Raw genomic sequence first — 72,089 nt, 5'->3', positions numbered from 1 at the left:
TTTACAGGTTGATAATAATTTAGCATTAACAGAATAGTTAAAAATTTTCTTGTGCTTGCATGATACCATGCGTGATTCGACAGAATTTTACAATTGATAAAATTTAACAGTTTGAAAAAATAGTGAAAAATGAATTATAAAAAATATTTTTTAAAAATGCTCGGGGTCGTGGTTCTGGCAGCGGAGGATAGCTAATCAACTACAAGTTCTTATAAATTCAATAGGAATAAATTCTAGGCTCTTAATAACTAAAAGCGCTTGTCGGCGTGGCCAGTAATTTAACGAAGAAAATTTTATATCTTTCTGCACTGAAATATTTTCGAAGCGTAGATTGGGGCCCCTTTTAAAACTTATAACTCACGTGAATTTCCTTGGCGGTCGTGGTTTTCTTCTTTAGATCAAAAATCGTTTGATCGGCAGCAATCCAGGCTTCGGTTTCAGCACGTGTGGAATTTTAATTTAAATATCTCCTTCACCGAATTAATTGAGGGATAATTTACTTTAAACTTTTAAATTTATCGATTTATGAAAAATAAATTTACAAATAACAAACAGATTGGCCTAAAATATCGGCTCACAAATAGAACATATAAAATCGAACAAGAAATTTTTACGAATAGGTCTTGGTAACTATAAAGAGATCTGAACGGTGAGGATTTCAAAAGGGAAGTGCTGTCTTTTTTCTCTAAGCTTCTTGGCTAGACCTTTCTTCTGAGAATCTCGATGTAATAATTTGCATAAAAATTTGCCATTGGTAGAACGATTGTGACGTAGACATGACGTCAGTGGCAAGCAGTAGAATATAATTCCTTTAATTACAATAATAATTCAATTTATGTAATTCTTAAAACTGCTTAATCTTCTAGACATAGTTCCTCTCATACAATGTACATGTGCTAGCGTATATGATAAGACAGGTTTGTTGTCTGATAGTAGATTAACATGTGTTGCTTTCAAACGATCACCTTTTTGGTGCTATTTCTATGCACTATGATTGGCTTAGGCTTGCCAAAGAGATTAATTACCATGTGGTTCAGTTGAAGTAACCATTATAAATTAATATTCTTATACAATTTTTATTAGGTTTGAGACTGTTATAATTAATTTCTGCCGTTTTATCAATAATATACTGTTCATGCTATGACCTAGTTAGTTACAATAAGACCTGACATATAATATAATTTCTTAAATAATAAATAATTTCAACGATAATACATACATTTTATTTTTTTTTATTTGAAATTCTTGGTCCTTTATTGATAGTTTTATAATTTTTAGAAATGGTATTACATCTTGCGTGAAGCCAGCATGACATTTGACAATACTTTGAATCAGTCAGCTGCGTTCGAACTGTTTTAAAAACATCTGATCGATGGTAAACAAAGTGTAACCTCAAATTCAATGAGCAATTCGTAAATAATTCGTGCTTTATTTGCAGAATAATTATAATTTTATTGAATAATTTTTCTAGAAAATATTCAGTACAGAACGGTACTCTTATCTAATATACAGTTACTGATAAGTAAGCTTTATCGCTCGGTCGCTAACTATTCCTTTAGCAAATTCTTTCATTTTAAAAGGTAATCACAATTTTTCTCTCTTCTCATGAGATCTATTTGAAAGATTCATCACAGTATAAACATTCAGTGATCGGCGACCTAACGATCGACTGAGCCAAGCAACGTAGAATCTGACCAAACCCCTTGGCAGAGATCTATTGCAGCAAAACGGTATGCAATTTGAAAGAACAAATGGTCACGTGGCTAACTATTAGGAAGCATGAAATAAATAGTAGTATATAGAATATTAACTAGCATGTAGAGAGCATACTTAAAAAACCTAATAAAAATAATTAAATGTATCCAGGAAATAGGAGGTTACCAAGCGCATGAATACTGAAACAATTTGCATGCACCAATCACATAATGGCAGTTAATAGGCGGCAATAGTATGCCAATTCAAAAATATTTATATATATTTCTATAAATGATTGGGATTTATGTAAAATTATTGTATAGTCTATGTTATGGATATGGCCCGAAGGCAAAGAAATTATTAAACATACAACATAAGTAATAATTTAATATTTTAGTACGGTCTATTTGAACCTTAAATGGCGGAGGACTAGGATATTCAAATTTTATGTAAATTTGAAAGTCGGAAGTAAGAATTGTAAAATTGAGGAAGGAGAACCATCACTCGCCTGCCAAATGCCACCATGAGAGGACCCTAAATATTTTAGAGCGTAATACCTTGCTGTAACTTGTAAAAGCTAAAGTTAGATTGAATTATTAAATTTCTTAAAAGACTTTGTGATGCTCTTATAAAGCAGAAGTCAATTTCAAATAATTTTTGTAACCCCTTGGAAGAGACGATTCCGGCTACCATAGTCCAGGACCACCAGGAGTTGGATCGACATCAGCGGCTTATAAGAAGATTTCGACACGTGAGCGAGAAAATTGAATTAGTGATGGGCGCCCTTAGTGCTTCGAATTTATCTAATAATCAAAGCTAGCTCGTCGAAAGGGTTTTCTTATAAATTAAGAATTTAATAAAAAATACTTGCGCAAGTAAATATAGTATTAAAGGTATTTTATTAGAGGAGTAATGAGTCAGTACATTTCAAAAATTCTAATAAATCAAAGAAGTATAAAATCTAGGCTATTAAAACATATTCATATGATCTTTAATTTTTGCAATAATTTGCGATAGTTTGTTGTAGCTCTGATTCACTAGATGAATTGCTCTACTATTTCCATCAAGTGCCGAATCTTGCACCCTGAGATAAAATATATATTCATTACAAAGAAATCTACTAGATACTAGAGAATTTTAATATATATATTTGGATTATTGGTTGCCAATTTATCAAGTTGATCCTAAGGAACCTATTTTTAATTGAATTGTCCAAGTTGACAAGTATTAGCAAGCTTATATCGCAGCCAAATGCAAAAGGATGCATATGATTTAAAATAAAAGCACATGGTAACGTTTCGTGCTATAAATTTAGAGTATAATGTTTAGCCTGTGATATTTTACTGATTTCAATTATTGTTCTATTTTTATATTATATATTTTTATCGCTCTTTATGTTTTTTGCCTTGATCTATTTTTTTGCAATATTTGTTAATATATGTATCAAATTGTTTATGGTGTGCAATTTATTTTAATTCCTCAACACTATCGGATAAGAACCATATATATATATATATATATATTTATTTTTCAATGAATTACAAGAATTATAGGGGAAGCTCATACCTGGGCCTATAAAAATTTTTATGAGACTGTATCCTATTAAAAAACCATGACCTAATTTTATAATTATATATCAAATATTTCATGCTCTACCGACTGATGCCAAGCAGGAGGCTAATCGTTATTTAAATATAAAGAATAATGTCACAACATTCAAGCTGTTTACCTTCAATTTGTACAAAATTGCATTTGTGTCTCATTTCTTTCCAGCAGCTTCACATCCTATAGTGAGGTCCACGTTATAATGACAGTGTTTGATTAGCATTGGTATTGCTATCTTCGTCTATCATTCAACAAAGCGGATATCGCTATCTCTTTCTCGCTTTGCTACCATGTAGCCAATTGCTTATGTAGCTGATTGCTATGATGGTCTTTCAACAATGTAGAATTGATAATTAATTGAACAAAATATTTAATATTTTGATCAAATTTCAATTTTTAATCATGAAATTCGTTATGAAATTATTGAAAAATATAATTTATTGCTTAATACAATATTATTGATTATTTTAAACGAGAATCAACCGTCAATATAATATGAATGAGCCCAATTAATGAAAACGTGTTTATTATTAAAATCGTTATAGTATATTTCGCACCTAGAGCAGAAAATGATATTTTTCCGGCTCGAAATCGGTTAGAAAATATTGAGAGCCAGAAAAACATTTTTGCCCGTGGTGCGAAGGCTTTTTTTCGCCACACAGAAGAAAATCTTGTGTGGTACACTCACACAACTTTCCTTGCTCATATTTGAAACTACGATCAGACTTCTGTATATGTGTATATATAATTATTTTCAGAGTACTTTTTCTTTGTGTGAATTGTGAAATTCCATGATTTTTAGTCGTCTTTTTTTTAAAGTCGTCAAAACAGCTGTTCTACACATGAAATATTTCGACTATGTGTTCTTTTCATGAACTGCGCTACCTACCTACCTCATGCACGAGAAGGAGGTTACTAAGTCCATTTCCCAAGGATGGGGATGGGGTGGCCCCCCATTGGTTTCCCAGAAAGGAGACTCTTGCCAGTTGATAGAACTGATAAATAACTATACAGGGTATGAATTTGAAAAAAATCGGTCAAGATATTTTTGAGAAATCGTGAAAAAGGTGTTTTTTGTAATTATCCGCCATTTTTCTCAAGAATATTACGGAGCTCCTGCAATTTTCCCAGAAAAAAATTCATGTCATTTGATAGGGCTTATGAATAGCTATCCATGGTATAAATTTGAAGGAAATCATTAGAGCCGTTTTCGAGAAAACCGTGAAAAACATGGATTTTTAGTCATTATCCGCAATTTTTCTCAAGAATATTACGGAGCTCCTGCAATTTTCCCAGAAATGAGACTCATGTCAGTTGATAGGGCTTATAAATAGCTATCCATGGTATAAATTTGAAGAAAATCGATACAGCCGTTTTCGAGAAAAACATGGTTTTTTACTAATTATCCGCCATTTTTTCCGCCATCTTGAATTGAATTTTATTGAATTTTTTATTGTCGGATCCTCATGGAATAAGGACCTTAAGTTCAAAATTTCAAGTCAATCAATTAATTAGGAATGGAGTTATCGTGTTCACAGACATACACACAAACACACACACACACACATACACACACACTGCGGCTCTAACGATTTTCTTCAAATTCATACCATGGAGCCCTATCAATCGGCATGAGTCTCATTTCTGGGAAAATTTCAGGAGCTCCGTAATATTCTTGGGAAAAATGGCGGATAATGACTAAAAAACCAGGTTTTTCACGGTTTTCTCAAAAACGGCTCTAACGATTTTCTTCAAATTTATACCATGGATCTATAAGCCCTATCAGCTGGCATGAGTCCCATTTCTGAGAAAATTTCAGGAGCTCTGTAATATTCTTGATAAAAATGGCGGATAATGACTAAAAACCCATGTTTTTCACGGTTTTTTCGAAAACGGCTCTAACGATTTTCTCCAAATTTATACCATGGATTCATGAGCCCTATCAACTGGCATGAGTCTCACTTCTAGGAAAATTTCAGGAGCTCCGTGATATTCTTGAAAAAAATGGCGGATAATGACTAAAAAACCATGATTTTCACGGTTTTCTCGAAAACGGCTCTAACGATATTCTTCAAATGTATACCATGGATAGCTATTCATAAGCCCCATCAACTGACATGAGTCCCATTTCTGGGAAAATTGCAGGAGCTTTGTAATATTCTTGAGAAAAATTACAGTTACTAAAAAACCATGTTTTTGACGATTTTCTTAAAAACGGCACTAATGATTTTTTTCAAATTCATACCCTGTTTATTTATCAGCTCTATCAACTGGCATGAGGCTTTCTCCTGGGAAACTAATGGGGGGTCCACCCCATCCTTGAGAAATGGACTTTGTAATCTCCTCCTCGTGCATGAGGTAGGTGGAGGAGTTCATAAAAAGAACAGTCATAGTTAAGATATTTCATCTGTAGAACAGCTGTTTTGACGACTTTCAAAAAAATCATCGAATTTCACAATTTACACAAAGGAAAAAGTACTCTGAAAACAATTATAATATACACATATACAGTAGTCTGATCGTAGTTGCAAATATGTTGCCGCCAATCATCATCATGCTATTCCCCAACATTTTTCTCGTTTGAGAATGAGGCTTACAGTTCAATGAGCAAGGAAAGTTGTGTGAGTGTACCACACCAGATTTTTATGTTTTATTCTGATTTGTCTAAATAACCTAAAAGATGATGTTCAATTATGTGGGAGGTTGAGTTTACTTTTTCATTCTTTCAAATGACAATAAGATGATATTATTATAAATGTTTCAATTATTGAATAATGAACACAAATAATGAAAAGTGTTTTGATCAGCTGTTTATTGATCACCTTTCTTAGTTCCATGTTAGCAGCTAGAAAGGGTACTCTTTCCGGCCTAGGCCGGAAAGAAACCTGTTCTGACGTCAGACGAGAGTCGTCTGCAAACAATGTCTTTCAGATCTACTTAGGGACTGGAAAACAGCTGCTTTCTGTGCAGTATAATAAAATATTTCAACTACTAGTTCCGCCCATAACTTAGGTAATTTTCAAGATGAAATGTAGAAATTTTCTACATTTCAACTTGAAAATGACCTGAATTATGGTCGAAATTTCAATTTTAATCATGGAATTCATTATAAAATTATTGAAAATATAATTTATTACTTAATAAAATATAATCGATTATTTCAAACGAGAATCAACCGTTAATATTATATCAATAAACCTAATTAATAAGAACTTGTAGTACCCTTTATTGTTAAAAACGTTAAAATATTTCAACGACTAGTTTCGCCCATGACTTAGGTCAAATTCAAGATGAGATGTAGAAATTTTCTTTGAAATATTCTAACATTTTTAAAGAGTACTACAAGTATAATAATAATAATTATAATAATTTCTGTGGATGTTGGACGACACATCCAGGGGAGTTTATTCATAAATTCAGGAACAATACTTATTATTTTTTCATACATTTTCAATATTATAACAATATTCAATGTTTACAAAATGATACCTCACTATATAATACATGTGTCGAAGTTATCATCAAATTAATACAAATTTATGCCACAACTGATAATACAAAAATTCCAAAAAATCTAAAACTATCTCTATTACCCTGAGCATCACCTAGCACAATGATACTAAACCGACGTACTATTTTCTACCTATAAATTACCTTATTTAAAAATAATACTACTTGAATCTAAATCCTACTTACTATTAGTTTCTCACTACTTTGTATCCCAATACTGAGTAACCAATGTCTAATTATTTTTCTTTTGGAGCTATTGAAACTTTCCTCTCCTTTGATTTCTAATGGTATTCTATTAGATATTGTAGGCCCTAAATATCCTAGTAATCTTTGCCCAAATGCTGTATTCATTCTTGGTACTTCTTGGTTGTAACGTTCTCTTATTCTAGTATTATGTCTTTGATTTATGATATGGTTCCTATTTTGATCTTTTTCATATATACCCTAATAACAACAATATATAAAATTGCCTAACGCTGAGTACTCTATTTTCTATAAATAATTCTACAGTTGGAAACTGGATTTCCCTATGATGAAAATGCGTTTTTGAGTTCTAAATAATGGATCTATAGTGAGGTCCATGTTATAATGGCAGTGAAGAAAGATAGGAGAAAAACGTTGTCAAGTCTCTCCATTTTGCCACTGAGTGTTCACAGCTATTACTCAATTCATCCCATTAAATTTGATCTAATAATAATTATCATCTTCTTGATAAAATAATCAATTTAATGTCAAATTATTCAAGATAATATTATTTTTTCATAATTTGATTCAAAAATTTGCTTTCATAACTGAGATCAGATTTTTATTTTTATACAAATCTGAAATGGTGGCTAATTTAAAAAGCTGGGATACAACAATCTGAATTTCAAAACAACAGAGATTTAGTTATTTGGTGGGAATTGTACTCCAATTTCTTTCAAATATGTTAGAAAAATAGAAATCCTATCCAAAAAAAAGTAATTTCAATGTAAATAATTCTGAAATAACCTTTCAATATTATTTATACCAGTACGAGTAGGTCTAACCCAAGGAGGGTAAAGTATAACCTATAGGATGGTCTAACCTATACCTGTAGCCCAAATGAAGCATGGATGGAGTCTAGGAGGGTTGGTTAGCAACTTTTAAAATGTCTTTTCAGGTATTTTAATTTGTTTTTCTCATACGGTTATGTCTAGAAATTATTTTATTGCTTCAAAAATACGGTACATTTTAAATCAATTATACGACTTGTGTACTCAAGTATTTTGATAGAATGAAGAAAAAAGTGGCGACTGAGAATTGTTTGTCTACTTTTGTACAGTCACTGTCAGAAGTAAAAATAAAATATTCTGGCAAACTGACAACATTGCGTGGACCAACAACCATTATAACGTGGACCTCACTATATAAAACTGAAGTTAGCTGCACCCCAAACTTACAGACCGTACCTTAAAAGAGATTCAACTGATGTTAAGTATACAGTTTTTGACATTTCTTTGTCTATGATAGGCCTTAACTCATAGAATTTGTATATAAGCTTCCTTATTTTGGCAGTTGTATATTTTATGTGCTTTTTCCATTTCAATGAATCATCTACTATTATTCCTTAATACTTTATATTGTCATGGCGTTCTATTAGTGGGCAATTACAATATTATTGTTACTATTTCTTTCACAATTATAAAGCTTCATTGTTGTCATGTGTGGCTTTGTGTTATTTGTGAAAGAAAAAGTTAAAATTTTTGTTTTTTTTTTCTGAATTTAATGACAGTAAATTATTTCTTAACCAATGATTTTTGTGAGATCTATCTCTGCTGTTTGGAACACTTCTTCCCAGTTCTTTCCTTGAAAAAGGAGTGTTGTATCGTCAGCAAACTCTACCTTGAATTTGAATGGAGCACAACTCATTTGCAAAGATCGAATACAAAATTGGTCCTGAAACTGTTCCTTGAGGTACTCCGAACTTCATGGAACCCTCTGCACCAATATGGTTCTCAACCTTTGTTTTTTGCTGTCGATTGCTGAGGTAGGATCTGAACTATTCAAGTGGCACTCCTCTTATACATAAAATTGCCTCAAGCTTTTTTATTACAGTAATTTACGTGATATAAAGCTGCGTTTACACCGGAGTTAATAACACAAGTTTTTAACATTTTTGTTATCAACTGATGTTAATTACAAAAGTTAATAAATAACACCATGTTGAGTTGCATTTACACCGGAGTTGATAACAAGAGTTATTAATAAAAAGTTGTCAACTTGACTGATTCGACAAAAAATTCTCTTGAAAAAAGTTGATAACACATGTTTTCAACAGAAAATTCCTTGTTATTTACAAGATTTATGTTATCCATCAAGAGTCGGTAACTTTTGTTAATAACAGGTAACTATCTTCCCCGCAACCCCCTCGCCCAGCATCCCTACCCTACAACTACAGCTGTTCCCTAATAACTACAGCTGCAGACAAAACACGTGACAAAGCTATTAACTTTTGTTGATAACAAAACTAGCAGCCAAAAGAAAATGTTACCTATCAACTTATGTTGAAAACTTTTGTTTTAAACTCTGGTGTAAACGCATTATAATTTATTTACATGAGATCAGATGAAGATCATTATTTTAATGATCACACACATGTTTCAATTCAAATTTGAAGACAATTTTTTGCTTTTTATTCCGGCTGTTATATCATATGAATACTCTCGTTAAATGAAATGGTATGGAAGTCAATTATATTGATAGCAAGATCTTGTTAATAACAAGGAATTTTCTGTTAGAAACATGAGTTATTTACTTATGTCAAGAGAAATTTTTGACGATTCAGTCAAGCTAATAACTTTTTGTTAATAACTCGTGTTATTAACTCCGGTGTAAACGCAGCTTTAGTAGTTTAGCAGTATGATGGTTCATGTTTTGGGGTATTAGTTTGAGAACATGTACCGTAGGCAAGTTTATCCTTAAGAAGGGTAAATGCTGCAGGACAAAATATTCAGATATTTTTCTCCCAATTAGTATTAGTTTCTTTCATCTGTCGACACTCTAGTAGTTTTTTTCCCTCTTTTGTTAACATATTTATTAATGATATTAACATATTAATTAATCTTACTATAGTCTCTTTAGTTTTTCAAACCTCTTGCTCTTCTTCTTTTGCTTACTGTAGTTGTTTTTGCCCTTTTATGTATTTTCCTCAAGCTCACGATCAGAAGAAAGTCTTGTGAGTCATTTCATTCTTTTTATATTTTTATGATGTATACAAATTTTTCGTGTTCTTTTAATTGTTGTGGAAGTGAAGAAGAATCATTAAATTATTATTATTATTATTATTATTAATATTGATAAGTCATGGGAAACAGAGTCGAAGGCCTTTGTCAAATCTACAAATACGGCTAAACATTTATTCTTTTCCTCTAAATTGCTAGTTACAAATTTTGATAATTCCAGTACAGCTAATTCTGTACTTATACCTTTGCGGAAGCCAAATTGGTTAGGAGAAAGAATATTATAAATTTCTAAAAAGCTTATTTATCTTGATTTTACTAGTTTTTTCTAATTTTTTAAAACATTGCTAATCAATGAAATAGGTCTATAATTACTAATAATTAGGTTATCACCTGCTTCATGTATAGGTCTGACACAGATTTGCTTCATTGCTCTTGGAAAAGTACCATATAACAAGCTCAGATTGAAAATATGAGTTAAAGGTTTAAAAATTATATCTTTTATTCCTTTCAAGGTCCTGTTATCCAATACATCTAGGCCTGGTGCACTATTGCTGTGAAAAGAATGAATTGTGTTTATTACTCCCTTTGTATTATTTTAAAGTCTAACTTTAAGTCTTTATATTGTTTTCATCAATTTGAACAAAAGTAACCCATATAAGTGAAGTGTTTTTATCAATAAACCTGTATCAGCTACCGTCCATAGAAGGCATTGACAAGACCTCTTCTCAATCTGAGGATCAGCAACGTTTTTCTCCTATCTTTCTCCACTGCCATTATAACGTAGACCTCACTATACCTCTACTGCTACGCTCTCGATCAATCATCAATGCATTCCACCTCGATGTATCATCTGATCGAAACTTTTATTGAACGAGTGTTAGCAAAATCTTACCTTTGATGCAGGGCCGAAATAGTTTTCCCTCTTTGTGTTTGATTGTTTATATGTTTCAATTTGAATTGTTCATAGAATAGCATTATTCATGGTACCCTCTTTTTTGAAACTAATATAAAATAATAGATTGAAATCACATATTAAAACTATTAGTTTCGATGCTCCACATTATCTTCAGATTTTTAAAATAAATTTCAAATAAAATTCATTTTTATTCTATCTTTTTAATTTTATTCCATTCTATTTTTTCATATCAATTTGAAAAAAGAGGTTAGTATACGGTAGTGCTATTTCATAAGTAAAAATAAGTAGCTGTTCAATTTAAAATGATTTATTTTATGTTATTTCATAGTCTACAGATTAAAATTATACTGAGATATTGCATTTGAACAATAACTAATGAATCAATAATTATTTACAGCATTCAATTTGGATCAAATAATAATAACTATTATTCATATAAAATACTATAAGATAATTATTATCTCATAGCACTTCATATTATTGTTGCAGTTTGAGTAAGATTGAAATTAGCGGCAGATCTGATCTCTTTCAAGATGGCGTCGTGGTGCACTGTGTGATAGAAGTTTCTCTTCTGTATGTGATCTGTTATGATCTGCATGGTGTCGACTGTTGTCTATGTCGTGTAAAATATTATTGTTTATAGTAGCAATTAACAAATTTATATTATTATTGCTAAAATAATAATATTATCAAAGTGTAGCAATTATCTCACACTAGGAATTAACATCCAATTATATAGGAGTGAATAACAGAGAGTTAAGACGGTTTTGAAAGTTGGAAAGGTGATAAAAATCAATTTCATAATAATTTGTTGGGTGTTGGTCAATAATAGTCGCAATGATTTTCCTTATTATTCCAAAATAACCCATTTTATTTTAAGTTTTGCTCTTTGTCAAAATACAGTAAAATATTTAAGATTATAATAAATACCTAATAGGTAATTTTATTTTCTACTCGTTTATGTCTCTGTGATCAAGTAAGGTTAGATCACTTTCGATTGCTAAGCACCCAATAATATTACAGATTACACTATCTAAGACCTAATTGTATTTTGATAACGTAAGATAAATATATATTCTGACGAGACATCAATTCAATTGTAAAAATATATTTGGCATGATATAATTATTTTAGAAAAAAACATGCGAAATGATGCGAAACTCAACGTTATGTAGCCTATTTCGATTGATAAACCTTTAAAACAATAAATTGCAATGTTTATCTGTACCGTATTCAATTCATAATCTGTATTTTATGTTATCTGAGATTTTTATATAGACTGTATGAAAATAATTATTCCACTTTACTTATGATTGATAACCATTCTTTGTAACCTTATCAACACTGAATAAATAGCTACCTACTACAAACAAACATAACCTCAAATCAAAGTAATATTAATTTGGATTTATAAAATAGAATTATAGTACCCTTTAAAATTAATGAAACGATAAAATAAGAACACAATTTAGCTATAATATTATAGTTATAATTACTATTGTGATGGAAGAAGCTGCAAGGACATTGCCAGCAGAATTGCCCAGGCTAAGATTGCCTTCAATAAGAAGAAAAATCTATTCACCTCAAAAAACATAAGTCTCGACGTAAGAAAAAACATGTTGAAACGTATGTATGGAGTACTGCAACATATGGAAGTGAGGCGTGGACAATGGGGGTGAGAGAGGAAAGAAGATTGGCTGCTACGGGATATGAGATGTGGATCATACTACGAGCTGAAGCGGAGAGCGGACGACAGAAAAGCATGGAGAGCTGCTGCCAACCAGCCCTACGGCTGTTAACCCAAGAGAGAGAGAGAGAGAATTACTATTATAGTAATAATTTGTTTTCTTATTCTATCGTTTTATCAATCTCAAAGGGTAGCCTACTATAATTCTATTTTATAAATACAAGAAAGTAGCCCTGAATTCATACATTTTAATGTAATATTTGGAAAATACAACTTTTAAATAATAGAAAGCCTATAGAAATGATACAATAATATTACACAGGGATGTGGTAAAACCCAACTTATTTCTTATCATCATATTTATAAATTTTGAAATTTCTTTCTTCAGATTTTTCAATTGTCATATTTCGATGGCTTGCTACCACTTTCAGCAACATGAACATTCTTGCATTAGTTTCTACTCAAGTTCTCCAGTCCAGTAGTTTAGATGTGTTGATGCGTCAAACATAATTTGCCTATCTCGTGCCTGTTTAAGTCAGTTCTACCCTTTAGTATAGCTTAGATAAAGCTTATAGCCTATTAGATATATGCTAATGAATAAATAAACTAGATGAATGATTTGTGATTTTATATGAGACTCTCATCACAATTTTTTTAGTAAATCAGTCCAGTAGTTTAGACTCGTGATGTTGCGTCCAACATAATTCCAACTATTCCGTAGGTGTATAAACCAGTTCTTTACTTTATTATATTATAGATTATGAAGTGTTTGTGCTAATGAAAGAATAAATCAGATGAATGGTATGTCATTTCAGATGAGCCTCTCGGATGATGATGAAGTGGGGGGGAATAATGTGAGAGAGACAGATGACCGACCAATGAAGAAAGCAAGATATGTTTGGCAGATAAAGGGTCGCTATCATTTCAACCAGAATAGACGTGAGTGAATAGATGGAAATTACTCAGATATTGCAATTATTATTCAAATGCCAACGAATTAATAATTATTATTAAACAAAAATCTAAATCAAAAGGAATGACCAATTTTTAAAATGGTGCACACAAACCAATTTTACATCAAATTACTCACAGAAGTATCAAGTTTATGATGATGTATTATAAGTGTTCTATGTGCCCTCCTTTTCAAGACACAAGGATGTACGCCATTTTATCATCAACAATGTTGGGCAGGATGCACAGAGCCGCAAGACTTGGCTATGCATTCCTGGCCACGTTATAATGGCAGTGAAGGAAGATAGGATAACAACGTTGCCGATCCTCCATCTTGTCAATGCCTTCTATAGACGGTAGCTGATACAGGTTTATTGATGTAATATTGACTATTCATTCTCGTTTAAAATGATCAATTATATTATATCAAGCAAGAAATTATATTTTTCAATAATTTCATGATTAATTCACATAATTGAGGTGATATATTTTGTTAAATAACATTGTTAAAAGACGATCTGGCAACAGAGCAAAGCGAGAAAGAGATAGCGCTATCCACTCTGTTGAATGATAGACAAGGACAAAACAACTAATCAAAGCCTGTGGGTAGATGACACCATCTGATAAGTCATGATTAGTAAACTTTTCAGAAGAGGAATTTGAAAGTTTGGCATAGCTGTAAAAATCAGCTATCTTATTTTTTCTTACCCATTTCAAACTGATATAATCAGCTGATCTTTGACTATTTGAATATAAAATACCAAGGAATAAATCATTTATTAAAATTAACTATTAGTCCAGGCAATGAATGCTCAAAAAAGGGTATACCTAGAGGGGAAAGTTGGGAAGACAATATTGTTGACTCCGCGTTTTTTTTTTATTTTTAAATGTCACATCTTTTAGAGCGGATATCTCGAAAAGTGGAAGAGTTATAGAAAAAGTTGTAAGATCAATATTGTAGGAAATTATGTAAGCTTTAATTTCCTATAGAATAGTCATGTCTGTAAAATGCATAATTTTCGAGTTATATGCGAGAAACCAAAAAATGGTACCTTTGAACCACTCCCACCCCCTTAGCATAGGGGGTAGGGGTGGGGACTTTTGATTTTTTCCCCCTTTCTATCCTAAACAGAACAGCGGGGTCAAAAATTGTCTTCTCAACTTTTCCCTCTATAACCTTTCCTTGACTGGACTAGCCTATATTAAGAATTTTTGCAAGTGATGTCAGAGATATCATGTTTTGCCATCTGCCAAATATTTCATTCACAATGTAACAGTTTAGGAAATATGTTAAAAATTGATTTTTTACAAATTAATTTGAATAGATTTTTTATGAATTAATTGATATTATGTACAAGTATTGATTAAGGTAACCTAACTTTTAACTGTTTGCTAAGTTATATGGGTTATGTGGTTCCCAATTGACGTTATTAATTTTCATATTTTATAATAGCCTAGCAGTACAAACACTTATCAAACTTTGCCATATTTTGATAATTGGATTATTATACAAACTGGTAGTAGAGAGTTAATAAAAAATGTAAATTCGTATGGCTTTTGTTGGTGGGGAGTCCCTTGCGGGAAGGTCCCACCGCCTGAATATATAATTTAACTAATCAATGGGACTCACAACTGTCATACTTCGGCCGGATATATATGTAGGCTACTTATAAATATTTGTCATCTTAGGGATTGGAAGAAAATTTTCTATCAGGCTTGGGCAAGGCCTATATCTCAGCTATTTACAGGGATACAACATAATTATCTAGTTATACCATCTTATAGATCTAATTTTTCTGAGCATAAATCAATTTGGTCAAAAATGTGACTTATCAGCTTTTGTCATCTACCCACAGTAAACACTGTCATTATAATGTGGACCTCACTACAGTATTGAGAATGATATTGTATACTTATGTATCAAGCTCTATATATAAAAATCTGGTGTGGAACACTCACACAACTTTCCTTGCTCATTGAACTATAAGCCTCATTATCAAACGAGAATAATTTAGGGGAATAACATAATGACCATTGACGGCAACATATTTGCAACTACGATCAGACTACTGTATATGTGTATATACAATTGTTTTTAGAGTACTTCTTCCTTTATGTAAATTGTGAAATTCGATGATTTTTTTGAAATTCGTCAAAACAGCTGTTCTACAGATGAAATATCTTGACTATAACTGTGTTCTTTTTATAAACTGCTCTACCTACCCACGGTATATGGAAGAAGAAAAAGTAAAAATCTGGTGTGGTACACTCACACAACTTTCCTTGCTCATATTCGAAACTACGATCAGACTTTTGTATATGTGTATATATAATTGTTTTCAGAGTACTTTTTCCTTTGAAAAAATCGTTAGAGCCGTTTTTGAGAAAATCGTGAAAACATGGTTTTTTAGTAACTGTAATTTTTCCCAAGAAATTACGGAGCTCCTGCAATTTTCTCAGAAATGAGACTCATGTCAGTTGATAGGGCTTATAAATAGTTATCTATGGTATAAATTTGAAGGAAATCGTTGAAGCCGTTTTCGAGAAAACCGTGAAAAACATGGTTTTTTAGTAATTATGCGCCATCTTGAATTGAATTTTATTGAATTTCTTATTGTCGGATCCTTATGGTATAAGGACCTTAAGTTTAAAATTTCAAGTCAATCGGTTAATTAGGAATGGATTTATCGTGTTCACAGACATACACACATACACACACACAGACCAACACCCAAAAATCATGTTTTTGGACTCAGGGGACCTTGAAACGTATAGAAAACTTGAAATTAGGGTACCTTAATTTTTTTGGAAAGCAATACTTTCCTTACCTATGGTAATAGGGCAAGGAAAGTAAAAATGAATGTCTGTAGTGTGTTAGTTTGTTTGTTTGTTCCCTATAGACTCAAAAACTACTTGACTGAACGGCATGAAACTTTGGGGATATGATGTGTGAATATTGGGGATGGTTTCTGACCAGAAATTTCAATAGGGGGGCTAATAATAATGATTTATTAATCCATTTTACAGACCTATGTTTTCGAAATTCTCGGCCGAGTGACTACCTACAATTTAGCATCTAAAGTTACCAGCTGTATAATAAACACGTCATCCTGTGATAAATTGTGAACTGGTATTAAAACGGTAGTTTGGAGTAGAAGTTAGTGTAGTTGATTGGTACCAGCTGTAGATAATCGTTTCTTAGAAGACCTATACAAATAATTATCACTCCCCTATCATTGAGAAACTTGAAAATGTTGGAAAAAAATTATTTATCTCATGGAAGAGAGTTATTCATATTGCATTCATTAATTACTGAATAATGACAGACTAATTTACATCTTTCAAAATTTAGCTAAGCTTATATTCATCCTAAAATGGAAGGAAGATGGAAAGAATATGGAATTCTGTGTAATTCATCGTACATCGCATATTTCCTGGACCATCTATTGATAATCAACAACTATGAAAACATTAAATTCATCTTTGAAACACTGATTTAGCCTATCTATTATTTTTTTTATTCAACTCTTCACTGATAGATATTACTACCAATTGATTGAGAAGAATATGTTTTCGGAATAATAAATGCTGTATGACTAAGCACATAGGAAGTCCGTATTGAGATGTAGATGAATATATTCATTGTCAGATAAATCTCATGATTCACCAAATAAAGTAAAGTGTGACATGAGATACATTGACTTTTTGGCGGTACGAAGTTCGCCAGGTAAGCTAGTGTATAAATAAATAAATAGCATGAATTTGAATACATGAACATGAATTTTCAGATGGCGTGTGCAAGGATGGTTGTTCATCATCGGCGAGCTCATCAGCGGTTGAGCGCAAACAGGAGGTGTGGCAGACCCGGCAGATGGCCAAGGCGGTCGTCGACAACACCGTGAATCGAGTCATTGAAGACGGCGGTCTGTCAGCGTATGCCAGCGATGCTAACGACTGGGTGGACCACTCATTCGCCACCCGCGACTCGGCCAATCTCGAAAATGCTGCTGTAAGTTTACCTATTTTTGAACACTTTTATTACTTTCCTTGCCCTATACTATCATAGGTAAGGTAAGTATTGCTTTCCAAAAAAAATTAAGGTACCCCAATTTCAAGTTTTCTATACGTTTCAAGGTCCCCTGAGTCCAAAAACATGATTTTTGGGTGTTGGTCTGTGTGTGTGTGTGTGTGTGTATGTGTGTGTGTGTGTGTGTATGTGTGTATGTCTGTGAACACAATAACTCCATTGCTAATCATGACCGACAATAAGAAATTCAATTAAATTGAATTCAAAATGGCGGAAAAAATGGCGGATAATTACTGAAAAGCCATGTTTTTCACGGTTTTCTTGAAAACGGCTCTAACGATTTTTTTCAAATTTATACCATGGATAGCTATCTATAAGCCCTATCAACTGAAATGAGTCTCATTTCTGGGAAAATTGCAGGAGCTCCGTAATATTCTTGAGAAAAATGACAGATAATCACTAAAAAAACATGTTTTCACGGTTTTCTCAAAAATGACTTCAACTCCAGCTCATTACATCCAAGTGGGGCGAAAAATAATTTTTGAATAGTAGCGCTCATAAAATTTCCATCTATAGTGAGGTCCACGTTATAATGGCAGTGTTTGATTAGCAATGGTATTGCTATCCTTGTCTATCATTCAACAAAACGGATAGCGCTATCTCTTTCTTGCTTTGCTCTGTTGCCAGATAGTCTTTTAACAATGTAGAATAAATAAGTAATTAACTGAGTATTTCATTTTATATGAGACAGAAATATGCGAGGCAACTTCAAAAAGAGTTTTAAGTTCCCGATCAATTAAATCTGAAAATCAAAAATTCAGTTCCTAGTTGGAATCTAAATAGTATTATTCTGTCTGAACAAATTATTTTACAATTCAAAGGCAAGCAATATCCCTTGAACAATATAACAAAATAACACATCATGTTGTTCAATCCATAATAATAACAGCTGATAAATTTGAAAATTGGTGAACTAGAACCCCATAAAATGGCGATTTTGCAATGCCTCACGGGACTGTGTCATGACCTGTATTTATAGACCTTGCTGTCTACAGATGGAACTAAATTGGAAGTTGCAATTTATCCTGTTTATTTCCATCTGTAGACTGGCTGGCTGCTATGGCTTTGTATAAAATGAGCGCTGCTATCCAGAGATTGTCAGTTTGGTGTAAGAGTAAGCCTTCCTGACCGGTAATTTGGAGCTACTGGGTTCGATTCCCGGGCTGACATATAATTTTTGGGTAGTAGCGCTCATCGAATTTCCTCCATCTACAGTGAGGTCCACGTTATAATGGCAGTGAAGAAAGATAGGAGAAAAACGTTGCCAAGTCTCTCCATTTTGCCACTGAGTGTACACAGCTGTTACTCAATTCATCCCATTAAATTTGATCTAATAATAATTATCATTTCCTTGATAAAATAATCAATTCAATGTCAAATTAATCATGATGTATTTTTACATAATTTGATTCGAAAATTTGCTTTCATAACTGAGATCAGATTTTTATTCTTATACAAATCTGAAATGGCGGCCAATTTAAAAAGCTGTGATACAACAATGTTAATTTCTAAACAACAGAAATTAAGTTATTTGGTAGGTATTCTATTCCAATTTCTTTTAAAACTAATAGAAAAATAGAAATCCCATTATAAATAAGTAATTTCAATGGAAATAATTCTGAAATAACCTTTCAATATTATTTATACCGGTACGAGTAGGTCTAACCTATACGTGTAGGCTAACTGAAGCATGGATGAAGTCTAGGATGGTTAGTTATCAACTTTTAAAATGTCATTTCAGGTATTTTAATTTGTGTTTCTCATACGGTAATGTCTAAAAATTATTCAATTGTTTCAAAAATACATTTCAAATAAATTATACGACTTGTGTACTCAAATATCTTGATAGAATGAAGATTAAAAAAATGGCGGCTGAGAATTGTTTGTCTACTTTTGTACAGTCACTGACAAAATTAAAAAAAATATATTCTGGCTAACTGACAACATTGCAAAGCGAGAGAGAGATAGCGCTATCTGTTCTGTTGTATGATAGAAGAGGACAGCAACAGTATTGTCAATCGTACACTGCCATTATAACGTGGACCTCACTATAGCTGTTTACCCTGTTGTCAATATTTGCAGTAGCAATTGTCTTAGAACTGAATTACAGCATTTAATTGGGATTTTCGTTTAGTAATGATTATGATATACTGTGTTGAATAAATTGATTTATTTAAATAAATCTTATTTTTGTTTGTCAGGTAATGATGGCAATCCAATCACACGGATTGCAACAGCCGCAGCAATGCACTTGTCCTCCCTCACAACCGACCTCCGCAAGACTGCAAGTCAGTCTCCCCTTTCACCATCGGCCCAGTTCATCACAAACCATCACATCATCTCCACTAGGTAAGTGTAGAGTTTACAGATGAAAATAATTACTGAGATATTGTAATTATTGCAGATATTGCTAATGAATTTATAATTATTATTAAACGAAAATCAAGATTAAATGTTGTAAATCACCCCTTAGACTTCTGCTACTGCAAATGTTGACAACAGGGTAAACAGCTAGATGGAAATTCGATGAGTGCTACTATTCAAAAACTATTTGTTCCCGCGCTGACAATATAATTCTAAAATGGTAGCGCTCATCGAATTTCCATCTAGCTGTTTACCCTGTTGTCAATATTTGCAGTAGCAGAAGTCTAAGGGTAACCGTCCACTGGAACCGTATTCAACCGATCCGTTCGGCCGTTGGATCGGACGAATCTGCCGCCCGTTAATTCGGCCGAACACCGTTGTCCATTGGAACCGTTTTTGTCAGCCTAGTTCAGTAGTTGGCTGGTTGCCAGAAAGTGAAGTGGCAAGCTAGTTAGTAGGGAAAGTCATTTTTCTGTGTGTGTTTACTCACAAAGATAATAAATAGTTATTTGTATATCTAGAGTGTAAAGTATTGTTTTTTCTCCCTGAGGGAAAAGTTTGAAGCCCGAGGCGAAGCCGAGGGCAATAGTTTTCTTCTTCTTCTTTCTCGATCCCCTTCTGCCTCACAGCGTAGGGTGGTTTGAAGATTCCTCGGCCCAGCGTCTCCACTCCCCACGATCCTCAGCCAATCTTCTCATCTGCTGCCAGTTTTTACCCCTAGCAGCCCCCATTCTTTCGACATGGTTTTCAAACGTTATTCTTGGTTGTCCTCTTTGCCTCACTCCAATAGGTTTCATTTCCCATATTTGTTTGGCCTTTCTCTCGTCTGTCATCCTTGTTACATGACCGAACCATTTCAACTGCCTTTCTTGCATTTTGCCAACCAGGGGTTCAATCTCCACTTCCTGCCTTATGACTTCAATCCTTATCCTGTCTCTTCTTGTTTTTCCCACAATCTTTCTAAGGAATTTCATTTCAGATACTCTGATTTTCTGGGCTTGGTATTTATTGTTGTCTTACCACACGTTTCTTCTGTTGCTCTAAACATTGCTGTTTTCAAACACATCCATAGTTCTTCCACTCCCATTTCCTCATGTCTTCTCAGTTCTTCCAGATGTTCTCTTATTTTTTCTCTATATATCTCTCTCTTCTCTTCCTCCTTAAATACTTCTATTTTCAATCTTGAAAACTTTTTGTTTGCTTGTTTCATGAAAATCCGAAATCTTACATCCATAACCAGCAGCCTATGATCAGTACTCAATTCAGCTCCCCGAATAACTTTGACGTCTAGTACTCTTCTTCTCATTCCAGGTCCATATATGAAATAGTCAATGACACTTTCAGCATCTATACCCTCTGCCAAGAATGTAATTTTATGGATACGTTTGTGATTATACCAGGAGTTTCCTACCAGCATATTGTTTCCAGTACAGAACTCTATTAACCTCTTTCCATTTTCATTTAGAGTCTGTTCTCCCCCGTGAGGACCAATGGTACCATGTGATCGATTTTGGTTACAACCTGTTCTTGCATTTAAATCACCAGCTATTATTACCTCTCTGTTGTTATCGTTTGCTTTAGGTGTCACCCTTTGTAACTCACTGTAGAAGCACTCTTTGGTACGAGTATATCAGCATCCTCAGTCGGAGCATAGGCAGAGACGATAGTGATCTTGATGTTCAGGTCCAAATCAGCTGTTATTATTCTGGAGCTAACAGCTTCCTAGTCACTCACTTCCGGGGTCATTACCAAGCCTACTCCTTCCTTTGCTCTTTCTTTTTGATCAACTCCTGAATATAGCAGGACATATCCATTCTCTAGCTCCTTCCTACCATTTCCTTTTCGTTTAACCTCACTCAGTCCCATCACAGCAATCTTGTACTTCTTCATCTCTTCAACAAGTTCAATTTCTTTCCCAGTCAGTGTTTTAACATTCCAGCATCCAAATCTAAATTTTGTCTTATCCAATTTGTTTCGTTTAGTTCCTGTCCGATTTCCGAGGCCCTTCATGTTTCTTTGAATCCAAGTTAACCCGACGTGTGGGGGATTAGCCCAACGACGTCTTGTTGAAGCACTTCTTTGTCTGACTTCTACCCTTTGACCTGTCCGGCTTGGGAGGCCCTGCTGGTAGTTACACTACCGCCGGCATAGCTCTTGGGGTCACAGGAGTACACAAGCCCCTCCACCACGACATGGTGTTGTGCTCCCTAGGAGGGGCAACAATTCTCCTGAGGGAGAAAAAACATTTTCACTCATGATATACACATTTTTCCTCCACCTACATTTTTATAAAAACTTCAAATAAAATAATTTTTAAAAACGTACGTGACCAAACAATGTGTTACAACATAATCTAAAAAGTATACAGAAACAGCTGGCTTGTAATCACAGTTCTCCGCCGACAGCGCTATCTGTCGGCAAAAGTTGTAACAACAATGGCCGCCACAACTACAGCTATGATGAAGTTCCCGTTACAAATTTGATTAGTTAATGAGGAATATTCGTTGGCTGGTATTTTTAATAACATGGAATATTTAACATTTTTTAGTATAGTGATATGAAGTTTGTAATAACTTTAGCATACAAACATAAATTTCATATATTGATCAAATGTCTGGTTGAGGTATTGAATTTCGTTTAATGATTAGTTTTGGTTGAATGACTACTCTATGCTTCCTCATCAGAGCTTAGACCTTCTAACTATGATGTAATGTAATGATGATGTAAGTTTTTAAAATAGAGATGCTTCCCATGTTATTTAAATAGAGTCACTTTTCCTCCCTAGGGAGTTTTTCTGTTTTTTAGTACCGAGAGCGAAAAAGTGACACTTTAGTATAATGTTTCAGGGAGTAAAGTAAGTACTTTGGACAGTAGGTGGAGGAAAGTTCAAAAAACAAAAACAGTAAAGACTGTAAAACAATTTTGAGGTTAGGATGATGTTGTCTCAGCTCGACTTCGGACGTATTTCAATTCGGATCGAAAACTTGATCGGCCGTGCACGGATGTATGAACCTGCTGAAATGGACGAGCATCTATAGTTTTCTTTATTGGGGCATCATTCGGTAGTTTTTGGACGATGTTAGTTCGGACGAAAACGGTTCTAGTGGACGGGCCCACCTTAAGGGTGATTTAAAGCATTTAATTCGGATTTTTGTTTAATAATATCTATTAAGTGTAGAGTTGCTTCGATACCACAAAATTATCAATACCATTACTTGGCATTGAATCAAAACAAAAATATCAATACCGCTTGAGTATGAAAACAAAAATATCGAAATGAGTAGGTATCGAAATTCGATACTTTTTTAGAAACAAAACATCCAGAAATCGATGTGTTCCTGAAATTGATTGTGCTTGAAAGGTCTAAGCACTAAGGAGTGAGTCAATTTTGTTGTCCAATGAACTTGACCTGTAAAAAGGTTGGAAGAATACGTGTTCAAAATTTGAAGCTGATTGATCAATTCTCCGTAAAGTTATTGTAGAACATAAAGACAGACAACGACTTTAGCCTCCAGTAAATTAAAAGTGAGAACTTGCTAACGCTCATTCAATTACTATTTTTGTCTTATGTTGGTTTGAACAATAAAAATTGGGATGGAAATTACTGAGATATTGCAATTATGCAAATAATGCTAATGAATTAATAATTGACCGAGCGAAGTGAGGTCTAAGATTCAAGTCGACGGTTTGGCATTTCTCTTAATGTTTAAATGTTTATGTATTGCGCATTTACGGCGAAACGGGGTAATAGATTTTCATGAAATTTGACAGGTATTTTTAAATTGCGCGTCGACGTATATACAGTACAAGGTTTTTGGAAATTTTGCATTTCAAGGATAATATAAAAGGAAAAAGGAGCCTCCTTCATATGTCAATATTAGAGTGAAAATCAGACTATAGAATTATTCATCATAAATCAGCTGTTGAGTTGACTATAAATTGCATGCCACGACGCATGCAATTCAATATCTCAATGTAACTTGGTAAAAAATTAGCAGCTGTGTAGACTATAAATTGCATGCCTCATTGAATGCAATTTTTATGCACTATTAAATAGGATGCAAAGAACTTATAACAGCTCGTCTGGGCGCCTAGATGTCTTCTGGTTTTCTCGCGCTAAATTCCGGAAAGCGTTATATGGTAATGAAATCTTGTATAAGCATGATCTGATCAAATAAATAGTGTATCAGTGTGAATATGCTTATGGTTTGGGACGTCGTTATAACTGCGCGAGGTCTACTGTTCACAGAACTACTAGTTATTACTAAACGAAAATCCAAATTAATGGGTGATTTACAGCATTTAGTTTGGATTTTTGTTTAATAACTATCATTAATAATCAATTTTTAATCTGTTTCAGATGAATCATCAATTGTGGATGCTGGAAAATCAGTTTCTAATTCTACATCATTTACAGCATCTGTAACTTATGAGAAATCACTTCCAAATGCAGCGAAATTGTCAACAACTTCTGTTCAAAATACAACAACATTGTTGCCATCTTCAACAACATCTGTTCAAAATACAGCAACATTGCTGCCAACTCCAACATCTACTCAAAATACAGCAACATTGTTGCCATCTTCAACATCTGTTCAAGATAAAGCAACATTGTTATCATCTTCAGCAACATCTGTTCAAAATACAGTAACGTTGTTGCCGTCTTCAACATCTGTTCAAGATACAGCAACATTGTTACCATCTTCAGCAACATCTGTTCAAGATACAGTAACGTTGTTGCCATCTTTAACATCTGTTCAAGATACAGCAACATTGTTATCATCTTCAGCAACATCTGTTCAAGATACAGCAACAGTGTTGCCATCTTCAACATCAGTGGCGACTAGAGCAACGTTGCTTCCAACTTCAACGCCATCTGTTCAAGATACAGCAACATTGTTGCCATCTTCTACAACATCAGACTTGAATGCAGCAGGAACAAAAACATCTGAAACATCATCTGTGTCAAGTGAACCATCAGAATTCCTGTCAGAGTCCCCAACAACAACAAAATCAAATTCAACGTCTTCCGATCAGAAAATAGACAGCAGAATGACTCAGTCTTCGTTTGAGTTTGACTTCTTTGAACAAGCGGTAGCGACGGCCATTTTGAAAAAAGGCCTCATCACGACCACTTCCGGTTCCGGTCTTGGTCCGACCACTTTCAGTTCCGGTCTTGGGTGAGCTACCATTTCCGGTTCCGGTCTTGGGATAACCTTTTCCGGTTCTGGTCGTGGTTAAACATTCAAACATTCTGGCCCGGTTGCACAAAAGCCGGTTAAATTTCAACCGTGATTAATTTTTTTTTTAAATTAATAAACCTATTTCGGACTATGTGTAACCTTATCTAAATTTGGGAGAGGAATAGCACAAGGTTACCTTATTTTTTCTCTCCCTATCATTTTTGATTATGTAATTATTGTATGAATAAACTAAGAATCAAATAATAATTTAATGAGAACCTATAAGAGAAGGCCCTTTTGATAAGACGGCTTCTCTGATTGGTTCTCTTGGAATTAATCCCGGTTAAAATTTAACCGGCTTTTGTGCAACCGACACTCTGTATTTTCATAATATTTTGCTGCTTTCAAAATTGTTACCGTGCAATTATTGTATCATCAATGTGTGTTTGTGATGACAAAGAGTAGGAATTTGTAGGGCCGGTTTCCGAGCTCGCGATTCAGCTAAGTTCTAGACTGTAAACAGCTGGAGTCAGAAAATTGGCTTTCTGAAACGGAGCGTAGTCGCAGTCCATGTTTAAATAAATTTAGAAAAATTACAAAATTGAACACAAAATAAAATTAAGAGAAAATAGTGTAAAGTCTCAGCTATTTTGATTTATTTAGGAGTGTTTAGAAAAATGTTTCCAATTATACAGAGTGCTCTGAAAAAGATGCTCATAGGTCTGGGTGTATGAATCTGTATGGTGTTGCAGTGGTTAGGGCAACAAAAGTCAAGTGTAAAAAATAGAGCCTACTAATTTGGATTTGTCATAATATAAAATATTAATATACATGAAACTAACAATCAACAATCAGTTTTTTTCGGAGTAACATCAAATACCGTTCAACTCCCTCAGCCAGAGCACAGCCTCCTCATCCGCCAGGTGCAATCTAGGCAACCCTCCAGGAAAATGATACAATGGACATGACGAGACAATGTGGTCCATGGTTTGTGTCTCTCCACACTCGCAATTGGGGGACTCTGCAAATCCCCAAATATGCATGCTGTTATAGCATCTTGCCTGGCCACTTCTGAACCTGTTCAGGCGAACCCACTGCTGTTGGGGCAACTCAAAGCCAGGGACTCTGTTGCCTGGATCAGACACAAGCTCTTTATCTTTCACCTCCTGAGATTCCCACATACCAGACCACTTCTGTGCTGTGGAGTTTGCAAATCATACTTCATAGTGGTAAAGCCAGATCAGCTTTCTGGATTTCAGGCGCAATGCAGCAGGAGAATCTGGATGTAGATCCATATGTATTGGAAGTGTTAGCATTGCACTGATCTTCGTCACCTCCCTTATAGCAATTTCTTCCCTTCTCAGTTGTGGGGGTGGGATGTGACTGAGAACTGGAAGCCAATTGGTTTGTGTTGGCATCAAACAACCAGTGACCACGCGCATTGCACTATTTAGCACTGTGTCCACCAGATGAGTATGGCAGCTTCTCATCCAAACAGGGCACCATACTCTGCAGTACTGTAGACAAGCGCCAAAGCTGCAGCTCTGAGAGTGTTTGCACTCCTGCCCCAAGATGATCCAGCTAGCTTCTGCAACAAGGTCAGCGCGTGATTCCTCTCATCAAAAGAAGAAAAAAAGTTCCAATTGACATAGGTCCGAAAATGCTTAGTTACCAAGTTGTTCAGGATGGAAGATTTCAGTTCCCCTACCGAAACGAAGCCCTACTGGTATTTGTTGGCTGTTAATTAATATGTACAATTTAGCATAATTTGTGTAAATGAACTGAAAAATTGAATAAAACCGTTTCCAGACCTGTAGCTACAGTAATTTTTAAGATATGTGATGAAATACTTGAAACTTGGTCCCGAAAAACAAGTTCCTTCAAGTTTGAAGCAGATATACTATGTTAAATGTACAATAAACACAAAATATGTTTTTACAGAACTTGTAGAAAATTTCATTTCAAAGAGAAAGATGTAGAATAAGTCTATAATATACAAACGCAACCTTGAAAAAATAATCCTCAATTACATACAAAACGCATGAAAAATAGAGAGCTTTACAGATTTTGTATATTTTTCATGAGTTTTGTATGTAATTTAGGATTATTTTTTAAGGTTGCGTTTCTCTATTATAGACTTATTTCACATCTTTCTCTTCGAAATTAAATTTTCTACAAGTTCTGTAAAAACATATTTTGTGTTTATTGTACATTCAACATAGTAAATCTGCTAGAGGCCAATCAAGCCCCATCCCTTCCACCTTTGCTCGATAGGCTGCTCTCTTTTCGGCTCCCACCAGTAGTTACCATCTCTCATCATGTGAGTGGACCATATCACTAACAACCTTGATGTTACCAGTCTCAGCAATACGTGCCAGCCGTGGGAAGCCAAGACCCGCATCTCTCTTCCGTGAGTAAATTATGCCATCTGAAATGCTAGTGGGCAGGTGATACAACTCCTTCACTATTCCTTTAAGTTCCGTGTCTACCGTTTTAAGCCAACCGCTTGAGGGAAGGTCTCCTATCATGAGGTGATAGTAACCAGGTAGCAAGAAATTTGCAATTAGATCCAGTTTCTGTCGTGGTTTCAAGGGCAGCCTTGCTGCCTCAACGATTCCTTCGATGTTCTGATGATTGTCCAATCCTTTGTTATCACAAAAGAAAGCTCCCAAATATCTGACCGACTCTGTAGGCATAAACTGTCTAACCTCCACCCCATCAATCAGCACCCCTGCCTCATCCTGTATCCAGGTGCGGCTCACAGCCCTAAACCTAGCGCCGCAGTGCATGATGGTTTCTCACAGCTTGGCGTTGTTGTCATTTGAGATGAGTGTCTGGCTTGGAAGCGTTTCGGCCGCATTGCAGGATGACTGTTAACGGTTGCCAGAAGATCAACAGCTGGGTCTTTTTCGTTATTTTTCGTGATAGAGAAATTCTGATTGCAGATTCGTTCTCAGCGACCCCAAGTTTAGCCTGAAGGCTCAGAATGTCAACAATGTTTTTAAATAATTAAAAATCATCATGAAAAGTCATTAATATGGTAGTACACCACGTTTCTGGAAACTTTTTACTGGTGACTGGAGTTATTATTGATTTAGGTAGCACAAAAATCAAAATAATCGTGAGAAAGAAAACTGCTGATGAACGCGAATAACTCCATTGTTCTATTGTCTTGGCTGCTTGGCTGAGCCTGGCTGGAGGGATCAAATAACTGACTGGATTGATCTTTCATCTGTCTACCAGGCGGAACTACGCCAACCATTGCTGGGTGGAAGATGTTACTGCGGCCGCTCGCATTCCCACCAACGCTGCTATTATTTGCTGTCTCAGCGCCTAGTCCGAGTCAGACAAGCGTCCAGCCTGCACTGCGGAGCTAGGTTAAGGCCCAGGGTTCCCCCAGGGAACCAGAGACAACCCAACTGTTCGAAGGTATTCAACAGTAGTGTTGAACATGTCCTGCAGCTCCCCCCTAGAATTGGCAAGGAGGACCAAGTCATCGGCAAAGGCCAACAGGACACCAGCCTCAGAAACCCTGAACCCCGCCCCTGAAGCCTTTAGCTTCTCCAGTAACTGATCCATTCCATTTCATTTATTTATCGTCACATTACATCAATTTTTGAGTAACACTCATTTGACTGGTGACATGTCAATACTAGAACAAAATTATATTTAAAAGACTTAGTTCTAACTTCTTGAAAGTAAAATAGATAAATACACTCTATGATGTATCTCATCAAATTCACATGGAAATGAAAGTGACAAAAAGTTAAGTTACACTCTACAGCCTCTTTTCACAAATTAAAATTCGTCAGCAGAGTATAGGGCTTTCTCTACTAGCATTTTTCTGACTGTTAGTTTGAATTTGTTGATTGAATCTAGATTTCTGATGGCTGCAGGTAATTTAGAGCTGTGTGCTTATGTACTGGAAAAGCAATGAGACTACTATTACGTGTATTATATCCGTGATTATCTGTGCAGAATTGAAATTTATCCAAATTCTGTTCAACAAAAACCAACAATTGATAGATAAAAATAGATGGCACCGTTAGAATGTTCAGGTTTTTGAATAATGCTTTGCAAGAATCTCTTGATCTCAATCCACAAATGACTTACTATTTTTTTCTGGATTATAAAAATTTTACCGCTATCAACAGAATTTTCCCAGAAAATGGTTCTGTAGCTCAGATATGAGTAGACATATGCGTAGTAGACGGCCAATAGGGTGCTTTTGTCTAGTGAGTGAGAGAGGGTGAGAATTACAAAATAAGCTTGATTTAGTTTTTTGCAAGGACCTGAATATGCTCCTTATAAGTGAAACTCTGATCTATTATAAGTCCCAGGAATTTTGTTGAAGAGGACAGTTTAACACTGTCTTCAATTATTGGAAGATGTACTCTGTTCACTGCTGTTAGATTATGAGCAGAGCTAAATTAGTTTCTCGAACAGCCAGTACTCGTCAACGGGAGAGGGTATTGCCCTGGAATGAATGTTGGCAGACGACCCATACTATGCCATTTCAGTTGTCATGAGCGTTGGAACGTACAACAGCGAGTGTTCGCTGTTAAGCAGTTTTTTTTAGAAACAATGAATCTGTAGTAACAGTGCAACGCTTTTTCGTCAATATTTAAGAGTTGAGGGTCGAGGTGCAATGCCCGATCGAAATACTGTACTCCGATGGGTTGCAGCGTTAAGTAGTACTAGTTAACCACCTGGTCTTCCCCGTTTAGTTCGTACTCCTGAAAATGTAGAATGAGTCAGTGTCGTCGAGTCAATCCTCTAGGATTAGTAACAACTGCCATTCTGACTCGGTCTACATTTTCCGGGGAACGGAGAAGACCAGGTGGTTTCTTTTCCATCACAGAACTAGTACTCCTACACGCTACAACCCATTGGAGTACAGTTCGGGCATTGCACCTCGACCCTCAACTCTAAAATATTGACGAAAAAGCGTTGCACTGTGACTACAGATTCATTGTTTCTAAAAAAAAACTGTTTACCAGCAAACACACGATGTTGTACGTTCCAACGCTCAAAGCAGCTGAAATGGCATAGTATGGGCCGTCTGCCAACATTCATTCCAGGGCAATACCCTCTCCCGTTGACGAGTACTGGCTGTTCGAAAAACATGCGTTTCCTCTGCACAACCCTGTAGAAAAGATAAGATTTAAGTAGCCTTTTTTAAAATGGTTTATTTACGACATGCTTGGGCCATTGTTTTATTTTTATTTCTACTCAAGAGTAGCCCTAACAAAAGAAGATAACAGATTATAATTTATATAAGATTTATATTCACACTGATAAAAATCTGGTGTGGCACATTCACACAACTTTCCTTGCCGTTATAAGAATTGATCACCTGACGCTAATGTTCCCGTGCATCTCAAGTCTACTTATAAACAAAGATCTGAGCCAGCTGGTCACAGGACAATAACACTGGAGACATACGAGGTCTGCTATCTCTTCATAGTGAATCATTTAATAGAATCAACAGTTGCCAACAGTTTGCAATTGAAATAATAACATTTTCTCGAATTTCGTGCTTATTTTTAATATTAGGTGAAAATGTTACTGAACATTAATTGTAGAGATTTTTATGCTTAATCTTCTCCACTCAAAATTTTTTGTTTAAATTTCATCTGAAGCCTGATAATTGGGAATCTAAAATCGAACTTTGCATAGATGGGGCGGAGCTCCTGAAATTTTTACATATATGAGACTTGTGGCAGTTGATAGAGCTTATCAATGACTATTTCAGGTATAAATTTGATCAAAATGGTTGGAGCCGTTTTTGAGAAAATCTTGAAAAACCCTGTTTTTGACAACATTTTTGCCATTTTAGCCGCCATCTTGAATTCCATTGGATCGAAAATGTTTGTGTCGTATACTTATAGTGTAAGGACCTTAAGTTCCAAATTTCAAGTCATTTGGTTAATTGGGAGATGAGATATTGTGTACACAGACGCACATACACTCATACACACACACACACACACACACACACACACACATACACACATACAGACCAATACCCAAAAACAACTTTTTTGCACTCAGGGGACCTTGAAACGTATAGAAATTTACAAATTTGGGTACCTTATTTTTTTTGGAAAGCAATACTTTCCTTACCTATGGTAATAGGGCAAGGAAAGTAAAAATATGGACTACAAGTTTTACTGATCATATAGAGTATAGTGTGTAATAAAATTTTAATTCTGTGAACCAAATCAGAGAAGACCATTTCAAAAAGATGGATCTACTGGAATTAATCAGGATTGAAAATAACCCGGCTTTTTGCAACCGGCACTAAGTAGGCTACCTGATTGAATGATTACAAAAGTTCAACAGCTGAGTCATAATTTTTGACACAAGAACTCGCTCACTCACTTCCATCACCAACAGACGACGAAATAATTATTATCAGCTGTTTTTCCAATGATGATTAATAATTATCCTTTTAATGTCCTTCAGCGAGTTTTCCAAGGGATGAGACCTAGTTCAATCGAATTTTTATATTATAAATCTACTATGTTCTGAATTTCATGAGAATTGTTAGAGCCATTTTCGAGATCCGGTGAAATACAAACATATAAACATCAAAACATCTAAACATAAAAACAGAAGTTGCTTGTTTAATAGTTTAGGATAGGATTATTTAAGAATCAACTAAATTTTTAGTTGACCACAAATCTTCATTTACATTTTAAAAAGGTTTAAACATTTTTCTCTCCCTATCATTTTGATGATTTACTTATTGTATGAATCATTAAAGAAGAAATAAATAAATATTATTTAGATGCTCGGTTTAAACTGTAGATCCATAGGTAGGCCTATACTGATTCCATCTGTTTGGCCTAGTTGATATGTTTATAGAATAATGAAATTTATTATTTCTGTTTGTAAAATGTACAATGTATTATCATCTATTGAGTAATGTCTAAAAAAGAAGTTCCTATACATGTTGTGCTTGTGAATTAATTATAGAATGTGTTCATTTAATATTCATGAAATTATGTATCACACAATACTGGAATTGAAATAATATTGATGTTTGTCTTATGTATTTCAATAGGATCTATTCAAAGATGCATTTACACCAAAGTTATTAACAAAATGTTTATAACTTAATCCTTATAGTTTCTATTAGATTGAACATAACTTATCATACACATGTTGTGCATATGTGTTTGTCAAGCTCCGTTTAATCTAATAGAATCTATAAGGACGGAAAAATAAATATTTTGTTTTAAACGCAGCTTAATGTGTTTTCATCAGTAGGTAGGTCTAATATATGTTCATTGTATGAATTTTGTAAGATTTGTCTCGAACAATGGATCATATTAAAGAAAAGTTGATGTCTCATTCACAAAACCTTTCCTCTATAGTAATGTCATCCTATTGGTCTTGTGCAGAACTCTCAAATCTACACTACTTCTGATATCACCTACTGCACAGAAAGTTCAACTATAGTGAGATCCAGGTTATAATGGTAGTGGAGAAAGATAGGAGAACAACGTTGCCGACCCTCTTTCTTGTCAATGCAAGACAGTAGCTGATACAGGTTTATTGGTGTGAAATAAAATTAACTATTCATTCTCGTTTAAAATAATCAATTATAATTTACTAGTAGTTCTCTGAACAGTAGACCTCACGCAGTATTCTCATCCACAAGTACCTGATTGAAATAAAATTATAGACCTTATGGAAATACAGCAATAGACTGGCTTCTCCACACATCTGTGTAATCACTTGACAGCTGATTTATGATGAATAATTCTATAGTCTGATTTTTACTCTAATATTGGTGTATGAAGGAGGCTCCTTTTCCCTTTTATATTATCCTTGAAATGCAAAATTTCCAAAAACCTTGTATATACGTCGTCGCGCAATTAAAAAAGGAACATACCTGTCAAATTTCATGAAAATCTATTACCGCGTTTCGCCGTAAATGCGCAACATATAAACATTTATTTATATTATTATAGTGTTTTATACAATAAATGAATTTAAACATTAACAGAAATACCAAACCGTCGACTTGAATCGTAGACCTCACTTCGCTCGGTCAATTAAGCAAGAAATTATATTTTTCAATAATTTCATAATTAAGATGAAAAGTTTTGTCGATTAATTATTAACTCTACATTTTTAGAAGACGATCCAGCTACAGAGCAAAGCGAGAAAAAGATAGCGCTATCCGCTTTTTTGGATGATAGACAAGGATAGCAATACCATTTCTAATCAAACACTGCCATTATAACGTGGACCGCACTATAGTTGTATCTAGCTACTATACAGGATGAGTTATGAAGCTGCAAACATAAAATTTTCAATTAGCCATATCTCTTGAACGGTAACGAATTTTTCAATCCCAAATGCAGATCCATGTTCCTCGCATCAAGGAGCATAAGTAGGTCTATGCCAAGTTTCAGCCATTTTTAGATTTTTAATTTCTCACAAACTGAGCCGTATCTCCTGAATGCATGAGTGTATTTTCAATTGTCATATGCCTGAGTTTGTCTTAAAAATCTATCATTTGGTACCAAAACCGATCATCCGTACTGATTTCTTAAAAATGCATGATGAAAATTTTCTGAGTAAAACCAAAAGTATCTCAGATTTGGCTGAAATTTGCACCATAGATGAAGCTCTACCTGAGAAATGTCGTTACCAAATTTGGTACCCCCAGCTACTACTATACAGAGTGACTGCAAACATAAAATTTGCAAAAATTTCAATTGGCCTTATCTCCTGAACGGTAACGAATTTTGAAAATCGGATTCCAGATTCTTGTTCCTCGCATCAAAGAGCATAAGGTCACGAAGTTTGATCGATTTTTATTTTTCACAAAAAATTGATTAAATCCATGGACTATAACAACCATCGTGAACCACACTGAGACGAAAAGTATCTCAGATTTGGCTGAAATTTGCGTGGATGAATAACGTGAACCTCACTAGTCACTATAGATCAGATTGCGCAATACAAATGAAGACAAAATTGAGACTCATTTAGCTATGATATCAGATTTTGTTGGTGAAAAAAGAGGTCGATTCATCCAGAAGAATTAATTTTACAAAAAACATTTTACATGTATGATTACAATATCTGTTGTCATCATTACATTATAATATCTTAAAATATATTCAAGTCAATAGTCAGAAAAAAAATGCTAGAATAACAAACACAATTTTCTTATAGTATCGAGGAGAACTTGAGTATTAGGTACATTCACGACTATTTCTTTAGCTTAGCTGAAAAAATAGCATTTGATTAATGATATGGTATCAATAATTATCTATCAATAGTTTTATTTTATGAAAAATATCCTACTTCATACATCAAAACATAGGATATTTTTTGAGCTTAAAACTTACTAAAATTTTGATTTACAACCGAAAGGCTTTAAAATGTTTATTTAGAGTTGATTCAAAACTGAAAGTATTAAATTTATTTCTACTGAAACCAGATAGACTATCAATTAGGATAAATCTCAAATTTAGTCACTCAACCGTATACAATGTACAACTTAACATTTGGAATAATATTTATGAACCATTTAATGTAGAGCTGAGAAGGAAATTCCTGTCTTACAGAAATAGAATACCGTAGTAGATCTAATTAGAAAAGCAAAAGATTTATATTATCAATCAGAAATAAATGAAGCTCAAGGTGACCCTAAGAAGATATGGTCTGTGATAAATCAAGCAATTATTGGGGTAAATAAGAATTCACAATTACATGTAAATCAAGATCTCAATGCTTTGAATGACTATTTTGTGAATGTAGGTATAAATCAAGCGCAGGAAATTGATATACATGGACAGAATGAAGATCAATATTTGGAACAAACAATAGATATTGAAAATGCATTTAATTTCAATTTTGTTACTGAAACAGAAATCAAGGAAGTAATCAAAAGTTTGAATGATAATAAGGCACCTGGATGGGATAACATATCCAACAGCGTGCTAAAACTATTAACTGACACAATCTCTAAACCTCTTTCAGAAATTTTCAATTGTTGTTTTTCATCTGGATACTTTCCCTTGCATTTCAAGCATGCAAAAGTTATTCCTTTACACAAGGGGGGGAGTAAAGAAATACCTCAAAATTATAGACCAATTAGCTTGCTAAGTTCAATTTCTAAAATTTTCGAAAAATTGGTAAAGAAAAGATTAGTTGAATATCTAGATGTTAATAAAATCCTTGATAAGAGGCAGTTTGGTTTCCAACAGGGTAGAAGCACAGAGGATGCATTGGAGTCCTTAACTGAGACAATATACAATGGTTTCAAAACAAATAAAAAACCTTGGTAATGTTTCTGGACCTGGCCAAGGCTTTTGACACAGTACCACATGATAAAATGATCCAGAAACTATATAATATTGGTATTCAAGGAATAGAGTTAGATTTCTTTGAAAGTTATCTAAGGGGTAGAAGCCAAATCGTTAGCTGTGGTGGTAGTAATAGTGAGATTAGAGATGTGACATGGGGTCTACCTCAAGGGACTGTATTGGGACCAGTTTTATTTTTGATCTATGTTAATAACCTGCCTAGTGTACTGGACTCAGTTGGGTCTAAGACAATTTGTTTTGCTGATGACACAGCACTTATCTTCCAAGAAGGTTCCTGGGAAGATGTTATCAAGCAAACAAAAGTGGGTTACTATAAGGTTTCTCAGTGGCTAAAATGTCATTATTTGAGATTAAATCTTGGTAAAACAAAATGTATGACCTTCAGTCCAACAACAAGAGGAGATCTAGATATGAACAGGCTTTGTTTGAATAATGCTTGTAACAGGTATCCATGTGATTCTTGCAATGAGGTTATTGAGAGTGTAAACAATTACAAGTATCTTGGTATTTTTGTTGATAAGCATCTACGCTGGTCACCTCAGATTAGCTACCTTTGTAGAAAATTAAGGGTGGTCAATTTAAAAATGTACATGCTTAGAAGTATTTTGAGTCTAAAATTACTAAAATCTGTTTATTTTGCTCTATTCCAATCCTTAGTTCAGTATGGTGATTCTATATGGGGAGGAACTTTTGATTCAACTTTAAAACCTCTATTTGTTTTACAAAAGTTAGTTATCAAAACAATAATGAGGTATCCGAGAGATTTCCCAAGTGTCACATTGTTTCAAAATTCCAATCTGTTCACTATAAGACAATTGTTCATTTCAAAGACTATTAAGAAACATGTGCTCAAATTAAAAAATATTCAAAATTTTCAAAGAGTAACTAGACAAGTCGCTCAAAACTTAATCACAATTGAAAGAGTTGATAGCACCCTATCCCGTAGAAGTATTTCATATTTGAGAAATAAACTCTATAATAAAGTTCCAAGAGGATGGTTGATAAAGAAGCCTGAAATAAAAGATTTCCATACCTGGGTGAAAGAAAATTATTTTTATTCAATTAATGATTTGGTTTAATATTGATTGATGTTGTATGAATCTTAAATTCAGCTTTATGTAGCCTATATCTTTAATTTATTGTTATTTCTTAGAAAAGAATATTTAGTTGGTTGAATGTTAATTACTGTTAGCCTATATTATAATATTGTAGGATCATTTTATATATTAATATTAATGTATAAGTGAATAAGTTATATTAAGACTCCACGTCGGCGTACAAGTTTTCTTTTGCCGACGTGTAGCACAAAGTTGTCAATTTCCTTTCAGTTGTATTCTGTATATATTTTTGTGCAATAAACGATTTGATTTTGATTTGAATGAATAAATCAATATCCATCCTGCTTTATAATTACAAATGCTTCGCATCTACAAAACATTTTTTGGATCATTTTCTGAAGTAGTTTGAGGTAATGTGAAATGAGGTTAAGGCTGCGTTTACATCAAAGTTATAAACAACATGTTAATAACTTAATCCTTATAGATCCTATTCTTATAGATTAGACATAATATATTAACTAATCATACACATGATGAACATATGTGTTTGTCAACTTCCGTTCAATCTAATAGAATCTATAAGGATTAAGTTATTGAAATTTTGTTAATAACTTTGGTGTAAACGCAGCTTTAAGCTTGCTTGGAACTTTTAGAAAGCACTGACATTAATTAGGAATATATAACCTATTTTTGGACAATTTCTATCCAAATTTGGGAAAGGAACAGTTTTGGGATTTTAGCCTGTTGTTCCTTACCCAATCATTCATAACTGAGAATGATGTTGTATCTATTAATGTAGCCTATAAATGAATATAAAAACTATGAGATTTTAAATTAAACTTGAAGAATAAAAGAGAAGTGTTTACTAATAAAGTTGGCTTGTCATTGTTGAAAATGAAAACTAATTTGCTTTACGCATTTCTAATATTGCACTTAGTTGACACTCTATGTATTTGTATCTATGTATAATGTATCGTTGGTTGCTCTATAGCTGCGTACACATATTCGTGCTTCCAACCCGCACCGAGCACGCTCCTCCCTCGTACCGCCCTCGTACCACCATCGAACCACAGTCGGACCGCCCACGCACCCATCATGAACGTGTTACGGAAGATGTTAGATCTTCTCGCGTTCCCCGGTCAAACCATTGTTGCTCCCCGGTCGATCATCAATCGAGAGTCTGTACGCACCTTTAGATCACAACTCTCTGTGTTGATGCAATGGCCGACGCCTGATTTGCCCTGTTGTCTGGCTGAATTATGTATTTCCCATTTTTACATTCTTTTTGCATACTTATCATGAAGTGTTCAATTTGTCTAAATAAAATAGATATTTTCTTCAATATTGCAGTTTCTATTCAACAGGTTATGTGCCCAGCAAAGCCCAGTAAAAGTCAGTAAAGTACCGTAACGGATAATGTGCTATGCTGTTTCGTGTATGAGATTGAAGAATGCTATGATTGTTCATTTCTGAAACTATTGTGATCATTGTTGAGTTTATTCTAATTGTGACTGATGATTTTGACTGACTGTCTAATCTTGTTCTGATGATTTGTCTACGGTATTGACTTAAACTCTAAAAGGTTATATATGTTCATCATGTGTATGATTAGTTATGTCTAATCTATAAGAATAGAATCTATAAGTATTAAGTTATTAACATGTTGTTTATAACTTTGTGTAAACGCAGCTTGAACCTCATTTCACATTACCTCAAACGACTTCAGAAAATTATCCAAAAAATGATTTGTAAATGCAAAGCATTTGTAAATATAAAGCAGGATGGATATTGATTTATTCATTTATAAATATTATTCCAAATGTTTAGTTGTACATTGCATATGGTTGAGTGACTAAATTTGAGATTTATCCTAATTGATAGTCTATCTGGTTTCAGTAGAAATAAATCTAGCCTAATACTTTCAGTTTTGAATCAACTATAAATAAACATTTTAAAGCCTTTCGGTTGTAAATCAAAATTTTAGTGAGTTTTAAGCTCAAAAAATATCTTATATTTATATCTTATATCTAAAATATATAAAATATATATAAATATATATATATATAAATATATCTTATATCTAAAATATCTTATATTTATATAATATCTTATATTTTGTTGTATGAAGTAGGATATTTTTCATAAAATGAAGCTAGTGATAGATAATTATTGATATATCAATAATCAAATGCTATTTTTTCAGCTAAGCTAAAGAAATAGTCGCGAATGTAATAGCCTACTCAAGTTCTCCTCGATACTATGAGAAAATTGTGTTTGTTATTCTAGCATTTTTTTTCTGACAATCGACTTGAATATATTCTATGATATTATACTGTAATGGTGACAATAGATATTGTAATCATACATGTAAATTTTTTTTGTAAAATAAATTCTGGATGATTTGACCTCTTTTTTTTCACCAACAAAATCTAATATCCTAGCTAAATGAGTCTCAATTTTTTCTTCATTTGTATTGCAATTTAGTCTATAGTGAGGTCCACGTTATTTATCCACGCAAATTTCAGCCAAATCTGAGATACTTTTTTCTTACAGTAAAAAATGCACAATGGTTAGTCCATGATTTTTCTCATTTTTTGTGACCTACACTGAATCGGCCAGTGTAGTTTTACCATGATCGACATGAGCCATTATACAGATGTTTCTAATATTTGCAGGATTTTTTTGCAAACCCTGCAATCTTTCTATATTTATTAGCCTCATATTGAGCCAAACGTTAAAGATCTTGATAATGAAATACTCTAAATAACTGTCAAAATGTGTGTAGGCTAACCTCAACGATTTCGAGGTTATGTTTATGTCAAGTATTCGGAAGATGGGCACAGTTTAATCTCTCTACAAATTATTACAGCCTATGCTGTCACAAGTATGTAGGATAACCTCAAAGATTTTGAGGTTATGTTTATGTCAAGTTTATGAAAAATAAGCTGTTTTAAAATAGTAATAGATGGTGCTATTCAAGTTTTTCCAAGTATAGTTTATCCAAGTTTATAGCAATAGAAATCCTTCATTAACTTCAAGTATTTATATATTTTTTTAATCATAATTGTAGTTTTAAGTTTAGAAAATTCAAGGTTAGTTCAGTAGAAAATAGTAACAACACAAAACTTCTCCACTTTCACGTCATTTTGAAAATTGACAAGAGTTATGATTGAACTATTAATAATAAAAACTGATTTTAATTTTTGCTACATTTTTTATCAATGTTCAAAATCTGAGACCACACATGAGAATTTCCGTTGAATTGATCGTGGAACTCTCCCATCGAACAGTAGATGTTCCCCGTGGATGTGGAATTCTTATTATTTCGATAGTTGATACCAATCTGAACCGAGAGATACTTCTCGATACTTTTCTTTCGGCATCAAAGACCTTAAAGAGATATAGACCCACAATGCCTATGCCTTCCCAATGATAGCTCTTAGCCTCTTACTTGAAACTGAAGGCCGCCATTGGGGTATTTTAGCACAAGATATATATATATATATATAATATATATATATATATATAATATATATATATATAATATTTGTAATACTATAGATCACAAAGGCATTGGTGGAATTGGTATGTAATAATTCAAGGACTTTAAAGATGCATATTTCTTTAAGGTCTTTGTAATAACCTTATAGGTTGCCCCCTCAATGGTCGATTTCAATTCCAAGTACGACACTAGCGCTACATGTGAGTCTTTGCATCTTTAAGGTCTTTGACTACGACCCGTTTCAAAAGCAAATTTTCTGACTCCAGCTGTTCAAAGTCTAGAACTTAGCTAAATCCAAGTAGATTATAAATAAAAGTACATTCATATTTCATATTTTAACCTGATGAATTGTTAACGTCGTTTGGTGTTTTGGGTGGCGTTGGGGGGTGTTGAGGATAGGCACTCTGCTGTTTCATCCTCAACTGGACTATTTTTATGAAATGTACTGTAGTGAATACTTTATAATTTTTACAATATAACACTGTATAACGTGCACTTTTTATTCCCAACAATGACCGTTTTTAGCAATTAGCAGTTGTTGGTCTGAATTCACCCAAAAGAAGTTAGCGCCATATCATGAGTCTCATAAATTGAATCACCACCCTAAAATATACCTTTTTTGTTCCAACTCTATCATTACCCTAGTGATTGTATTGACAACTTAGTAATATACTCTAATTACGATCAAAAAATACCTCATACTATTTTATAAGAAGTGAAAAGGAAAAAAAACATGGATTTAGCGATTTTTTGCAAAGTTGAAAAAAATTAACAATTTTCAATGAGCTATAACTTGCTTCGTATTGGAAAAAGAAATCATTCAGAGGATGAAAATTGTAGAGTATTTAATGGTCTTCAAAAATAGAACAAAAATATCGATTGATCAATTGGTTTTGGAGATATTGTAAAAAAATGAAAAAAGTACCAAAACCTCTTGGCTTTCAGGCTGCCAAAAGTTATACCTTCAGAAATTTTGGTGGGAAACCATAGATTACTTTTACTCATACCCAAATGGAGCGATTAAAACAATCAAATCAATTACCTTAATTATTGTTTGGTCCGATTCACTATTTGATTGGGCTAAATGGTGTCACCGAACGATCTATATACAGAGTGGGTGAAAAGTCCGAGAACGGCTTAATATCTCATACACAAAGATAATTTGACAGTGGGTGTGATTGGGGATCCTACTCAAATTGGAAAAACCACTTTATAATGACTTTAAAAATCTGGTCCGCCATCTTGGATGCAACTTCATTTTTTTAAATAGGAAGGTGGTCATGCAATACATTATTTCGATAGGGAATTTGGAGAAAAAATGAATGGTGGAAACCACATATTGATATCTCAAATCGTTCATAAGATATTCACATTATCAATCAGTACCATGCAAATCAGATATGAAATACATGAGTGGTATGTATTAGGTATCAAAGCTCATCAATATTATCCCAAACCATCACTAGTAGATTCAATAAAAAACTGTTGATTGAAATTCATAGAATATGCATAGTTTCAGACAACGAAATCTTAGTATAAATCAAATCCTTATATATTTATAAGGAGAGTTCCTGCAAGTTAGAAAAACCTGTGCGTAGAGGCCAAGTGTTAAAATTTGTTTTGAAATTTAGTAACAGCATTGAAACTTTCATTCCACAATTTTGACAATCTTTGACATCGATTCCTTTTCAGTCGGTGGATTGTTATTTTTTCCTGACCCTCACTGTAATCTTGCTTGGTAAAAAGTTTTGTTCTCTCTTACCTGGGTGAAGAAACAAAGAAGAAGTGGAAAGAGGAGAAGGAAAAATCTGGTGTGATACAGACCACAAATTTCCTTGCTCATTGAAAGCCTCATTCTTGAACGAGAATAATTTAGGGGAATAACATGATGACGATTAGCGGCAACATATTTGAAACTACGATCATACTACTTTATATGTTGCCGTGCTACCAATTTTTCCTTAAACGGTTGGAATAGCATATAACACCTATCACACTAAGGAAAGTTGTCGGCTCCAATAAAATAGATACTTGATAAACTGTGAATGGATCTATTGCCTATAAATGAGAAATCCAGTTTTCAGAGCAAATTAACTTATAATCTTCAGATGAAAATTTTTTGCAAAACACAGAAATGTACAAAAAACAATAACTTACAAGCCTAATGATTTCAGAATTATTACGAACTAAAAAATACTTATCTAGTTTACAGTTGAAACACAGTGGCTATTGGCTTTACTACACTAATAGCGAATTTTGCACAAAAATTTATATAAAACTCAATTTAAAACATTAATAAATTTACTTAAACAGACAATAATTCAGAGCACAAAATTATACAAGCAACAGCCAGCCATATATTCAGAAGAGAGTCCAACAGGAAAAAGCACAAAATGCCAGTCATGAAAGACAACGCCCTGTTCAATATCGATCTTTACAGACACGTCAACACAAAATTATAACTTATAAGTTTAGAATTCACATTCTACATCTGTTCTCAATAAAACTTTATTTTGAAAATGTTATTTTAAATTTTTATACATATATTCTATTCAAATAAACGATTTATTTAGTAATTTGTTAACCCTGCCTCGGTGACATTATGGAACAATGCAACAAACATTTACGATAATAAATTCTCCGTCAAAAAATTTGTCCGTCTATTGATAACTCTGACATTTACTATAAAGTTCCATAGATCTCGAATTGAAGATTCGATTTAAATGTGAGAAGAAAAATGTAATATTACAAATACCCCCCTCTTGACATAAAAAAATTTTACTGTTTGAAAATTTAAAGAAAAAATTTACATTGACCCTAATGAAAATTGTTGAAATTTAAATTCGAGAACAGTAACAATTTTTTCTAGAAAAACATTACATGTCATCCAAAAATATTGAAAATTATTATAAAAATTCATCAATAGCGTTTGTTATATGTTTCCAAACAATATCTCAAAATATAGAATATCAATATTACTTTTGATTTAGCTTTATAATTTAAAGAAAAATATCTCAACAGAAAGTTTAATATGTAAAGAATAGTTTTTTGAAATTGCACATAAATTTAATAGATAGAAAAATTTAATTTTTATTGCATAAAAAAAATTTTAGTATGTTGAATGAAAAATTTATTATTATTATTATTATTTTTTTTTTTTTTTAAATGAATTGATGAATTGTTACATTTAATTTTCACATAAAATTTCAATAAATCAAAAAATGTTCATTTCTTTCACTATTGACGCGGTTGATTTTATTGATGCACATTTTGGAAAACAGTCCGTTAAGGCACTCAGTATGATTTTCAGTTAAGTGTGACTCCAATGTGATGACGTTAAGTGTTGGGCTGATCTGGATGCACGTAGTGTTGGGCTGATACTTGTAGTCGACTGCTGCATACCAAACTCGATACAGGTGACATCTCAGTTAGCATTGCTTCATGTTTGTAGTAGACGGCTGCATTCCAAATTCAATACAGAGTCACATAAATTTTGTATCATATTTGTAATTATACAATGTACATTTCAGGCTTGAAATGACAATGTAATTCGTTTTTTGGAAAAGAGATAGACGCTGCATACAGGATTAATTTAGGTGAGGATTAATTTAGGTAAGGTTTGGTTTTTTGATATTTTCATCTTTCAAGGTTTAGAGTTCTGCATACAGGAATAATTTAGGAGAGGATTTTTTTTGAATCAATTCTTTCATGATACTGTGACTGTTCTTCTGAATTCAAAGTTGTGAATGTGAACATGGATGGCAATTACCTCCAGGTAATGCAGTAGTGTTGAAGTTTGAGATACAGAGTCAGCAATAAGCATTGGCATTGCTATTGGCGTATGCTTTGGTGTCGGCTGTGGCATCGGCGTTGATATTGGCATTGGCGCAGATTTTGGCATTGGCGAAGCTATTGGCATTGGCGCAGGCATCGGCGTTGATTTTGGTGTTGGCATCAGCATTGGCGCAGGCATTTGCGTAGCTATTGGCATTGATGCAGCATTGGCGCAGATTTTGGCATTGGTGCAGGCATTGACGTAGCTATTGGAATTGGCGCAGGCATTGATATCAGCACAGGCATCGGCGTTGATTTTGGTGTTGGCATCAGCATTGGCGCAGGCATTGGCGTAGCTATTGGCATTGGTGCAGCATTGGCGCAGATTTTGGCATTGGCGCAGGCATTGACGTAGCTATTGGCATTGGCGCAGGCATCAGCATTGATTTTTGTTGTTGGTATCAGCATTGGCGCAGATTTTTTGGCATTGGCATAGCTATTGGCATTGGCGCAGGCATCGGCATTGATTTTTGTTGTTGGCATCAGCATTGGCGCAGATTTTGGCATCAGCATTGGCGCAGATTTTGGCATCAGCATTGGCGCAGATATTGGCATCAGCATTGGCGCAGATATTGGCTTCGGCGTAGCTATTGGCGTTGACATCAGCACAGGCATCGGCGTAGATTTTGGCGTAGTTATTGGTGTTGACATTAGCGTAGTTATTGGTGTAGGCCGCAGCGTAGATTTAGGCGTAGATATTGGCGTAGTTATGTCACACTAGTTTGAAAATCACCCAAATGTTCTTAACACTCTTCATGGCGTTCACTTGTTACTGATTTCGAGATTCACATGATAACTATTTCAATGTTAATGTCTGTGCTGTACCTGTTATCTTAAAATGCTTATAAACTAAGAAGAAAAACTTGATTAGGCTATCAATACAATCTAATACACATAAAAATTATTTTAAGTATCTATGAAATTGAAATTTGTTAACATCTTATTATACAGTCAGCAATACATAAATTGTAAAATATGGACATATCAATGATAAATTTAAAAAAAAATCATTCATTTTCATCTATTCACTGTTCAAATATCAACATTTTAATCCATTCTTCAAAATAGAAATATAATTTCATAACACCCTGTATCATTATCAAAATTGTAAAAAACAAACATCATAACAACACAACAAAAATTTAATTTCAATACATATTTCAATAATTTCAGACATTTGGTCTTCTATTCAATCATTTCATAATATATTTGCATTTCATTATTATTTAATATAACATTTCATTTATAGCATGTTCATTTCACATTTATGATTTATCATTCAGGGTTTCAAAATTATTTAGTTTTAATTTTGTTCAAAAATTGTATAAAAAGCAAATTATTTAATATTATTAATCATCGTTTGTTGGATACTATAGTTTATTTCGACTCTTCATGTTCTAAACACAAACTACATTTCATGACAAAACTTTACTATCAAACATTAAACAAGAAACCATTCAAAACATCAATAATATTTTGCTTCAAAGGCAAACAATATTCATAAGTAATCATCATCTATGGCAATCAACATTATTAATCATTATTTTGCATCTATGGCAATCAACATTATTAATCAACACAAAAATTATTATCTCATTACTGCCTCTCTAAGTCATAACCTCTGTTATTCCTTCTTTAGGCAATAATGGGTTTCCATCTCAAAAAACAATCACATACCAGCAAAATTCTAATCAACAAACCCCACTAAAAATTCTACATACACTCCAGCATCCATTTCAAACGATAATCAATCATATCAAAATTATAGAACAAACAGTTTTAAAATTTAAAAAAAAATATCAATTACAAAACACTTTAGAAAAATTTTAGCCTTTAACTCATTTCAATTGATAATATAACACAACGTTTTAAATTAAATCAATTATTTTTTAAAATAATTTAAAATTTAAAGACTGTATAATAAGTATAAACATTTCAAGATTATGATACAAAGATGATCAATATGAAATACTGGGTAAATAATTTCCCTAAAAAAATACAAACAAGAGAAAAAGAAAACTGGGTAAATAAATTCCCTAAAACAATACATTTCAAAATAAGTGATACATGATGAAAAAATATGTCACAAGCAAACAATTATTTACACAACAATGGATAGATTTTAGAAAAGTTAAGTTTTATCAACAATTTAAAGATTAGGAAAATAAGCTACTATTTTAACTTCTAATATTATTTCAGAAAAAATACAAATTTAAATGACTATGGACAAGATTGGTTAAGATATGCATCATAGAAGAAATTTACTGAATATTACACAAAGACAGGAAAGAATCGAAAATTGAAAAGATTAAGGGCCAAGAAAATAGGCTACAGGAAAGAAAAAAGATACAATTATGGACTCTTACCATACGTAGTATTTACGGTCATTGCTATTCTGAATCCCGGCATGACACAGGATTCCTAATCATTGTGTGTTGGGGAATACCCTTTCATCATGTGATTCATTGTCATCATCTTGTAAATAAGCAACTTGAAACAACCTTTGAATACTAATACATCAATGGAAACTTTGTGTTTTGTTTTCTTCAATAGCATGATTTTCTTCATGGGTTCATTTGTTTTAACAAAGCAATTTTGCTCACAAAAGTCAATCATGCTCACTTGAGAATGCATTGCATACACCTTTTCAATTCTCAGTTGAAAGTTGAACTCATCAACTTGACTCAAAGCAACATTCATTTTGTTCACATTGTTCCTAACCTCCACAGAAACCTGTCTCATGTAATCATTCATTTTGTTTACAATCTTCCTAACTTTTGATGTAGTAATCTGATCCATAGAAACATTTGATTTGTTTACTGTTTTCCTAACCTTCAATGTAGCAATAGTACTTTCTTGATAGTTGACTTTCAGTGAAGACAACTCCCTACCTACTTCTTTACTCAATTCTACTGTCTCACTATGGTTGACTTTTCCAACAACAGTAACTAGGCCTACATTTTCAGAAATTTGAATGAGTTGATCTTGTAACTTAACACTACTATCATCCTGCTTCAATTTGTTTTCATCTTCATCTTCATCTTTCAATGTTTCATGTGCACTTTTCAATAGAAGGTTTATACTAACCTGCTCTAGTCTTATATTAGTACATTCTTGCTTCATATCATCAAACCTAGCATCAAACTTAGCATTTTGCTCATCAAATCTAGCATTTTGTTCATCAAATCTAGCATTTTGCTCATCAAATCTAGCATTTTGCTCATCAAATCTAGCATTAAACTTAGCATTTTGCTCATCAAATCTAGCATCTAGCTTATCAAACCTTTGTGTTAAGAATGCTATAAGATTCAGATCATTTTTAATGTTTGCCATTTTGTAATATGCACTGATTCATTAAAACTTGATCTCTCTTGAACCGACTTCCCACTCAGCAACAAACCATTCATAACCTATCAAGATATCTATCTACTAATAATTTCTATAACCAGGGATTTCGTGGTGTACCATTTGGGACATATTTATTTTGTAATTCGGTCCCACCACAGGGGTAACATTTGCCGTGCTACCAATTTTTCCTTAAACGGTTGGAATAGCATATAACACCTATCACACTAAGGAAAGTTGTCGGCTCCAATAAAATAGATACTTGATAAACTGTGAATGGATCTATTGCCTATAAATGAGAAATCCAGTTTTCAGAGCAAATTAACTTATAATCTTCAGATGAAAATTTTTTGCAAAACACAGAAATGTACAAAAAACAATAACTTACAAGCCTAATGATTTCAGAATTATTACGAACTAAAAAATACTTATCTAGTTTACAGTTGAAACACAGTGGCTATTGGCTTTACTACACTAATAGCGAATTTTGCACAAAAATTTATATAAAACTCAATTTAAAACATTAATAAATTTACTTAAACAGACAATAATTCAGAGCACAAAATTATACAAGCAACAGCCAGCCATATATTCAGAAGAGAGTCCAACAGGAAAAAGCACAAAATGCCAGTCATGAAAGACAACGCCCTGTTCAATATCGATCTTTACAGACACGTCAACACAAAATTATAACTTATAAGTTTAGAATTCACATTCTACATCTGTTCTCAATAAAACTTTATTTTGAAAATGTTATTTTAAATTTTTATACATATATTCTATTCAAATAAACGATTTATTTAGTAATTTGTTAACCCTGCCTCGGTGACATTATGGAACAATGCAACAAACATTTACGATAATAAATTCTCCGTCAAAAAATTTGTCCGTCTATTGATAACTCTGACATTTACTATAAAGTTCCATAGATCTCGAATTGAAGATTCGATTTAAATGTGAGAAGAAAAATGTAATATTACAATGTGTATATAATTGTTTTCAGAGTAGGTACTATTTCCTTTGTGTAAATTGTGAAATTCAATGATTTTCTAAAAGTTGTCAAAACAACTGTTTTGAAACAGCAGTTTTTCCAACAGATGAAATATCTCGACTTTGTGTTTTTTTATACACTACTGTATATCACTATATAATATTTTTTAACCTACCTCATCACGAGAAGGAGGTTACAAAATCCATCTCTCAAGGATGGGGTGGACCCCATCAGTTTCTCAGGGAAAAGACTCATGCCAGTTGATAGGTTGATAGAGCTGATAAATAACTATACAGGGTATTAATTTGAAAAAAAAAATCGGTCAAGTCATTTTTCAGAAAATCGTGGTTTTTTAGTAATTATCCGCCATTTTTCTCAAGAATATTACGGGGCTACTGCATTTTTCCCAGAAATAAGATTCATGTCAGTTGATAGGGCTTATAAATAGCTATCCATGGTATGAATTTGAAGAAAATCGTTAGAACTGTTTTCGAGAAAACCGTGAAAAACATGTTTTTTTAGTAATTATCCCCCATTTTTCTCAAGAATATTATGAAGCTCCTGCAATTTTCCCAGAAATAAGACTCATGCCAGTTGATAGGACTCATAAATAGCTATCCATGGTATGACTTTGAAGAAAATCGTTAGAACTGTTTTCGAGAAAACCGTGAAAAACATGGCTTTTTTGTAATTATCCGCCATTTTTCTCAAGAATATTATCAAGCTCCTGCAATTTTCCCAGAAATAAGATTCATGTCAGTTGATAGGACTTATAAATAGCTATCCATGGTATGAATTTGAAGAAAATCGTTAGAACCGTTTTCGAGAAAACCGTGAAAAACATGGTTTTTTAGTAATTATCTGCTATCTTTCCCGCCATCTTGAATTGATTTATATTGAATTTCTTATTGTCGGATCCTCATGGTATAAGGACCTTAAGTTTAAAATTTCAAGTCATACGGTTAATTAGGAATGGAGTTATCGTGTTCTCAGAAATACACACACAGACCAACACACAAAAATCATGTTTTTGGACTCAGGGGACCTTGAAACGTATAGAAAACTTGAAATTAGGGTACCTTAATTTTTTTGGAAAGCAATACTTCCCTTACCTATGGTAATAGGGCAACGAAACTGAAAAGAGGAGAAGAAAAAGGGGAAGAAGAAGAAGAAGGAGAAGAAGAAAAATATTGTTTCCAAAGAATCCAATTCTCTGAAGAAGAAAAATGCCATTCTTCCAGAAGTCCAATTCTCTGCAAGAAGAAGAAGATGTTGAAAAGGAAGACGATGTTGAAGAAGAGAAAGAAGGGGAAGATGCAGAAGAGGAAGAAGTGGGAAGGAGAAGAAGAAGAAGAAGAGGAAGTAGAAGAAGGAGCATAAGAAGATGAAGAAGCAGAAGAAGAAGAAGAAGCAGAAGAATAAGAGGAAGTAGAAGACGCAGAAGAAGATGACGTAGAAGAAGCAGAAGAAGAAGAAGAAGAAGAAGAAGGAGAAAAATAAGAAGAAGGAGAAGAAGAAGAAGATAGAGGAAGATAAGCAAACTTTGAGCAAAATAATTGTCGCGGTCTACACTCTTGTTACACCAATCTTCATACTATTTCCTCCTACTATCTACTATATGTCCATGGGGCCAAGAATATAGCAACTCTAGTTCTAGACTTATTTTATTTGTCCGAAATAAACCATTTAAAAAATATCAGAACTGCAATAATTTTACAAGCGAAGGTGTTTTCAAGTCAGTGAATGGACTACAATGGTTCTTCTTTTTACTTTCCTTGCCCTATTACCATAGGTAAGGAGAGTATTGCTTTCCGAAAAAAATTGAGGTACCCCAATTTTTAAATTTCTATACGTTCCAAGGTCCACTGAGTCCAAAAAAGTGGTTTCTGGGTATTGATCTGTTTGTGTGTGTTTGTGTGTGTGTGTATGAGTGTATGTGCGTCTGTGTACACGATATCTCATCTCCCAATTAACGGTATGACTTGAAATTTGGAACTTAAAGTCCTTACAATGTAAGGATCCGACACGAACAATTTCGATCAAATGCAATTCAAGATGGCGGCTAAAATGTAGTCAAAAACAGGGTTTTTCACGATTTTCTCGAAAACGGCTCCAACGATTTTGATGAAATCCATACTGTACTTAAAATAGTCATTGATAAGCTATATCAGCTGCCATAAGTCCCATATCTGTGAAAATTCCAGGAGCTCCGCCCCATCTTTGCAAAGAAAGTTTTATTTTAGATTCCCAATTATCAGGCTTCAGATACAATTTAAATAAAAACTTTCAAGTGGGAAAGATTGAGCATGGAAATCTCTACAAATAATGTTCCGTAACATTTTCACCTGAAATTTAAAATAAGCTCGAAATTCGAGAAAATGTGATTATTTCAATTGCAAACAGTTTGCAACGGTTGATTCTATAAAATCATTCACTATGAAGAGATAGCAGACCTCGTGTGTCTACAGCGTTTTTGTCCTGTCATCAGCTGGCTTGGATCTTTGAGATGCGCGTGAACACTAGTGTCAGGTGATCAATTTTCATAACGGCAAGGAAAGTTGTGTGAGTGCGCCACACCAGATTTTTGGCAGAAAAGAACAAAATGATACTCGGATAATAGATTTTTTATCAACATATTCCACACAGTAAAAAGTGGATTATTTCACACAAAACCCAATATTATAATATAATATTCATATATCAGCTATTTTCATTAATTGCAATAATAATATTGCTTCCATATTCTCTTCTGCAGCTATGAAAAGTGCCTGTTTCCATTGTGCTATTCCGATCTCAAGGTGCGTACAGATTTACACGCCACGAACATGAACAATTCACTCTTTATCAGCTGATTCCTAGCTTTTTCTATCTGTATCTTACCGTTTCTGTGAAAATACAGAATATAGTCAGCTGATTCACTCTTTATCAGCTGATTCCTAGCTTTTTCTATCTGTATCTTACCGTTTCTGTGAAAATACAGAATATAGTCAGCTGATTAAAAGCTCATTTTCGCGGCGCGTATATCTGTACGCACCTTTAGAAATGTAGGTACTTCCAACTTCTATATAATTAATAAGAGAGAGTAGGGTTGTGTTTGTTCACATTAAAAAATATGGAATTCTCCTTATTAACCGAAAATGGTTCTAGGCATACTTCAAACACTTCAAGATTCCACTCGGTCAGGTTTTCATTTTGTCAAGTTTTGAAAAAGACCCTTGCAGAGCACGAATTACCCGTTAGTTATATGATTGACCGAGCGAAATGAGGTCTAAGATTCAAGTCGACGGTTTGGCATTTCTCTTAATGTGTTAAAATGTTTGAATGTTTATATGTTGCGCATTTACGGCGAAACGCGGTGATAGATTTTCATGAAATTTGACAGGTATGTTCCTTTTTTAATTGCGCGTCGATGTATATACAAGGTTTTTGGAAATGTTGCATTTCAAGGATAATATAAAAAGGGAAAAGAAGCCTCCTTCATACGCCAATATTAGAGTAAAAATCAGACTATAGAATATTATTCATCATAAATCAGCTGACAAGAGATTACACAGATGTGTGAAGAAGCCAGTCTATTGCTGTATTTCCATAAGGTCTATAGTTTCAATCAGGTACTTGTGGATGAGAATACTGCGTGAGATCAACTGTTCACAGTTATTATGATACAATAGAAACCATTACAGCACAATAGAAACAAGCAGTTTTTTTAGCTCCAGCAATAGAATGCTAGTAGTTCTGTAGACCTCACGCAGTACTCTCATACACAAGTACTGATTGAAACTATAGACCTTAAGCCTTGTACACACGTCCGTACAGATTCGCGCGAACAATCATATGTACATATGCCTCAACATTCACTGTACGTCCTTGTGGACGCGATCCACGTATGCCTCGGCATTCAAAAAGCTATCTGATTTGCAGACGACTCGAAGACATGGTAGATGTAGATTTTCCACATGACAACAATGGCGTCATTCCATCATTGAAGATAGTTATCACAAATTGCAGCAGTATCATTTTATTTCAATGACTTATATAATAAAATCAAAATAAAACTTGACAAACGATGTTGGTGGGTTGAACGATTGTAGATTGAAGTAAGGAAATAAATTGCTACATGACATAAGATTGACAGTTCAAACTTTATTAGGTTGTCAAAACATTATCTTGTTAATATACTGAATCTAATTCAACTAGTTATCTAAACAATAATGATATCATCATGAGGGAATCAATAACTCCACAAGAACGATTGGCTCTAACTTTGAGATTCTTGACATTAGGCGATTCATTTGTTGGTTTCCAATATCTATTCAGAATCTCAAAAAAAGAAAATTTCTACAATAATTCCAGAAGTTTTGATGACCTAATCAAAGCACTTAACACTGTCTCACAAAATTGACAGTCTTCTTCAAGGAAATTAGCCATAAATTGAATCAAATACTAAATTGCTGCCCATTTTAAACTAGGCTAACTCTGCTCATACACATGACAAAACAAGATTCTCCAAAAGATTAGCTTCAAGATTTACCTTTAAGGGAATACTAGTTCAAAGTTTGAATAAATCTCTCTATAGATAGCCTAGCTATCTAAAACGTATAATATCATATTGAAGATTACAATTTAAATTAACAACTCTGATTGATAACATGAAACAAACACAAGATGATTTGATAGCCACAGTAAAATAATATTTGAGCTATACTTTCTTGTAGGAACCCTTTAGAGAAGCTATTTTCACTTAAATTATGCAGTTCTAAATTTGTTAATCATGATACAAATTATATATTCCATGCATGTTTCTATTTAAATATTTGACAATCCACATATCCTACAAAATTACAAAAATCCTACAATTTACAATTAGTTATTGGATCACAATTTGATTTGTCATTCATTAACCTAATTCATTAGAATTAGGTTATGACGCCTTCAATGTCTACGTTTTGCCTCACCCGTATGGCAAAATCGCGTCCACACGTACATTCAATGCTCGCCCGAGGCGCCTTTGAGCACGCCAAAATACCGACAGGGTTCCGGTTCGCCCACATGCCTCAGCGAACAGTGTCCACACGTGCGAATGCAAGCCCATACACGTATGCTCACCCGAGGCAAACGTACGTGTGTACACCGTTTTATGGAAATACAGCAATAGACTGGCTTCTCCACACATCTGTGTGATCACTTGTCGGCTGATTCATGATGAATAATTCTATAGTCTGATTTTTACTTTCCTTGCCCTATTACCATAGGTAAGGAAAGTATTGCTTTCCGAAAAAAATTAAGGTACCCCAATTTCTAAATTTCTATGCAATCCTACAAGTGATGTTGCTAATCCAGTGAATTTTTCAGTTCTTGTACCACTCATATAAAAGCTCTGCTACAAACAAAATCCATTCCAGTGTGCTGTTATGAACAGATCTGATCAGTGCTATAATGGATCCCAACTGTTGGTTGTATGCTGATATAGAATTGGAATCGAAATTACGTGATCACATAGAATGGTTTGATTTATGTGAAGAAGCTATTGCAAAAGCAAAATGTGAAAATCGTGATGTTATGATTGCTGAACAATTAAAATTAATTTTCCTAAGCACAGTGAATGTTTGTGATATAAATGATTATCTATGTTATTACAGACCTATGAAATTGAATGTTCAAAAACTAATCCAAATTGAGGATGAAGTGTTGCGCAATATAAGTTCATCTAACAAAGAGGATCCTTAGGGTTATTGACATTTGCAAACATGTTCAATCATGTCTGACCTTGGGATGGAACAAAGAAGAATGGTAACAGTGATGGTGAACTGCAAACCGGTTTAAACATGAAAACCTTGATGAGTGGAGGGGGGAAAACAGTGTGATACCACATACAATAGTGAAGTGGCTTTCATTCCCAGTTTAAGAACAGTTGAGTGCAGTGTGACAAAGTGAAATTGTGACAAGAAAATAATTAATAATATTATTGAAAGACGCTCGGCTATCAGCAAAGCTAGCTGACCGCGGAGAAAAGGAGGGTACCGATGGCGCACCATCTTCCATGCATCGAGACGATTCTTACCGCCTCTGGCGGCGGCAAAACTCCATCCCCTCCACTTTGGGAGAGTATATAAATGCCAGACGAGCCCCAGACCGCAGCATTCCTCTCCCAACCTCCCTGTCCTTGTACAGCGGCCCGTTGGCTGCCATACGTCCCTAACCTTCTATCTCCCCAGGGCACAGCAGACCGTTGTCTTCCGTCCCTAACCTTCTATCTCCCCAGGGCACAGCGGACCGTCGTCTGCCGACCCTAACCTTCCATCTCCCCAGGGCACAGCGGACCGTCGTCTGCCGTCCCTATCCTCTCACCCTCCCAGGGCACAGCAGCCCATTGGCTGCCATCCCTATCCTTCCATCTCCCCAGGGCACAGCGGACCGTCGTTTGCCATCCCTATCCTTCCATCTCCCCAGGGCACAGCGGACCGTCGTCTGCCGTCCCCATCCTTCCATCTCCCCAGGGCACAGCGGACCGTCATCTGCCGTCCCTATCCTTCCATCTCCCCAGGGCACAGCGGACCGTCATCTGCCGTCCCTAACCTTCTATTCTCCCCAGGGCACAGCGGCCCATTGGCTGCCATCCCTGGCCTTCCATTCTCCCAGGGCACAGCAGCCCGTTGGCTGCTGTCCCTATCCTGTGTCATCAGAGAAGAGAGCGACCTTCACGCCATCAGAAGCACCAGAAGGTGCTGTCCACGCCAGCTGAGGCACAAAGACGAAAGAAGAGGAACTTTGACTTGCCTCCTTTCCCCGCCCACATTACGACTGAGCTAAGTCTTCCAGGAGCAACACCTGGGTATCAATCACCCACCTCTGAAGCTACTCAGGGTGTACGTGATAGCAGAGACGTGCTATTCTACTCCTACATGATGCAGCAGCAGCAGCAGTTCAATTTGACTAAATTCAATGAGACATCAAGGGAGAGTATTCCCATTGTGCAGATACGTGACTTGAAGTCTGACTCCAGCTATCCAGTATATAAGGCGAGAATAGTTCGTACACCATTCGGATTAAGAAGTGTGTTACGATTATATGAGAAGAATAAGTGAGGACAATGTGTGTTTTTTGACGTATTTTTGCCAGAAAAATTTTTATCAGACCTAAATGGACAAACTTTGGAAAGTTTTAATAATGGGAAGTATGTTATGAGACCGGGTGTATTCACCGGGAGGATAAACCATCATTGGTACTTCTGGATGATGTAGCAAATTAGATGAGGAATAAAATGGAATAGGCCTATTTCTTAGCTGTATACAAATCAATTCTCTATATTAAACTATTATGAGTTTTTCATAGTGGTTTAGTATGGAATTGATATTAATGTTTCAGTTTTGAAATGGGGAAGCGTTTTAAGCTAATGCCTGCACTTCATACAGCACAAAGATGGGGTTATATGAAGTTGAAAGTTGATGCAACTTTCAAGTTTACATACCTACATCCTCCTGTCAGGTGGAAAGCAAAGCATATATAATAGTAGGTAAGTATAAGATTTTATTTAGTATAAGCTTGTTAGAGCTGCAGTTCAGTTGTACATAAGTACTTCTTGTTTAATAGAACATAACCTCAAATATTTCTCATTGTTTTAGTTATTCTAAATTCGAAAAGTTGTCCAGGTTATTAATGGGAATAACTTTGGACGAGTTTAGAGAATTGGCTAATAGCATTAGATTCTCACAATATTGTGTTGAGAATGATAGTAGAGTTTAGGATAATGATGATAAAGAATTGTCAGATGATAGTAAATGGTCAAATTCAAGTTCAAAGTATTCAATCTTATCTGAAGTGTATGAACTCTTAGATATTGTAATTGAGGAACATGGCCATTTCCACTATGGATGTAGCAATGATCATCATATAACAACAGTCACAGATAGTAATCAATTGTGGGAGGCTATTTTTGATCTGGCTGAGCAGAAATGTATTAGGAGAGGTTGAAGTTAGTGTCTTATTCACTCTTTCAGTTACAACATGTTTGGATGTGTTTCACATGGTAAAAGCAATGAGATAGATGCTAAGGAATATTAGAAAATCTTAGAAAATCAGTTAAGTGAACATAAGAAAACAGTTCTAACTAGATCCGACTTTGATAAGGAGAAGGCAGATTTGATTACATCCAAAGATAGTTTGAAGAAACAATTGGAAGAACTTTTTGACAAACAGTTTTGACAATATCAGATTTTAATAAGGAGAAGGCTGAACTAGTGTCATTCGATCATCTCAAATCAAGTTTGAAGATAATTACTGAAGAAGCAAAGACTAGTATTGATAATCTATTAACTAAAGATGAGTACCAAAAAGAAAAGGTTGGATTTGTTAGTTATGATAATCTTAAGACTGGAATTAGGCTATTAGAAGAGAGTATGATAGATTATGTATACAATAATGCTGAATTCAAGCAATATATTCATGATGCAATGTACCAATACGCATATTATCTGATAGGAGAATGTGTAATGGCTTCAAGAACATTTGATTGGGCAGAGCTTGAAGGTCGCGGCTTAACATTAGAACATAATGTGGAGGATTTTTTTTGAAGAATTAGAATGTCTAAACCAGAGATTCCATTCAATAAGGATGATTTTTTTAAGCCAGAAGAACATTGATTAAAACATTGATATGATTGTTATATCCAAAAAAAAAACCATCTGACTAGGATAAAAGGCTGGTTTTGAGCAAAATGGTAGATTTTGATGTTGAGGGGGGGGGGTCGAACTGATAAAATGGGTGGAGATAAAAGGTTGATGAGTTGAAGTGGGCGGAGGTAACAGGTCAATGACTCCTGCTGGTCCCCCATCCATGGAGGGGGCGGGATTTGACCTTGGCGCAGGTCCCTGGGTCCTGGGGGCAAGGCCACGCCCCTGTTTGGATATTCTGTTCCTGCAACAACCCACTACTGATTTTCTTCAAATTTGAACCATGGATAGCTATTTATAAGCCCTATCAACTGACATGGGTCTCATTTCTGAGAAAATTGCAGGAGCTCCGTAATATTCTTGAGAAAAATGTCAGTTACTAAAGAACCATGTTTTTCACAATTTTTTCAAAAATGGCTCTAACGATTTTTTTCAAATCCATACCCTTTATCTATCCTGGTTCTATCAACTGACATGAGTCTTTTTCCTGGGGTAGTAATGTGGGGTCCACTCAATCCTTTAGAAATGGACTTTGTAACCTCCTTCTTGTGCATGAGGTAGGTAGGTACACGGTTTTTACTTTTTCTTCTTCCATATACTGTGGGTAGGTAGAGCAGTTTATGAAAAGAACACAGTCATAGTCAAGATATTTCATTATTTGTAGAAAAGCTAATTTGACGAATTTCAAAAAAATCATCGAATTTCACAATTTACATAAAGGAAAAAGTACTCTGAATAAAATTGTATATACACATATACAGTATTCTGATCATAGTTGCAAATATGTTGCCATCAATTGCCATTATTTTATTCCCCTAAATTATTCTCGTTTGATAATGAGGCTTACAGTTCAATGATCAAGGAAAGTTGTGTGAGTGTACCACACCAGATTTTTACTTTCCTGCCCTACTACCATAGGTAAGGAAAGTATTGATTTCCAAAAAAAATTCAGGTACCCCAATTACAAGTTTTCTATACGTTTAAAGGTCCCCTGAGTCCAAGAGCATGATTTTTGGGTGTTGGTCTGTGTGTGTGTATGTGTGTATGTGTTTGTGTGTGTGTGTGTGTGTGGTGTGTGTGTGTGTGTGTGTGTGTGTGTGTGTATGTCTGTGAACACGATAACTCCATTTCTAATTTACCGATTGACTTGAAATTGTAAACTTAAGGTCCTTATACCATGAGGATCCGACAATAAGAGACTCAATGAAATTCAATCCATGATGGCGGAAAAAATGGCGGATTATTAATAAAAAACCATGTATTCCACAATTTTCTTGAAAACGGCTCTAATGATTTCCTTCAAATTTATACCATGGATAGCCAATAATTATCCCCATCAACTGACATGAGTCTCATTTCTGGGAAAATTGCAGGAGCTCCGTAATATACTTGAGAAAAATGGCGGATAAACACTAAAAAACCATGTTTTCCACAGTTTTCTCGAAAACGGCTCTAACGATTTTCTTCAAATTTATACCATTCATAATCTCTATTGACTGACATGAGTCTCATTCCTGGGAAAATTGCAGGAGCTCCGTAATATTCTTGAGAAAACTGGCGGATAATAACTAAAAAACCATGTTTTTCACAATTTTCTCAAAAATGGCTTGACCAATTTTTTCAAATTCATACCCTATATAGTTATTTATCAGCTCCATCAACTGGCATGAGTCTTCTTTCTTGGAAACTAATGGGGGATCCACCCCATCCTTGAGAAATGGACTTTGTAACCTCCTTCTCATGCATGAGGTAGGTAGGTAGAGCAGTCCATAAAAAGAACACATAGTCGAGATATTTCATCTGTAGAACAGCTGTTTTGACGACTTTTAAAAAATATCATCGAATTTTAAAGTTTACACAAAGGAAAAAGTACCCTGAAAACAATTATATATATACAGTAGTCTGATCATAGTTTCAAATATGTTGCTGCCAATCGTCATTGTGTTATTCCCCTAAATTATTCTCCTTTGAGAATGGGGCTTACAGTTCAATGAGCATGGAAAGTTGTGTGAGTGTGACACACCAGATTTTTTAATTGCGCGTCGATGTATATACAAGGTTTTTGGAAACTTTGCATTCCAAGGATAATATGAAAGGGAAAAGGAGCCTCCTTCATATGCCAATATTAGAGTAAAAATCAGACTATAGAATATTATTCATCATAAATCATCTGACAAGTGATTACACAGATGTGTGGAGAAGCCAGTCTATTGCTGTATTTCCATAAGGTATATAGTTTCAATCAGGTACTTGTGAATGAGAACACTGCGTGAGGTCTACTGTTCACAGAGCTACTAGTTATTATGATATAATAGAAAACATTACAGCACGATAGGAAACAGCAGTTTTTTTAGCTCCAGCAATAGACTAGTAGTTCTGTGAACAGTAGACCTCCCGCATTATTTTCATACACGAGTCCTGATTGAAAGTATAGACCTTATGAAAATACAGCAAAAGACTGGCTTCACCACACATCTGTGTAATCACTTGTCAGCTGATTTATGATGAATAATTCTATAGTCTGATTTTTACTCTAATATTGGCGTATGAAGGAGGCTCATTTTTCCTTTGATTTTATCCTTGAAATGCAAAATTTCCAAAACCCTTGTACAGTATATACATCGACGTGCAATTCAAAAAGGAACAAACCTGTCAAATTTCATGAAAATCTATTACCGCGTTTTGCCATTAATGCGCAACATTTGAACATTTAAACATTTAAACATTTAAACATTTAAACATTTAAACATTTAATCATTTAAATTATTAAACATTTAAAATTTAAACATTTAAACATTTAAACATTTAAACTTTAAACATTTAAACATTTAAACATTTAAACATTTAAACATTAAACATTTAAACATTTAAACATTTAACATTTAAACATTTAAAATTTAAACATTTAAACATTTAACATTTAAACATTTAAACATTTAAACATTTAACATTTAAACATTTAAACATTTAAACATTAACATTTAAACATTTAAACATTTAAACATTAAACATTTAAACATTTAAAATTTAAACATTTAAACATTTAAACATTTAAACATTTAAACATTTAAACATTTAACATTTAAACATTTAAACATTTAAACATTTAAACATTAAACATTTAAACATTTAAACATTTAACATTTAAACATTTAAACATTTAAACATTTAAACATTTAAACATTTAAACATTTAAACATTTAAACATTTAAACATTTAAACATTTAAACATTTAAACATTTAAACATTTAAACATTTAAACATTTAAACATTCAAACATTTAAACATTCAAACATTAAACATTTTAACATTTAAACATTCAAACATTCAAACATTTAAACATTTTAACATTCAAACATTTGAACATTTAAACATTTAAACATCTAAACATTTAAACATTTAAACATTGTAACGTTATTTTTGTGAATAACGTTTTGCCTGGCTTGGCTGCAGTCAGTAAAGCATGAGTAGAAAATTATATGACTCTGGTTGTGGTTCTTAGAATATAAACTTGACCAAATTCTTATGGGCTCACCCAGGAGCTCCCGTAATTCACTGCTCTTGGACAATTTATATAAATCTCTGGAACGTATTATTCCCAAAGATTTGATTATTAATGCTAAATATCGCTGACTAAACCAACTTATTCGGTAAAGAATAAAGTCGGATGGTAATTTTCTTAATATTTCAATTCTAATAAATTGATAACTAAATATGAGATTGGTCATGAATGGAAGTGGGAAAATAAATAAAGGATACACCATAAAAAAGTTGATACATATATTGTACAGGAAAATATCAACGAACAAATAAATGTAGAAATATATAGAGCAAAAAGCAAAAATAGTAAAAAAAGAACAAATCTATCAAAAATAAAATATCACAGATTAGCTCACTAGTTCTTTAGCACGAAACGTTACCATGTGCTTTCAATTCATTAATCGTATGCATTCATTCTATGCAGCTCAGATATTGAGTTGCTGCTGCTTGTCGATTTAAAAATCTCACTATATATCTCCTTTCCAAAAATCATAAGAATAATCAATTGATAAATCATAAATCTCAAATATAATAATATGTATAGATCTCAGTATATTTCTCAATATATATCTCTCAGGGCTTAAGGTTCGGCCTCTGGTGGAAGTAGATGAATTAATTTCAATTCAATTCAATAATTCTTTATTGAGGTATTCAGCACACAATGATTAATGATTAGAACAATTTTTTTGATCTAGGCTAAACTACATGAATAGCTATAGTTGAATGACTAAATCGATAGACATACAGAAGAATCCAATAATCAACAAAGTCTTGAAGGTCTTATTTTGCAAAACGTAAATTAAATAAGTTACATGATAAAAAAAAATACAAACCTCCATTAGAAAAAATAAATAAAAATAAACATGTAATGAATAGCCTACACAATACCCAATCAAAGTGCTCTGACCCAGCAATAAAGGTATAGTCCCACATGAGTCATAGACTTGTAATTTGAAATTGAAAGTGTCAAATGAAAAATTCAAAAATGAAAGGAAAAATAAAAAGTTTTGAGCAAAGAACAACGGCAATGAGAGGAGATAAACAAGAATCAAGGTAGGTACATAAAAGGCGAGTCATTTATATTATAGTTTTGCAGATGGCAAAAATGTTTCCTGATTCCGAAGCTAGGGGACTTCTTAAACGGTATGTCTGAGTTACTCTTTTATAAATTAAGAGTACAAAGGCTCCAGCAGATGTTCAGAGTTACAGGCACCAAACTCGTATAACCAATTACAAATAATTTTTTTGTAAGCAAGAATACCAACAGTGGGATCAACTATTTCTCTGTTTGGGGCTTTTCTTAATAAGATGTTGGAAACATAAAACGGGTTTGTGCGGTTTATTGATTTAATAATTCTAGGGACCTGTAGGCCCACATTTGCAGAGCTTCTAGTATTGTAATTATGGGTTACTTCTGTGACAATACAATCCCTATTTCTGAATGTAAAAACAAGTACATTTTTTATATATATTTGTCTGAGAGTCAGTAATCTGGAGTAATTGAAAAGTGCTTCTGTGGGGTACTGCTTCTCTAATTTCAAGCCTGCTTCAATTATCAGCTTCTGTATAATATACAGAGGCTCTAACGTAGTTTTAGCCGCTCCACCCCATGCAATTATACCATAACTAAGAATCGATTGGACATAGGCAAAATAGACTGACTTAATTTCTTTTTCATTTAGTATGAAGCTAAGCTGGTAAAATATATAGATCATTTTTCGGAGCTTACGTTGCAAATTGATTATATGATTTTCATATCTAAGATTACTGTCTATCATAACACCTAGATAGTTGTAGCTTTTTACTCTCTCAATTGTCTGGCAATTGCAGTCAGTGCTATAGTTATCGTCGCAAGAATGGAGTTTCAGCATCAAGTCATTAGGGGGCTCACTTGATGTTCTAAGTGTGATAGGCAGACATTTTGTCTTTCCCACATTCATGGTAAGAATGTTTTGATCACACCATGCCTTCAGCTTCTTCATTCCTATTTCGGCTTTTAGGTAAGTTTCATTCCAGCTTGCACCCCTGAATATAACTGCAGTATCATCTGCGAATAGAAACAGCTCTCCTTCAATATTAAGCTTATCAATATTATTTATATAGATAAGGAACAAAACCGGCCCCAGGGTACTGCCCTGCACCACACCGTATTCCACATCACTAACTCCACTTAGTTTCGACCCAATGGAGACAACTTGTTTTCTGTCACCAATGTAACTCTTGAACCAGGCCAAAGCAAAGTCCCTCACCCCCATAATCTCCAGTTTTGAGAAGAGTATACTCCTGTCAATCGAATCGAACGCTTTGGCCAGGTCAATAAATACTGTTAGAGCTTTCTCATCTCGATTGATTGCCTCCATAAAAGTGTTATTTATGGAAAAAAGTGCATCTGAGGTATTCTTACTCCTTCTAGAGCCAAACTGAGCATTAGAGAGCAAGTTGTTCTCCTCCAAATAGCTCTGCAGTTGCACCTTGACACATTTTTCCAATAGCTTTGACACTACACTTAGCAGGGATATGGGCCTATAGTTGTTCATAATTATTATCTTTACTACTGGTCTTGTGAATCGGTATAACCTTGGCTACTTTCAGATCATCAGGAAATACACCAGTTTTCAGGCTCAGATTTATGAGGTGATTTAATGGGACCAATAGAATATCAATATTGTCTTTAATTAAACTTGTACTAATCCCATCAAAACCTGGGGCCGAGCCACCTCGCATATCTCCTACAATCTTTAAGAGCTGACCTTCCGTGACTGGCTGTATTTGAAACTGTAAATTGGGATTGTTACACAAAGTGCCTTCATGAAGTTGTTCCTGTGAGGGGGGAGGCAACTCTGCAGCTAACTTACTTCCTACTTTTGAAAAATATTCATTAAAAGCATCTGCCACCTCTACTATGCTCTCTTCTCTGTCATCCTCAATATTTTCAAGAAAAAGTTGTATGGGGAGTTGCTGTTTTTTTACTTTAGTTCCATTGTACTCATTTATTATTTTCCAAAACTTTTTCGGATTATTTGCATTATCAGTTAATTCTTTTTTGTAATAATTAATTTTAACATATTTCAAAGTTTGACTGAGTCTATTCCTGAATGAACAAAAATTATGAAGTAATTGCTGGTCGCCAGGGTTATTTCTAACTAGTTTACTCATCCTATCCTGTTTTCTAATTTCCCTTATCAGCTCGGTAGTAATCCATGGCTTGAGTTTTTTGTGGCATGCGCGTGCTTTAAAAGGCTTTCCAGCTTTCTCCTTTAACTGACAGATTATTCTCAGAAAGTGAGCACAGCAGGTGTTAGCCTCCTGTTGCATTGTTACCTGATCCCACGATTGTGCCTCAAGCAAGGATCGAAATTGTACCTTATTGAAATAAGTTTGGTGTGTGTGCATAGGTCTAGGTTGACTTGTGGTTGGACTATTTTCCATAAGACAGCATAATTTATCCAGTGAACAAGAGCTACATTTATATCTTTACAATTTGCTAACAAAATTAATGATTGAGTGAGCATTTATTCATTATAATATTAAATTTAAATATTTCTTCAATCTGTGTATCCTTAGACATATGCATTTGATATAATTCATTTAACTAGTAATATATATTTCTTGTACCGTTTAAGACTTGCACAAGTTTCATAATAATTTTTAATATTTATAACCTTTTCGACAAGCTAGCTTTTCATATTTTTGTTTCACTCAAAGCACTGAGGGCGCCCTAAATTTATATATTTCGGTAATTTATCACTCACATGCTGAATTTTCACAAGATGATGGTGGCAATCCGAATTTCCTGGTCGTCCTGGATTTTGTTGTGGCTGAAGTTGTCTTCTCCAAGGGAATAAATTAATATTCGAATGACTTATGCTTTAATGCAGCATCACTAAGTCTTATACAAAATTAATTAATGAATTTAAACTTTCAAGTCTTTTAAATGTACAATTCAACAAAGGGACTTGTGCTCTATAAAAATTTAGTGGCATTCCATGGTGGCGTCTGGCAGGCAAGTGGGCAAGTCCTACCCTTATTTTCTACAATCCTACTTCCAACTAACAAATTTGCATACATTTAAATATTCAGTTACTACTCCATTGAAATGATCAAATAGTCTGTGCCAATCTGCTAAACTATTACCAATATCTTAGATATTATATTTTATAATTACTTGGACCATATCCAATACATAAAATGAGTAGTGATAACTTATAAATTCTTATCATTTATAAGAATATTTATAGATAAATTTGAATCGGCTCGCTATTGCCGCCCATCGATTACTGTAATTTGATTGGTTCATGCAAATTCACAAATGTATCCATGCACCCATGAATATCCTACTTCCTTAATATTTTTATTATTATTTTTTTTTTTTTTGTGGTTTATGTTCATTATGGATAATAAATATTTTTGAAATTTATAAGTTGTTTTTCCCTCTATAACAAGTAGCCATATGCTTACCAAATCCTCTAGTTGAATACTATTTGTTTACAAAAAAATTTTGCCAAGGTGCCTGGCTAGATTTCACATTATACAGCTTGATCGATTATTAGGTCACCAACCAGTAGGTATTATAGTCTAGCCTCAAATTTCCAATACTTCATATAATATAATAGATAGCAAATAAAATTCTTCTCTATTCGGCTGTTCTAATTTTAGCCATGGTACCTGTTATTATCTAATCTTTCACTTGTTGCTATCGCACTTGGCGATAATAGAGCAGCTGTTTGCTCCAGACCTATAAAATTCTTTCAATTAGCGATTTTGCTTGCTTATTGAATTTTAATATGTTACACGCACCCCCGAATTTGAATTCAAAATATTTTGAGAATCAACAATGTTTTTAATACAAATTCTTCCTTTAACACATTAACATAACCTAGAAATATCCACCGAAAAAACTCTCAAAATCTCATAATAATTTGCAGACCTTTTCTGCATATGTCCCCCTTAAATCTCCATCAAGACAATAACAAATTCCTCCTCATCAACATAAAAATATCACAAATATAACATCTTAAATACATTTCTTCCCTCTATAATCATACTACAACATTTCCAGATTTGCCGCTCGCAGTGATACCAACTTATTCTCCATACAACAAACATTTCGATTCTTATACAATAGATCTCTTTCAAAAATACTTTCGAGTAACAATTTTGGGGCTCATACATCATTTACAATTTTTAGGTCTCTTATATTAACAATATTCTATAGATCAGGTACAATCCTTCTTTTGCTACAATTGGTTTTGGCTTTCTACGGTAACTTGTTTCATTTCTGGTAACAATGTGTTAATAACAATGATAATAATATAAAACATCTAAATAAATATATATAACATTAACTGATACATCAAATATTATATATAAATAGTTTTTTGGGAACAATTTCTTTTTATAAACATATGTTGATAAAGCTACATGCTCGATTTGGATGGCCTTTGCTAGTCTACAGATTTCTAGATTCTGCTTTTTACGTCACAATTTGCTATCGATCGATCATGGTTAACCTAACTGCTGCATTTTTTCCTTTTAGAGGTAATTAACTTATTTTATTCTTCATATCCCCTCTTGTGTTCTTTTTTATACGATGCTCAGCAAGAAAATATATAATTAAAAATTTTGATTTGTTACAGACCTCTATCGGTTAGAGTGATTTGAACATCGGATCTGGTGACACGAGGTGATACTTCAACACTAAATTTATTAAGACAGGTCAGTAATTGGTTGATAATACTGTTTTTATTTGTCTCCTTATCATATTTCCTTCCAAATTTGACGATATTGAATGTAGAAATTTTGTGGCTTTCCTGTATCTTCTGGCGTTTCTGCTTGTTGACATTGATGTAGGCCGTTAGGTTATCTTCTATTGATTGGTGAGGCTGCCCTATTGATAATTTATCCTTCATGAATTTAAAGCCCCGGTATCTGGTATACTTTTTCAAATAACTCCTTGCTCCTTTAATAATAATTTCTTTTAACTGATCCAAAGCTTTCCATTTATTTTCTTTCAATACTATCCACATAGTTTCTTCATCAACAACCTTAATCATATCAGGAAACAATTTTGTAAAACAAGATTTCTCATAGGCCATAAATTTCTTTAATAATATTATCCCCTTCATTATTTCATTAACATCACAATTTTTAACAAACATCACAGCCTTAATAACAAACAATTTCACCATACAAGATTTCCAACAGTCAACAAATTCCTTCAACAATAACACAGTCTTAATTATAACATCAATAACATCACTTTCCATTATCATCACAGCCATAATAACAATCATAAAACAGTAATTCAATACATTTTTCATCTCTTTAATAATATCGCCTCTCAACATATAGTAGCCAGGTACTTTCACTTTCTTTGTATAATTCATTATTTCCTCCAATCTTCTTAGACACTTTCCGTCCTTCATCAATCTCCATAAGTAATCCACTTTATTATTTTCCCGGCATGAATCCATAGTAGTTTTCCTATCAGTTCCATTTTTAACCCATTTACTTGATCCATTTTTCCTGTCATAATGCTGAGTAGCTTCTTTAAAGCGTATGTGCCACGGATGCATGACGTCAGTGGTCCCTTCCTGTCCTCCATCCTGGTGTCGGTCCAGTGTCCTCCTAGGGTGCTTGAAGCATGCATGTGGACTGTATCGGCGTGCGCGGTTCCTCCCTCGCCGCTTCCGCCTCCGGGCCTTGCAGTGCATGCTCCTCCGGTAGTCTGTCCTCCCTGGTGCCATCCTCTCGGTCCTTGATCTGCTGCGGTGGGGTTGAATATTCACACGTAGGTGTAGCATGTGGGTGCGTAGGTCCTGTGCGTGGATGCATGGTGGTGGTCCCTTTCTGGCAACTGTTTGCATTTGGTAGTGCTGGAATTGGGGCATTATTGTAGTGGATCGTTTCTTGTTGTGGGGTTGTGGCCGGTAGTGATTCTTCAGGAGGGAATATAAGGCTCAATAGGGATTGTTGTTTGTGTGGTGTTCTAAGTGCATGGTGAGCAGCGATTTTTGGTGGTGGGTTATCGTAGTGGTGAGTTTGTTCTTCTAATAATATTTCCGGTGAATCGTTCACAAAGGTGGTATATGAGGCTGAATTATCTTTATTTTCTTTATCTATTTTTTCTGAGCTTGTGTGGGTTGTATCAGGGGCATCATATAGCCATAATTGTTTAGATGTAGTCTTCTCTGTGTTTGGTGATATATTGTCTCTATGATCAGTATGCTCTTGTTGTGGATTTATTAAAGTTGCATGTTTGGTGGTGCGATTTGTGCTTACTTGTTGTGGTGGCCGGTTATAGCTTCTATTGTAATTATTATGAGTATATCCAGTATTAGTATTCAAACGGTCATGGTCATCATAAGAATTCTTTCGGTCCGCTTGTTGTGAATAATGATTTGTTGAACAATTCTGAAAACTTCCATTATTCCAGTTATTATTTTGTTTCTGATCGTTACGACGCTCAAACTGAGGGGTCGTTCAGGGGCGATCATATGGTACCGATTCATAAACTTGCCTGGCATACTGATTAGCATTTGAATTATGTTGATTTTGTGTATATGACTGATCTGACCTCTAAGGTTCAGCCTCTGGTGGAAGAAGATAAATTAATTTATCCAGTGAACAAGAGCTACATTTATATCTTTACAATTTGCTAACAAAATTAATGATTGAGTGAGCATTTACTCATTATAATATTAAATTTAAATATTTCTTTAATCTGTGTATCCTTAGACATATGCATTTGATATAATTCATTTAACTAGTAATATATATTTCTTGTACCTTTTAAGACTTGCGCAAGTTTTATAATAATTTTCAATATTTATAACCTTTTCGACAAGCTAGCTTTTCATATTTTTGTTTCACTTGAAGCCCTGAGGGCGCCCTAAATTTATATATTTCGGTAATTTATCACTCACATGCTGAATTTTCACAAGATGATGGTGGCGATCCGAATTTCCTGGTTGTCCTGGATTTTCTGGTGGCTGAAGTTGTCTTCTCCAAGGGAATAAATTAATATTTAAATAACTTATGCTTTAATGCAGCATCACTAAGTCTTATACAAAATTAATTAATAAATTTAAACTTTCAAGTCTTTTAAATGTACAATTCAACAAAGGGACTTGTGCTCTATAAAAATTTAGTAGCATTCCATGGTGGCGTCTGGCAGGCAAGTGGGCAAATCCTACCCTTATTTTCTACAATCCTACTTCCGACTTTCAAATTTGCATACATTTAAATATTCAGTTACTACTCCATTCAAATGATCAAATAGTCTGTGCCAATCTGCTAAACTATTACCATATCTTAGATATTATATCTTATAATTACTTGGACCATATCCAATACATAAACTGAGTAGTGATAACTTATAAATTCTTATCATTTATAAGAATATTTATAGATAAATTTGAATCGGCTCGCTATTGCCACCCATCGATTACTGTAATTTGATTGGTTCATGCAAATTCACAAATGTATCCATGCGCCCATGAATATCCTACTTCCTTAATATTTTTATTATTATTTTTTTTTTTTTGGTTTATATATGTTCATTATGGATAATAAATATTTTTGAAATTTATAAGTCGTTTTTCCCTTTACAACAAGTAGCCATTTGCTTACCAAATCCTCTAGTTGAATACTATTTGTTTACAAAAAATTTTTGCCAAGGTGCCTGGCTAGATTTCACATTATACAGCTTGATCGATTATTAGGTCACCAACCAGTAGGTATTATAGTCTAACCTCAAATTTCCAATACTTCATATAATATAATAGATAGCAAATAAAATTCTTCTCTATTCAGCTGTTCTAATTTTAGCCATGGTACCTGTTATTATCTAATCTTTCACTTATTGTTGCTATTGCACTTGGCGATAATAGAGCAGCTGTTTGCTCCAGACCTATAAAATTCTTTCAATTAGCGATTTTGCTTGCTTATTGAATTTTAATACGTTACACGCACCCCCGAATTTGAATTCAAAATATTTTGAGAATCAACAATGTTTTTAATACAAATTCTTCCTTTAACACATCAACATAACCTAGAAATATCCACCGAAAAAACTCAAAATCTCATAATAATTTGCAGACCTTTTCTGCATATGCCTTCCTTAAATCTCCATCAAGACAATAACAAATTCCTCCTCATCAACATAAAAATATCACAAATATAACATCTTAAATACATTTCTTCCCTCTATAATCATAATACAACATTTTCAAATCTGCCACTCGCAGTGATACCAACGCAGTGGCGGCATGTCCATGAGAGCACAAGAGCATGTGAACCCCCTATGAAATTGCTACAATAAATTAAAGTTCAAATCAATAGAAAATTGATTGAAGTAATAGTAATACTCAAATTTCTTGTAATATTAAAACAATAAGGAGCGCACCAAGCAAGGTACACGCATTGAAATAACCTTTTGAATTACGCGCTACAGCAAGCAGGATCACTGCTCCAAGCGTTAGTTTGGGTTCAAATGGTAGCTGGGCGAGTTCAATTCCCTCCCCGTGGGGGGTGGGAGACTATTTACATTAGCTTTACGGTGAGCTGCTTTCCAAGCAGCTCATAGCTGTGATAGTGTGACTTTGCATTGGCGCCATTGCCTTCTAGAGCCGTTTCCACTTATGAACTGTTCTAGCTGGCACTGGCTACTACTTTGTTTACTGTTTGCAGTTTCGCGTTCACGCTACATGTGTTGTCGATTTTGAGGTTAATTCTTGTTTCTTCTTTCTTGTGTTTTGAAAAGTGAGAATGGAGGGTTCAAGAAAGGTTTCAGTTAGCTATTTAAAAGAGATAGTGTTCTCTAATTTATCAATCGAGGAAAAAATATATCGATTAAGGAAAGTGGTAGGCCTACACCGACAATTAATATACATCAGACTTCTACATCGAAATCCAGGACATACAAGAGAGATTTCAAAGACCAACAATATGAAAAGACATCTTGGCTGTGTGGTTGTGAAGAAACTAACAAACTTTATTGTTTTCTGTGCTTGTTGTTTGCTCGCGAAAAAGGCGATCCAGCATGGATTAAGAACGGTGTGTGTGATTTAGCTCATTTGACTCAAAAAATTAAAAAGCATGGTGATCGATGTTTTCGCAGCAAGGAAGGAGAGGAGGATGGATTTTATTTTCAAAAAATGCTCTGTAAATGCCAACTAGAAGTAGGGTGAGTGTTAACAAAGTCTCTGAAAGCATGTTAATCCTTATTTCTTTGATTGGAAATTATCTTACATCGAGGAAAAATTATTGCTGTTTCCTGTATAATTTATGATTTGTACATGAATTATTCAATGGGTGTATTGGAGTTCATCTTCTAGGTTGAGAATCCTGAGTATATCTAAATACTTATTATTATTAAACGAAAATCCAAATTATTATATAGGTACTTAATATAATACAACCCATTAGAATATTTTGTTACCTACGTAATTATATGATAGGCCTAGTACTCTTCTAGGAATAAAAAATTACATTCTACTACGTGAAACGAACAAAATTCACTTGAAACATGGGGTTTAACAAATTATTAAAGATCTAGATCTTGTTGCTCATGTTAAATGTGAACCCCCCATTAGTATTTGCACGAGCCGCCACTGTACCAACTTATTCTCCATACAACAAACATTTTGATTCTTATACAATAGATCTCTTTCAAAAATACTTTCGAGTAACAATTTTGGGGCTCATACATCATTTACAATTTTTAGGTCTCTTATATTAACAATATTCTATAGATCAGGTACAATCCTTCTTTTGCTACAATTGGTTTTAGCTTCATTTAAACATTTAAACATTCAAACATTTAAACATTTAAACATATTAACATTCAAACATTTGAACATTAAGGGCCGGTTTCCGAACTTGGTATCTATAAGTTCTGGACTTACAGAGTCCAGGACTAAAATAAGCTCTTGGGTCTAAATTGACTTTCTGAGTCATGATTTTATCTTCTAAACTCCAGAGTCTATTAAGTTCTGGATTTATTCGAGGCCAGGACTTTAACACAGTAAACATGAGTGAAATTCACAATATTTTTCTGTTTTATAGAGCGTCTTCAGGGATTCACTGCTCCAATGACTCGAGTGACTAGAGCTGAGCGACCCGCGTTTCATGGGAGCTTTTGACAGTTCATCACCCGGTCGCCATCTTTGATTTTTCTCGCCCGGGTCAGGAATTGTGACCCGACCAAATAGTACGGGCTAAGAAGTTCTAGCCCGAGTCACCCAGAATTGGAGCGCTCCTATTGGTTAATAGTTTCGCGTTGTCTGCTCTGGTCTGCAGTCAAGTGAAAAACACAACTAAATGCAAATATGGAGGATTACCGTATTACGATACAAACATGAGTTTGTTTTTGAAACATATTTTATAAAATAATTGGAAAGGAGGGAATTTACACATTATTGGCTGGTAAGTTTATTATTTGCATTGTTGACAATATTATTAGTTTAGTATGACTACCTATTATATTAGAATATATTTGTGCTCATGACGTGATCTATCCAAAACTGTTAGGCTTTTTATTGTTCATCAATGGAATTGTGAATAATAAATAATATAATATTTTGTTAATATTA

The 72,089-nt window shown here is 34.0% G+C and overlaps 1 protein-coding gene across 2 annotated transcripts; it reads left to right on the top strand.

Moving 5' to 3' along the window:
• Positions 1 to 11,496: 11,496 nt before the first annotated feature.
• LOC111059898 (chitinase-like protein PB1E7.04c) lies at positions 11,497 to 25,756 on the top strand. 2 transcript variants are annotated; one of them, XM_022347521.2, is made up of 5 exons: positions 11,497 to 11,711; positions 13,432 to 13,555; positions 17,356 to 17,576; positions 19,856 to 20,003; positions 24,379 to 25,756. In XM_022347521.2, the coding sequence occupies exons 2-5, from the start codon at positions 13,432 to 13,434 to the stop codon at positions 25,200 to 25,202; spliced, it is 1,317 nt and encodes a 438-aa protein (XP_022203213.2). In that variant the 5' UTR covers positions 11,497 to 11,711; the 3' UTR covers positions 25,203 to 25,756. The 2 variants fall into 2 exon arrangements, with proteins under 2 accessions (XP_022203213.2, XP_039291479.1); XM_039435545.1 differs by having other exon boundaries at positions 11,531 to 11,702.
• The last annotated feature ends 46,333 nt before the right edge of the window (positions 25,757 to 72,089 follow it).

The sequence above is a fragment of the Nilaparvata lugens genome, chromosome 9 (genome assembly GCF_014356525.2).
Source record: "Nilaparvata lugens isolate BPH chromosome 9, ASM1435652v1, whole genome shotgun sequence".
In the NCBI taxonomy this organism is placed as follows: Eukaryota; Metazoa; Arthropoda; class Insecta; order Hemiptera; family Delphacidae; genus Nilaparvata; species Nilaparvata lugens.
Note: the sequence above shows the minus strand (reverse complement) of the source record. Positions and strands in the feature narration are given on the sequence as shown.

Coding starts and splice junctions, on each gene's coding strand:
- LOC111059898 (XM_022347521.2), top strand. CDS start 13,432: ATGAGCCTCTCGGATGATGATGAAGTGGGGGGGAATAATGTGAGAGAG. Junction 17,577..19,855: donor CCAATCTCGAAAATGCTGCT/GTAAGTTTACCT, acceptor TTTGTTTGTCAG/GTAATGATGGCAATCCAATC. Junction 20,004..24,378: donor CATCACATCATCTCCACTAG/GTAAGTGTAGAG, acceptor AATCTGTTTCAG/ATGAATCATCAATTGTGGAT.